This window comes from Salmo salar, chromosome ssa07 (genome assembly GCF_905237065.1).
Source record: "Salmo salar chromosome ssa07, Ssal_v3.1, whole genome shotgun sequence".
Classification (NCBI taxonomy): domain Eukaryota; kingdom Metazoa; phylum Chordata; class Actinopteri; order Salmoniformes; family Salmonidae; genus Salmo; species Salmo salar.
Genome location: NC_059448.1, coordinates 53,255,857 through 53,327,945, shown reverse-complemented (window position 1 = coordinate 53,327,945; position 72,089 = coordinate 53,255,857). Strand labels below are relative to the sequence as shown.

General features: G+C 44.5%; 2 protein-coding genes across 4 annotated transcripts; one reads left to right on the top strand and one right to left on the bottom strand.

Annotated features, from left to right (window-relative positions):
- Positions 1 to 20,941: 20,941 nt before the first annotated feature.
- LOC106595526 (alpha-N-acetylneuraminide alpha-2,8-sialyltransferase) lies at positions 20,942 to 51,091 on the bottom strand. Its single transcript, XM_045722258.1, has 5 exons — positions 50,252 to 51,091; positions 48,911 to 49,055; positions 27,872 to 27,981; positions 26,938 to 27,030; positions 20,942 to 24,949 (listed from the first exon to the last, which is right to left on the bottom strand). The coding sequence occupies exons 1-5, from the start codon at positions 50,428 to 50,430 to the stop codon at positions 24,469 to 24,471; spliced, it is 1,008 nt and encodes a 335-aa protein (XP_045578214.1). The 5' UTR covers positions 50,431 to 51,091; the 3' UTR covers positions 20,942 to 24,468.
- Positions 51,092 to 59,521: 8,430 nt separating this feature from the next.
- On the top strand, positions 59,522 to 66,339 carry LOC106609570 (troponin I, slow skeletal muscle). 3 transcript variants are annotated; one of them, XM_045722257.1, is made up of 9 exons: positions 59,724 to 59,781; positions 60,032 to 60,051; positions 60,988 to 60,991; positions 61,270 to 61,314; positions 61,787 to 61,828; positions 62,004 to 62,135; positions 64,145 to 64,234; positions 64,490 to 64,678; positions 65,083 to 66,339. In XM_045722257.1, the coding sequence occupies exons 2-9, from the start codon at positions 60,041 to 60,043 to the stop codon at positions 65,179 to 65,181; spliced, it is 612 nt and encodes a 203-aa protein (XP_045578213.1). In that variant the 5' UTR covers positions 59,724 to 59,781; positions 60,032 to 60,040; the 3' UTR covers positions 65,182 to 66,339. The 3 variants fall into 3 exon arrangements, with proteins under 3 accessions (XP_045578212.1, XP_045578213.1, XP_014063994.1); XM_045722256.1 differs by lacking the exon at positions 60,032 to 60,051 and having other exon boundaries at positions 59,522 to 59,781; XM_014208519.2 differs by lacking the exons at positions 60,032 to 60,051; positions 60,988 to 60,991 and having other exon boundaries at positions 59,763 to 59,781.
- The last annotated feature ends 5,750 nt before the right edge of the window (positions 66,340 to 72,089 follow it).

Sequence of the window (72,089 nt, the reverse complement as noted above, 5' to 3'; positions counted from 1 at the left end):
GAAAAAATAATTCTAAAACCCCACCTCAAACGTGTATCTTACATGTAAGCATTACATGACCTGGTATGTTGGGGCATTGATCAGTTATAGAGTTGAAATACTTTAAATAACATAACTGTCCAGTGTTTCCAGATTTCTATGAACTATGACCTATAATTCATTACACTATGAGTTAAATCGTTTTCCCTCCCCAAAAATGCAATGATCTACGTTAAAAAGCAGATTTTCTGCATTAAAATAGTGTGGGCATATCAAAATGGTCTGTTAGAGATACACATTTGAGAAAGGTTTTTTAAAGTCCAATTTATGCTTTGGCCACACATACAATTATGGATGAGTCTACAACATTATTTATGTACGCGTTAAAAGAATAAGAACTTTGAAAAGTGAGATTTTCACCCTGGACAGTTACTTTCTCTCAGCCTCATGGCAAAATGTGTAGAGTAGCAAAAATGTAGCTTTAAAAGTGCAAAATGTGAAGAAGTGCATGAGTTGAGCTATAAAGCGTCACATTTTTCTCTCTGCCCCATGGCATAATGTGTTGAAATGCAGTAAGTTAGTTGTTTTCCTAAAAAAATCTGTTGTCCCTAAACGACTTCCACTCAAAATACCACACAAAATACCACTCCATCCCTAAAAATACCTCTCCACCCCACAAAATACCCCTCAAAATACAACTCCATCCATCAAAACACTCCTCCATCCCTCAAAATACCATATATCCCTCAAAATACCTCTCAAAATACCCCTCCATCCCTCAAAATACCCCTCCATCCCTCAAAATACCTCTTCACCCCTCAAAATACCCCACCATCCATCAAAATACCACCCCATCCATCACAATACTCCTCCATCCATCAAAATACCCCTCCATCCATCAAAACACCCCTCCACCCCTCAAAATACCCCTCCATCCATCAAAAAACCACTCCATCCCTCAAAATACCCCTCTTTCCCTCAAAATACCCCCTCCAGCCGAGAGCTGCCCAGTGACACAAACCTAACAGACAAGCTAAATAACTTCAATGCTCGCTTCGAGGCAAGTAACACTGAAACATGCATAAGAGCAGCAGCTGTTCCGGACGACTGTGCGATCACGCTCTCCGCAGCCGATGTGAGTAAGACTTTTAAGCAACCCCTTAAAATACCCCTCCACCCCTCAAAAGAAACTAAAAATACTACTCCATCCCTCAAAACACTCCTCCATCCATCAAAATACTCCCCCATCCATCAAAATTTGTTTATTTATTTATTTATTTATTTCACCTTTATTTAACCAGGTAGGCAAGTTGAGAACAAGTTCTCATTTACAATTGCGACCTGGCCAAGATAAAGCAAAGCAGTTCGACAACATACAAAAACACAGAGTTACACATGGAGTAAAACAACATACAATCAATGATACAGTAGACAAAAATAAGACTATATACACAATGTGAGCAAATGATGTGAGTTAAGGGAGGTAAAGGCAAAAAAGGCCATGGTGGCAAAGTAAATAAAGTATAGCAAGTAAAACACTGGAATGGTAGATTTATAATTTGAAGAAAGTTCAAAGTTAAAATATAAATAATATGGTGCAAAAGAGCAAAATAATAAATAAAATAAATAAATACAGTAGGGGAAGAGGTAGTAGTTTGGGCTAAATTATAGATGGGCTATGTACAGGTGCAGTGATCTGGGAGCTGCTCTGATAGCTGGTGCTTAAAGCTAGTGAGGGAGATAAGTGTTTCCAGTTTCAGAGATTTTTGTAGTTCGTTCCTGTCATTGGCAGCAGAGAACTGGAAGGAGAGACGACCAAAGGAGGAGTTGGCTTTAGGGGTGACCAGAGAGATATACCTGCTGGAGCGCGTGCTACAGGTGGGTGCTGCTATGGTGACCAGTGAGCGGAGATAAGGGGGGACTTTACCTAGCAGGGTCTTGTAGATGACCTGGAGCCAATGTGTTTGGCGACGATTATGAAGCGAAGGCCAGCCAACGAGAGCGTACAGGTCGCAGTGGTGGGTAGTATATGGGGCTTTGGTGACAAAACGGATGGCACTGTGATAGACTGCATCCAGCTTGTTGAGTAGGGTATTGGAGGCTATTTTGTAAATGACATCGCCAAAGTCGAGGATTGGTAGGATGGTCAGTTTTACGAGGGTATGTTTGGCAGCATGAGTGAAGGATGCTTTGTTGCGAAATAGGAAGCCAATTCTAGATTTCACTTTGGATTGGAGATGATTGATGTGAGTCTGGAAGGAGAGTTTACAGTCTAACCAGACACCTAGGTATTTGTAGTTGTCCACAAATTCTAAGTCAGAACCGTCCAGAGAAGTGATGCTGGACAGGCGGGCAGGTGCAGGCAGCGATCGGTTGAAGAGCACGCATTTAGTTTTACTTGTATTCTGGAGCAGTTGGAGACCACGGAAGGAGAGTTGTAATGGCATTGAAGCTCGTCTGGAGGGTTGTTAACACAGTGTCCAAAGAAGGGCCAGAAGTATACAGAATGGTGTCATCTGCGTAGAGGTGGATCAGAGATTCACCAGCAGCAAGAGCGACATCATTGATGTATACAGAGAAAAGAGTTGGCCCAAGAATTGAACCCTGTGGTACCCCCATAGAGACTGCCAGAGGTCCGGACAGCAGGCCCTCCGATTTGACACACTGAACTCTATCAGAGAAGTAGTTGGTGAACCAGGCGACGCAATCGTTTGAGAAACCAAGGCTACTGAGTCTGCCGATGAGGATGTGGTGATAATCAGAGTCAAAAGCTTTGGCCAGGTCAATGAATACGGCAGCACAGTATTGTTTCTTATCGATGGCAGTTACGATGTCATTTAGGACCTTGAGCGTGGCTGAGGTGCACCCATGACCAGCTCTGAAACCAGATTGCATAGCGGAGAGGGTGCGGTGGGATTCGAAATGGTCGGTAATCTGTTTGTTGACTTGGCTTTCGAAGACCTTAGAAAGGCAGGGTAGGATGGATATAGGTCTGTAGCAATTTGGGTCAAGAGTGTCACCTCCTTTGAAGAGGGGGATGACAGCAGCTGCTTTCCAATCTATGGGAATCTCAGACGACACGAAAGAGAGGTTGAACAAGCTAGTAATAGGGGTTGCAATAATTTCGGCAGATAATTTTTTAAAGAAAGGGTCCAGATTGTCAAGCCCAGCTGATTTGTAGGGGTCCAGATTTTGCAGCTCTTTCAGAACATCAGCTGAATGGATTTGGGAGAAGGAGAAATGGGGGAGGCTTGGGCGAGTAGCTGTGGGGGGTGCAGTGCTGTTGAATGCAGTAGGGGTAGTTAGGTGGAAAGCATGGCCAGCCATAGAGAAATGCTTATTGAAATTCTCAATTATAGTGGGCTTATCGGTGGTGACAGAGTTTCCTATCGTCAGTGCAGTGGGCAGTTGGGAGGAGGTGTTCTTATTCTCCATGGACTTTACAGTGTCCCAGAACTTTTTAGTTTGAGTTGCAGGAAGCAAATTTCTGTTTGAAAAAGCTAGCCTTGGCGTTTCTAACTGCCTGTGTGTATTGGTTTCTAACTTCTCTGAAAAGTTGCATATCGCGGGGGCAGTTCGATGCTAATGCAGAACGCCACAGGATATTTTTGTGTTGGTTAAGGGCAGTCAGGTCTGGGGAGAACCAAGGGCTATATCTGTTCCTGGTTCTAAATTTCTTGAAAGAGGCATGCTTATTTAAGATGGTGAGGAAGGTATTTAGTGACACGAGCCTACCAGACAAGCTAAATAACTTCAATGCTTGCTTCGAGGCAAGTAAAACTGAAACATGCATGAGAGCAGCAGCTGTTCTGGACGACTGTGCGATCACACTCTCCGCAGCCGATGTGAGTAAGACTTTTAAGCAATCCCTTAAAATACCCCTCCACCTCTCAAGATACCCCTCAAAATACTACTCCATCCCTCAAAACACCCCACCACCCATCAAAATACTCCTCCATCCATCAAAATACCCCTCCACCCCTCAAAATATCCATCCAGCCATCAAAATGCCACTCCAACTCTCACTATACTCCTCCATCCCTCAAAATAACCCTACCATCCATCGAAATACCCCTCCATCCATCGAAATACTCCTCCATCCATCGAAATACCCCTCCATCCATCGAAATACCCCTCCATCCATCGAAATACCCCTCCATCTATCAAAATACCCCTCCATCCCTCACAATACTCCTCCATCCCTCAAAATACCCTGCAATCCATCAAAATACCCCTCCAATCCATCAAAATACCCCTCCAATCCATCAAAATACCCCTCCATCCCTCAAATTACCCTCCTTCCTTCAAGATATCCCTCTATTCCTGAAATTACCCTCCTTCCTTCAAGATACCCCTCTTTCCCTCAAAATACCCCTCCATCCCTCAAAATACCCCACCATCCCTAAAGAGAGGCATAATAACAGAATTAACGATATATACCCATTTATTACTGAAGAATACCACTTATAAATGCTTCATGAGCTTAGTTCAACAGTCAGCCCACCAGGACTCCAAATATAAGCTTGTTTTATGTCGGATGTGGCAGGGCTTGCAAACTATTACAAACTACAATGGGAAGCACAGCCGAGAGCTGCCCAGCGACACGAGCCTACCAGACAAGCTAAATAACTTCAATGCTTGCTTCGAGGCAAGTAACCCTGAAACATGCATGAGAGCAGCAGCTGTTCCGGACGACTGTGTGATCACGCTCTGCGCAGCCGATGTGAGTAAGACTTTTAAACGAAATACCCCTCCACCCCTCAAAATACCCCTCAAAATACTACTCCATCCCATTAAACACCCCTCGATCCATCAAAATACTCCTCCATCCATCAAAATACCCCTCCACCCCTCAAAATATCCATCCAGCCATCAAAATGTCACTCCACCCCTCAAAATACCCATCAAAATACCCCTCCACCCTTCAAAATACCCCTCCATCCATCAAAATACCCCTCCATCCATCAAAATACCACTCCATTCATCACAATACTCCATCCATCAAAATACCCCTCCATCCATCCAAATACCCCTCACAACACCCCTCCATCCATCAAAATACTACTCCATCCCTCAAAATACCCCTCTTTCCCTCAAATTACCCTCCTTCCTTCAAGATATCCCTCCATCCCTCAAAATACCCCTCCATCCATCAAAATACCCCTCTTTCCCTCAAAATACCCCTCTTTCCCTCAAAATACCCCTCCATCCCTAAAAATACCCCTACATCCCTAAAGAGAGGCATAATAACAGAATTAACGATATATACTGTATCCATTTATTATTGAAGAATATCACTTATAAATGCTTCAGGAGCTTAGTTCAACAGTCAACCCACCAGAACTCCAAATATAAGCTTGTTTTATGTCAGATGTGGCAGGGCTTGCAAACTATTACAGACTACAATGGGAAGCACAGCCGAGAGCTGCCCAGCGACACGAGCCTACCAGACAAGCTAAATAACTTCAATGCTCGCTTCGAGGCAATGAACACTGAAACATGCATGAGAGCAGCAGCTGTTCCGGACGACTGTGTGATCACGCTCTCTGCAGCTGATGTGAGTAAGACTTTTAAACAATCCCTAAAAATACTACTCCATCCCGTTAAACACCCTCCATCCATCAAAATACTCCTCCATCCATCAAAATACCCCCACCCCTCAAAAAATCCATCCAGCCATCAAAATGGCACTCCACCCCTCAAAATACCCCTCAAAATACCACTCCATCCATCAAAATACCCCACCATCCATCAAAATACCACTCCATTCTTTACAATAGTCCTCCATCCATCAAAATACCTCTCCATCCATCCAAATACCCCTCCATCCATCAAAATACCACTACACCCCTCAAAATACCACTCCACCCATCAAAATACCCCTCCATCCATCAAATACTACAAACGGAAGCACAGCCAAGAGCTGCCAGGTTACACGAGCCTAACAGACAAGCTAAATAACTTCAATGCTTGCTTCGAGGCAAGTAACACTGAAACATGCATGAGAGCAGCAGCTGTTCCGGACGACTGTGCGATCATGCTCTCCGTAGCTGATGTAAGACTTTTAAACAATGCCTCAAAATACCCCTCCACCCCTCAAAATACCCCTAAAAAAACTACTACAAAACTTTAAACACCCCCCATCCATCAAAATACTCCTCCATCCATCAAAATACCCATCCACCCCTCTTAATATCCATCCAGCCATCAAAATGCCACTACACCCCTCCACCCCTCAAAACACCCCTCCGTCCATCAAAATACCCCTCCACCCCTCAAAATATCCATTCATCCATCAAAATACCCCTCCAGCCGATGTGAGTACGACCTTTAAACAGGTCAACATTCACAAGACCGCAGGGCTAGACGGATTACCAGCACATGTACTCCGACCATGCTCTGACCAACTGGCAAGTGTCTTCACTGATGTTTTCAACCTATCCCTGTCTGAGTCTGTAATACCAAAATGTTTCAAGCAGACCAAGAACACTAAGGTAAACTGCATAAATGACTAATGACCTGTAGCACTCACGTCTGTAGCCATGAAATGATTTGAAAGGCTCACATGGCTCACATCAACACCGTTTTCCCAGAAACCCTAGACCCACTACAATTTGAATACCACACCAACAGATCCACAGATCATGCAATCTCTATTGCACTCCACACTGCTCTTTCCCACCTGGACAAAAGAAACACCTACGGTTGAAGTCGGATGTTTACATACATCTTAGCCAAATACATTTAAACTCAGTCTTTCACAATTCCTGACATTTAATCCTAGTAAATATTCCCTGTCTTAGGTCAGTTAGGATCAACACTTTATTTTAAGAATGTGAAATTTCAGAATAATAGTAGAGATAATGATTTATTTCAGCTTTTATTTCTTTCATCACATTCCCAGTGGGTCAGAAGTTTACATACACTCAATTAGTATTTGGTAGCATTGCCTTTAAATTGTTTAATTTGGGTCAAACGTTTTGGGTGGCCTTCCACAGGCTTCCCACAATAAGTTGGGTGAATGTTGGCCCATTCCTCCTGACAGAGCTGGTGTAACTGAGTCAGGTTTGTAGGCCTCCTTGCTCGCACACGCTTTTTCAGTTCTGCCTACAATTTTTCTATAGGATTGAGGTCAGGGCTTTGTAATGGCCACTCCAATACCTTGACTTTGTTGTCCTTAAGCCATTTTGCCACATTGGAAGTATGTTTGGGGTCATTGTCCATTTGGAAGACCCATTTGCGACCAAGCATTAACTTCCTGACTGATTTCTTGAGATGTTGCTTCAAGATATCCACATCATTTTCCTACCTCATGATGCCATTTATTTTGTGAAGTGCACCAGTCCCTCCTGCAGCAAAGCACCCCCACAACATGATGCTGTCACCACGGTGCTTCACGGTTGGGATGGTGTTCTTCGGCTTGCAAGCCTCCCCCTTTTTCCTCCAAACATAATGTTGGTCATTATGGCCAAATATTTCTTTTTTTGTTTCATCAGACCAGAGGACATTTCTCCAAAAAGTACGATCTTTGTCCCCATGTGCAGTTGCAAACCAGTCTGGCTTTTTATGGCGGTTTTGGAGCAGTGGCTTCTTCCTTGCTGAGCGGCCTTTCAGGTTATGTCGATATAGGACTCGTTTTACTGTGGATATAGATACTTTTGTACCGGTTTCCTCCAGCATCTTCACAAGGTCCTTTGCTGTTGTTCTGGGATTGATTTGCACTTTTCGCACCAAAGTACGTTCATCTCTAGGAGACAGAACGTATCTCCTTCCTGAGCGGTATGACGGCTGCGTGGTCCCATGCTGTTTATACTTGTGTACTATTGTTTGTACAGATGAACGTGGCACCTTCAGGCATTTGGGAATTGCTCCCAAGGATGAACCAGACTTGTGGAGGTCTATAATTGTTTTTCTGAGGTCTTGGCTGATTTCTTTTGATTTTCCAATGATGTCAAGCAAAGAGGCACTGAGTTTGAAGGTAGGCCTTGAAATACATCCACAGGTTCACCTCCAATTGACTCAAATGATGTCAATTAGACAATCAGAAGCTTCTAAAGCCATGACATAATTTTCTGGAATTTTCCAAGCTGTTTAAAGGCACAGTCAACTTAGTGTATGTAAACTTCTTACCCACTGGAATTGTGACACAGTGAATTATAAGTGAAATAATCTCTCTGTAAACAATTGTTGGCCAAATTACAAAGTAGATGTCCCATCTGACTTGCCAAAACTATAGTTTGTTAACAAAAAATGGTTGAAAAACGAGTTTTAATGACTCCAACCTAAGTGTATGTAAACTTCCGACTTCAACTGCATGTGAGAATGCTATTCATTGACTACAGCTCAGCGTTCAACACCATAGTGCCCTCAAAGCTCATCACTAAGCTAAAGACCCTGGGACTAAATACCTCCCTCTGCAACTGGATCCTGGACTTCCTGACGGGCCGCCCCCAGGTGGTAATGGTAGGTAACAACACATCCACCACTCTGATCCTCAACACGGAGGCCCCTCAGGGGTGTGTCCTCAGTCCCCTCCTGTACCCCCTGTTCACTCGTGACTGCACAGGCAGGCACGACTCCAACACCATCATTAAGTTTGCTGATGACACGACAGTGGTAGGCCTGGTCACAGACAACGATGAGACAGCCTTTAGGGAGGAGGTCAGAGACCTGACCGTATGGTGCAAGGACAATAACCTTTCGCTCAATGTGATCAAGACAAAGGAGATGATCATGGACTACAGGAAAAGGAGGTCCAAGCAGTTTGGCAACTGCTTGGCCTCTGACCGCAAGGCACTACAGAGGGTAGTGCATATGGCCCAGTACATCACCGGGGCCAAGCTTCCTGCCATCCAGGACCTCTATACCAGGCGGTGTCAGAGGAAGGCCCTAAAAATTTACTCCAGCCACCCTAGTCATAGACTGGTCTCTCTGCTACCGCACGGCAAGCGGTACCGGCGCGCCAAGTCCAGGTTCAAGAGGCTTCTAAACAGCTTCTACACCCAAGCCATAATACTCCTGAACAGCTAATCAAATGGAAACCCGGACTATTTGCATTGCCTCCCACCCCCCTCTTCTATGCTGCTGCTACTTGACTAACCGGTGCCCCCTGACATTGACTCTGTACCGGTACCCCCTGTATATAGCCTCACTATTGTTATTTACTGCTGCTCTTTAATTATTAGTTATTCTTATCTCTTACTTTTTAAATGTTTAATTTTTTTAGGTATTTTCTTAAAACTGCGTTGTTTGGTTTAGGGCTTGTAAGTAAGCATTTCACTGTAAGGTCTAGACCTGTTGTATTCAGTGCATGTGACAAATAAAATGTTACTTTATTTTATTTTACAGTGTAAATATGGTACTGGAACTGAGCCTGTATTTAGCTTACTTACTTCTCATGTTCTTATTATTTCCTATTTTTATTTCTTGTGTGTTTTGTTCTACCATATGTTACATTTAGTACTACATTACATTGATATTTATTACTGCATTGTTGGTTTTAGAGCTTGCAAGAACAGCATTTCGCTGTACTTGTGCACGTGACATTAAAACTTGAAACTTAGTTAAAACTGATAACCTCGCACTCAATGGAGGAAGACAGGTTCAAATATTGATATAATGTAGGCAAAAGGGCCCTTATGATGTATCTTGAAAAGCATTGTCGCACGAAGGCCAGGGTCCGACGGGAGTCCGGGTGGCAACAATGTATGGAAAGAAAGGTAATTGACTCTTTTACACATTATACATTATGTCATTAAACTTTTGATTGTATATTACATGACGTCATTACAGCATTTTTGGGGGTTCAGTGTATGGAGTAATGTCAGTGTGGTAGGAAAAACAAACAAATATGGTTTCTGAGAACCCCCGCCCCCCCAAAAACGACAAAGCCCCCCTTTCTTTCTGTTCTGAATAGTCATATGATCAGCGTGTTTCAAAAGTAGGAACACAAAACAAGGGTGGAGAAAGAGAGAAGAGATAACATTTAAAAAAATGGCCATTGAGCGTATATCTTCCTATATATCTTTTTGTACAGTGCAGTAAATGTGCTTTCTAAGAACTTACTGCCCGCATCCATAAGCTATGCTGATTTTTTAAAAATTATTGTTATCTTTTCCAATCCGATCCACCACCATTCCAGCCAGGTCTCGGAAAATCTCATTCAGGTCAGAGATGTCTCCTCAACCAATCACATATTGCAATAACTGGATGGATGTCGGGGGGTGTCTCGGACCAAAATGGCAGTCGAAGGGACAAGATATATGCTTTATATTTACTATTTTGTTTGTTGTCATATTTGTCAGACAAGTCAGATTTCAAAATTCAAAATAGGTCATCACCTTTGTGCACAAAACATCCATTGAATTGTTAAAATATTTGTAGCTGATGCCAACATTTTATATTCATCTGTCTGCCATGTTTTTGGATAAGGTCTGCGCTGCTCCCTGTGCGCACTGAGTGCTAGTGTGCATGTGATGTTGGGGTAAGAAAGTATAAATATACTTGTACATCTATTCCTTAAATGGCCCTGGGACTCTCCAACAAGCTTTGTTGGTTTTCATTTACTTTTTTATTTTACATTTTTTTAATCATGGAATATATTTGTATTCATGCTGGTCTTATCAATAGCATATGTTAGTATAAATATAATAGTACTTTATATAGGCCTATTATGCATTTTGTATAAACAAATAGAATATTCTATAATTGTGGTACAACAAAGGTAAACTAATAGGAACAAATATGTAATGTTTTTTATTTTAATTTTGGTTTTATTTTACTTTTATTTTATTCTGTTGGAAAAGTTTTATTCAGTTGTATTTGTCTTCAAAAATAACATAGACTTCTTAATATCAGGAATCAAGGTAAGACCCAGATGCAGACTGTCGAAGTAACAATGTTTATTATAACAACAGGGGCAGGCAATGACTGGTCAAGGCAGGCAGGTGTTGATAATCCAAAGTATAGGGACAAAGGTACAGGACGGCAGGCAGGCTCACGGTCAGGCAGAGGTCGGTAATCCAGAGGTTAGCAAAGGTACAGGACGGCAGGCGGGCTCAGGGTCAGGACAGGCAGAGTAGTTGGGCAGGCGGGCTGAGGGACAGGACAGGCAAGGGTCAAAAGCACGGGGGCGAGAAAAAGAGAGACTGGGAAAAAGCAGGAGCTGAGAAAAACGCTGGTTGACTTGACAAACAAGACGAACTGGCAACAGACTGTGGTGGAAATTCTACCTTTAACTAATAACGAGGAGAGGCAAAATCAATAATCAATCAAGGTATTACTTTTATTAAAAATGTATTATAATAAGGAGGCTGGTCGCCCCACCCCGCAGGTGAGATGGAGTGAGAGCCCACTGAGTGGAGTTAGCTTCTGGGTTATATACACTGCTCAAAAAAATAAAGGGAACACTTAAACAACACAATGTAACTCCAAGTCAATCACACTTCTGTGAAATCAAACTGTCCACTTAGGAAGCAACACTGATTGACAAAAAATTTCACATGCTGTTGTGCAAATGGAATAGACAACAGGTGGAAATTATAGGCAATTAACAAGACACCCCCAATAAAGGAGTGGTTCCGCAGGTGGACCACAGACCACTTCTCAGTTCCTATGCTTCCTGGCTGATGTTTTGGTCACTTTTGAATGCTGGTGGTGCTTTCACTCTAGTGGTAGCATGAGACGGAGTCTACAACCCACACAAGTGGCTCAGGTAGTGCAGCTCATCCAGGATGGCACATCAATGCGAGCTGTGGCAAGAAGGTCTGCTGTGTCTGTCAACGTAGTATCCAGAGCATGGAGGCGCTACCAGGAGACAGGCCAGTACATGAGGAGACGTGGAGGAGGCCGTAGGAGGGCAACAACCCAGCAGCAGGACCGCTACCTCCGCCTTTGTGCAAGGAGGAGCAGGAGGAGCACTGCCAGAGCCCTGCAAAATGACCTCCAGCAGGCCACAAATGTGCATGTGTCTGCTCAAATGGTCAGAAACAGACTCCATGAGGGTGGTATGAGGGTCCGACGTCCACAGGTGGGGGTTGTGCTTACAGATTAACACCGTGCAGGACGTTTGGCATTTGCCAGAGAACACCAAGATTGGCAAATTCGCCACTGGCGCCCTGTGCTCTTCACAGATGAAAGCAGGTTCACACTGAGCACATGTGACAGACGTGACAGAGTCTGGAGACGCCGCGGAGAACGTTCTGCTGCCTGCAACATCCTCCAGCATGACCGGTTTGGCGGTGGGTCAGTCATGGTGTGGGGTGGCATTTCTTTGGGGGGCCGCACAGCCCTCCATGTGCTCGCCAGAGGTAGCCTGACTGCCATTAGGTACTGAGATGAGATCCTCAGACCATATGCTGGTGCGGTTGGCCCTGGGTTCCTCCTAATGCAAGACAATGCTAGACCTCATGTGGCTGGAGTGTGTCAGTAGTTCCTGCAAGAGGAAGGCATTGATGCTATGGACTGGCCCGCCCGTTCCCCAGACCTGAATCCAATTGAGCACATCTGGGACATCATGTCTCGCTTCATCCACCAACGCCACGTTGCACCACAGACTGTCCAGGAGTTGGCGGATGCTTTAGTCCAGGTCTGGGAGGAGATCCCTCAGGAGACCATCCGCCACCTCATCAGGAGCATGCGCAGGCGTTGTAGGGAGGTCATACAGGCATGTGGAGGCCACACACACTACTGAGCCTCATTTTGACTTGTTTTAAGGACATTACATCAAAGTTGGATCAGCCTGTAGTGTGGTTTTCCACTTTAATTTTGAGTGTGACTCCAAATCCAGACCTCCATGGGTTGATAAATTGGATTTCCATTTATTTATTTTTGTGTGATTTTGTTGTCAGCACATTCAACTATGTAAAGAAAAAAGTATTTAATAAGATTATTTAATTCATTCAGATCTAGGATGTGTTATTTTACTGTTCCCTTTATTTTTTGGAGCAGTATACTATCTCAGGATAGGTCAGTATAGGTGCAACCTCAGAGATTACGTACAATGGTTCCAAACACCATGCCCACATATCCTGTGCCAGACCTTCAGCCCCAAATACAAAGAACTTGTTGCTTTGTTCAGTACTTTGGACATTAGGACATTTGGGACATTTGTTGTTACTTAGTTTCCACCTCCTCCTCCTAGGGGAGAGAACTGTCACGATACTCTATAAATGCAGGAGGGGTGAAGTCAGGCGCAGGAGAACGTGCAAACATGTTTAATAGAACCCAGTCCAGAAATGCCGAACACAAGGCAGGGAACAAGGAATCCACATTAGGCAAAAACACCCAAACCGAGTCGGGACACAGCCCAGGAAACCCGTATTGCAAAATGAATATAAGGCAGAGAAAAACCAATCCCCAACCCTACGACAGTAGACACAAATAATCCCGCACAACCCTAAACCTAAAAAGACAGACTAAATACCCCCACTAACGAACTAACTCAAAACAGGTGCTAACACAAAACAGACATCACCAAATGAAAATGAAAAGGAGATCAGTGGCAGCTAGTAGGCCGGCGACGACGAACGCCAAGCGCCGCCCGAACGGGGAGAGGTGCCACCTTCCGTAGACGTTGTGACAAGAACAATCTCCCCCTAGGAGGAGGTGACTGATGCACACTATGGAAACAAGTGATTGGTTCCCCACTTCCCCAGGAAGTGCAGCTGCCAACACCAGAGTCCGAAAGGAGACATTCTAATGGCAAGAGTTCAACAGTTCAATCATATAAGCATATTCTGCAGATAAGACATCTTAATTATATTTGTTACTTAGCTAATTCTGATTTCTCCACCACAATCTTTCCCCAGAAACAGGCTCCAAAACAGAAGAATGTCTCTGTTACTGGTGTGCAGGATATAACCTTTACTCTGTCTAGGATCAAGAGGAACCAGTCAGTTTCTGTCATATTCTTGGCTGAGTGCCCAGACCTCATCAGTCCCTCTAAACACACAGAACAGTTAGAACAGGCCTCTATCAATGCGCACACACACTTTTCTTATCTTATATGAGTTAGTTTCTTTAACTATCTCAAGCCCAATGCCTCGGCTTAAAGAAGGATAGTTTAGTACACAAGCATGAGTAGGGTTTAAAAGAAAATTTCCCTCACAAGACAAACAGAGAACACAGGTATAAATACACAGGTGATAATTGGGAAGATGGGCGACACCTGGAGGAGGGTGGAGACAACCACAAAGACAGGTAAAACAGATCAGGGTGTGACAGTACCCCCCCAAGGGGCGCCACATGGCGTCCTACCTGGGCGCATACCTGGTTGACCGGGGTGTCGGCGTTGAAAATCCGCGATGAGGCCTGGGTCCAGGATGTCCCTGGTGAGGACCCAGCACCTCTCCTCCAGGCCATAACCCTCCCAGTCAACCAGGTAATGGAACCCCCTGCCCCGAGGTCGAACCAGATACTCGTAGTGACCGCTGGCCGTGTTGAAGGCGGTATTCCACTCGTCCCCTTCCCGTATCTGCACCAGGTGGTAGGCGTTCCGTAGATCCAGCTTGGAAAACATGGTGGCCCCCTTGAGCGTCTCGAAGGCTGAGGAGATGTGTGGTAGCAGGTAGCGGTTCTTCACCATTATGTCGTTAAGACCCCGGTAGTTGATGCATGGATGCAGGGTCTTGTCCTTCTTCTCCACAAAGAAGATCCCTGCGCCGGCGAGAGAAGAAGAAGGACGGGAGTCCCCAATGTAGGTCTCCATCGCCTTGGTCTCTGGTCCCGACAGAGAGTACAGTCGTCCTCGGGGCGGAGTCATGCTAGGGAGAAGGTCAATCCCGCAGTCATAACGTCGGTGCGGCGGAGCGAAGTGGGCCAGGCCTTGCTGAACACCTCCCGGAGGTCCTGGTACTCAGTGGGAATGGCGGAGAGGTCCGGGCCACCTTACGAGGCCCCAGGAAGACTTCCCGAGGTAGGTTGTGCTGAATTCAGGCAATGGGCGTGGCAGAATAGGCCAGGAGAATCCCAATACCACCGGAATCTGAGAGAACTTGATGAGCAGGAACTGGATAGCATCACTGTGGTTCCCTGACACACGTAGGTTGATGTGAGGGGTGTTGTGGGTGACTCGTCCTATAGAGCGCCCGTCCAGCGCTCTAACATTCATGGGAATGGAGAGGGGCTGAGTGGGAATGTTCAGCTCGGACGCCAGCGTAGCGACCAAAAACCTCTTATCGGTCCCAGAGTCAATGAGACCCGGAGAGATTTGGACTGGTCTCCCCACAGCAGAATGGCATGAAAAGGGATGCGATTAAGGGAAGCAGGATCGTTCTCAATATGGCCCACCAGAGTACTCGCTCCTACCGGTGAGCCCGGTTTTTTTAAAGGTGAAGAGGACACGAAATGACCAAGAGTCCCACAATACAGACAACTCTTCGCGTCGATCCTGTATTGCCGTTCAACTGGCGACAGCCCAGCTCTGCCTAGTGGCATAGGCTCAGGAAGCGGTGACTTGGCCATCTTCGGCAGCCCTCGGGGCAGGTTGGGAAGCCTTGGGATCTCTCGGTAACAAGACCGTCGGGAGATTCCGGGATGACTCGGAGGCAAGGTGGGATCCCTGGTTGTGTGAGCGAAATCCAATTTCCTCTCCCTCCGTTCGTTCTTCTCATAATTGGCCATCGATATGGGTGGTCAAAGCGATGAGGAAATCGAGCTCTGTAGGTAACTCCCGGGCTGCAATCTCATCCTTGACCTCCTCCGAGATGCCGTGCAGGAATATATTGAACAGTGCCTCTTGGTTCCAAGCACTCTCTGCTGCCAACGTGTGGAAATCACTGCAGTAGTCCTGCCGAAACTGGATTAGCTTCCAGGCGTCCTCTTTCCTGGAGAACGGGGCATCAAAAACCTTCCTCACTTCTCCCACAAACCCCTCCAGACAAGCGCATATGGCCGGCTGTTGTTCTCACACGGCAGTAGCCCAGGTGAGAGCCCTCCCGGACAAAGCCTGCAGCTTTGATATGTGCCAGAGAAGGACAGTGTACCATCTAACCATACTCCCACATACTTGTATGAGGTGACTACCTCAAGCTCTAAACCATCTGATGTTGTAAACACACCTGTGGAGAGAGGGGCATTCTTCTTACTGAACCACATGACCTTTGTTTTGGAGGTGTTCAGGGTTGAGAAAGCTTGTTGGACACTAAGAAAGCTTTGTTGTAGAGCGTTCAACATAAAATCAGGGGACGGGCCAGCTGAGTATAAGACTGTATCATCTGCATATAAATGGATGAGAGAGCTTCCTACTACATGAGCTATGTTGTTGATGTAAATTGAGAAGAGCCTAGGATGGGGCCTAGGATCGAGTCTTGCAGTACTCCCTTGGTGACAGGCAGTGGCTGAGACAGCAGATGTTCTGACTCTATATACTGTACTCCTTGAGAGAGCAAACCATGCCAAAGACCCCTCAGAGACACCAATACTCCTTAGCCGGCCCACAAGAATGGAATGGTCTACCATATCAAAAGCTTTGGCCAAGTCAATAAAAATAGCAGCACAACATTGCTTGAAGATCTTACAATCCAATCCCACACTCACTCACATCCCTGGCTGGAACTGTTGTCTACACCAGTGTTTTCCAACCCTGGTCCTCCTGTACCCCCAACAGCCCAACCCTGGTCCTCCATTACCACCAACAGCCCAACTCTGGTCCTCCATTACCACCAACAGGCCAACCTGGTCCTCCATTACCCCCAACATCCCAACCCTGGTCCTCCATTACCCCCAACATCCAAACCCTGGTCCTCCATTACCCCCAACATCCCAACCCTGGTCCTCCATTACCCCCAACAGCCCAACCCTGGTCCTCCATTACCCCCAACATCCCAACCCTGGTCCTCCATTACCCCCAACATCCCAACCCTGGTCCTCCATTACCCCCAACAGCCCAACCCTGGTCCTCCATTACCCCTAACAGCCCAACCCTGGTCCTCCATTACCCCTAACAGCCCAACCCTGGTCCTCCATTACCCCTAACAGCCCAACCCTGGTCCTCCATTACCCCCAACAGCCCAACCCTGGTCCTCCATTACCCCCAACAGCCCAACCCTGGTCCTCCAGTACCCCCAACAGCCCAACCCTGGTCCTCCAGTACCCCCAACAGCCCAACCCTGGTCCTCCAGTACCCCCAACAGCCCAACCCTGGTCCTCCAGTACCCCCAACAGCCCAACCCTGGTCCTCCAGTACCCCCAACAGCCCAACCCTGGTCCTCCAGTACCCCCAACAGCCCAATCCTGGTCCTCCAGTACCCCCGACAGTACACAGTTTTGTTGTAGCCCTTGACCAACACACCTCATTTCAAATTATTGAGGGCTTGATGATCAGTTAATGCTTTGAATCAGGTGTGCTTGTCAAGGGTTCCAATAACAATGTGTATTGGGTTGGGCTGTTAGGGGTAATGGAGGACCAGGGTTGGGCTGTTGGGGGTACTGCAGGACCAGGGTTGGGAAACACTGGTCTACACAGTGGATACTGCGTAAAACACCAGACAAAATAGATAGCTGTGGGACAGTTCCACGTCAGTACAGACATCAACAAACAACATCTGCAAACATTGACATGAGTATCTGTTCTGCTCAATACGTCTGTCTACTCCAGAGGCTTGGATACAGATCAAGGTAGCGGCTCTTCTTTCAACCTAGTTCTATTAACATTCTGGAGCTGAATTTATTTACAGCTCATCTTCTGAGGCGTACATCCCTCTAAAAAAGAAGAAAGGGGCTTACAGGAGAGCAGGAAAGATGAATAGAGGTCCACGACTAAGGAGGGAGTGGGAGACGAATGCAGCAGATGAGAGAGAGAGAATGAGAGGGAGAGAGAGAGTGCAGAATAATATGAAGAACTGTAGAATAAATCCCACCTCAGGGCAGATCAGTGTGTTGCAGAGTTTGGTTAACTAAAACAAGAATAAACAGCAGTGTGAAAATTGTAATGATTTTTCTCTTGCAAATGATATGCTCTCTCTGAAAGCAGTGTGGGTGGGTGTGCGTATGTGTTCGTGCATGTCTTCGTGCATGTTAGTCAGTGTGTAGGCGCTGAAATCCATTTCCTGGTGGCTTTTAAAGCTTTCCTCTGGTGCCCATTATCTGGGATAATATCATGTTTCATAAACGTTAGATCTCCATCAGATTACCATCCAGCAGTAAGGTCACGCTAGGAAATGATGGCAAACAGTAAAACTCATTCAAGTTGCAGATAAAGTATGAAAAGATAATGCTATTCCAGTAACTGTAAATCCAAGTCTTATCTGCAGCCGTAAACCATAAGTGATAATGTCAGGTGGTTTACGGATCCTTGGTTTCGGGAATCAGGTGGATATAAAAGATAAACATTTACTCATGCCCACCGGTACTGTACACACACACACACACACACACACACACACACACACACACACACACACACACACACACACACACACACACACACACACACACACACACACACACACACACTTAAAATGACTGTTTGTGCACGGACAGACACCTGTCATCTAATAACACATTATATCTTTCTCCACACCCCCTATTCTCCACTTCTGTAAGACTGTCTCTCTCTCTTTCTCTCTCTCTCCTCTCTCTTTCTCCAGACTTACAAATGACAGCCTTGATCATAAAAATAACCCTGTGATGCTGAAATGTCTGGGACGGAAGAGCAGCTGGGGAGTTTTTGCTGACACATGGTCCAAAATGCATGGGCCAAGGAACTAGGCCACTCTGACTGTGTTAATCGAAGTTTCAGAGGTTGAGCCACCCCTCTACAGCACCTCCATTATTCATACTATAAAACACAATTACCCTGTTGTAACCCCTAACACACCTGGACAAATACACTACCGTTCAAAAGTTTGGGGTCACTTAGAAAGTTCATTGTTTTTGAAAGAAAAGCAATTTTTTCCCCTTTAAAATAACTTCAAATTGATCAGAAATATAGTGTAGACATTGTTAATGTTGTAAATTACTATTGTAGCTGGAAACGGCAGATATTTTATGGAATATCTACATAGGCGTACAGAGGCCCATTATCAGCAACCATCAATCTTGTGTTCCAATGGCACGTTGTGTTAGCTAATCCAAGTTTATCATTTTAAAAGGATAATTGATCATTAGAAAACCCTTTTGCAATTATGTTAGCCTAGCTGAAAACTGTTGTCTGATTAAAGAAGCAATAAAACTGGCCTTCTTTAGACTAGTTGAGTATCTGGAGCATCAGCATTTGTGGGTTCGATTACAGGCTCAAAATGGCCAGAAACAAAGACCTTTCTTCTGAAACTCGTCAGTCTAGTCTTGTTCTGAGAAATGAAGGCTATTCCATGCGAGAAATTGCCAATAAACTGAAGATCTCGTACAACGCTTTGTACTACTCCCTTCGCAGAGCAAACTGGCTGTCATTCTCATAGAACGAAAGTCTAAGAAGTGGTAGAGCTGTTCTATGTGCACCATTTTTATGCTTCCTGTTCTTAAGTTTAGTTTTTTAGTGTCTTTTACTGTCGGTTTTGTACACCAGCTGAAAATACAATATTTTTGATCATGGAGAAATATATTTCACAGAGATTTAGATGATAAAATGATTCTCTACACTGAAACTGAAATGGGGCAAACTATTCGAATTTTAGCAACCAGGAAATGGAGCAGGGATTTCTGCATATTAAATACATTTTCTGAACTTGACCACCATCTGAGTTGTCTCCTTATGCATTATAAACACACATGAAATCATTACAACAGGAAGTTAATGTAATGTCACCAACACCTGCTTTCTGAGTTCACATAAGTTCTTGTGCCTGACGCCTCATGTCCACCAGATGCATCAAACTCTTTGCATTTCAGTGGAAATTGTTCATTTTTAAAGGAGCAGTCCGCAACGCTACGTTGGGGGTGCCGCACTAAGCTACGGTGCGTTCTGTGTACTGCATGCCTTCAATATTTTCAACTCGTGCATTGATTTACCGTGAAGTGGTACAAACAGAACTAGCTAGCTAGCTTTTAGCCTGTTGAAAAGCAAAGCACATGTGCGTTAAGCACAGAAAATTCGGGCTAGACATCCGGCAAAACAAAACGCAGAAGCACCCGAGGGACATCAGGTATGATTTGTGGTTCAGCTCTGTTGCGGCATATCACATAACCTCGTCCCCAGGCTCAATTGCTACTCCATAGGTTAAACAGAGAGAGAGAGCCAGCTGGTGGACAAGATTACATATGGGCAATAATTCCATGGTAACAGAATTTCACTGAAACTCAGATTTTTCACTTTAAAATGTATACCAAACAAAACATTGATTTCAAAGTTTAACAAACCATACAACTCTTTGTACAAGGACTATTTTTTTACAATTTCCACTGAGAATTTGACAAAGCACATTTACTGGAAGAAATGTTTGGTAACAGAATAATACTTTTTTATGTTCTGTGTAAATTGTTCAAAGTCGTCATTGTGCAGAGTTGGTTTGTTAAACTTTGAAATCCATGCTTTTTGTTTGGCATACTACATTCTAAAGTGAAAAGTCAGAGTCTCAGGGTATTTCAGTTACATGAAATTACCCATATCCCACAATGACAAGGCAAATGAAAAGATCCTTGCAAAATAGGTTAGTAGTTGTACACGCACTTCTCCCATAGCCTTGCCTTGAGTTGGACAGCAGGCCCAATCACAATTATCCTCGTACGAACCATCTTGATCTTGCGAGTTTACATTCTGTTTTGCTATCCCTGTAGTAAGCTCACAAGATCAGGAAGGTTTGTACAAGGCTATACTACAATAGGCTTTCTGAGGCACAATGGGTTAACGGGACCCATCTGCGTTTCATCAATCAATTAAATGTGCTGGTTAACTAATGACCATTAGCTACAATAACAGATGTTTCCCATCTGTAAGTGAAGGGGACAATAGCACCATTGAATTAAAAGACAATGGAATCATTTGAGAACAAAGATGATTGAAAACAAAACACAAGAGTGGTAGTGATTCAATATTATTACCTTCTTTATTGGATACCAGTGTTTACCTCTTATTTGGATGCAATGATTTTCTTGGCATAATCCAGGTGGCACATAAAACACATTTCAGTCCTTAATTTTGACTTCCTGTATTCGAACATGCTCAGGCAGGGTACTCTCGCCAAAAACAGCATTGAGCTGACGTAAGGTGATTGACACAAGTTTTGAATATACATTAACAGCTTAATAATGTAAGAACCTCACTGCTTGTTTCCTTTCCAAAGTATTTTTCAAAAACAAATTCAAGGCAAGGCAAAGCAAAGAAAACACATTTATATCTTTTGTCCAAATGAACCTGGTAATGGCATACACTAAAAACACATCTAAATATACGTAGGAAAGATTCAGAAGTACCACTGTGCAGAAGCCCTCGTTAACTAGATCTTATTCATGACACAGTAAGTAGGATTCGCTCACACACACTGTGTAGCTGAGAACGTCACATTGTGTTTGCATTACGTCACCATTCAACCCCAGAGTAGGCTAATATAGACTGGGTACCAGTATTTTTAGCTAACATTCCACTCCTTGCCACTTCTGTCATTTGGAAAATGACTGGTACCCATACTAAGGCTAAAAGGGATTGCCAGCAAAACCGATATTGAGGTACAATTTGCGCTATTTCTTTTTGGGCATAATCAACCCAATATGGCGCTTCACAAAATAATGGACAGAATGAGTTTGAAAGTCAAAACCCCAAAACACATACAGAGTCACAGTCATGCTTATTGCAAATGACACAGTAAAATATTTCTCATTCACAATACTGGGCAGAGGAACCAGATGGTGAGAACACTTTATTTGGATAACATGTCAACTAACTATCTACTAAGCCTTACCCTAGACCTAACCTTTACCCCAACCTTAGCAATCAGTTGCTTCTCAACAGATAGTTTGTTGATAGTAAGACCATCTACAGATGGACTATCCAGACTATCCAAATAAAGTGGCCCGAAGGTGCAAATACCTGGCATCAATTTAATCGCATTCGTTTTTAAAAATGATCAACAGTTCAATTCCTGGTTGGAAGAGAGCACAAGTTTGCATCAGGACTGGCAATGAAGAGACTTTAAACAGGTTTGGTTTATCATTAACTGACTTGGTCCAACAACAACCAGCTCAATCTAAGGCTCTGGACTTGTTTCCTTAGTCACATGGTTTTCATATAGAGGTCAAGGGGGTCAATGGTACCCTATTCCCGATGTAGTGCACCCTATGGGTGATGGTCATAAGTAATACACTACATAGGGATTAGGGTGCCATTTCAGATGCACCCTTGAAATACTTCAAACATTCAAATGGCTCAAATAATTAATGCTACTTTATTACCACCTCCCTACATCATCCTCTCTACTGTAGTACTATATTATTCTATGATATCGCAGTGTCACATTGCGATTGTGACAAGGGAAAATGTAAAGATAGCATACAGTAATGTCTAGCATTTCCATTTGCCTTGGTGAATTCTGAAGGCACAAAAACCTTTTATTATACAGTAGATATGAGGAATAGGTCATGGGTTTGAAGAAACCTCATAATTCACATGATTTGTTCTGTACCTGTAGGTTAGTCCAAACGTTGTTTAAATGTTGGTGCTAGACTCCATGCATGATCCATGCAGACCTAGATTGGCCCATGACATGATATGGTACTGGTCACATTTGCACAACCAAAATATCAATGACAGTAACAACATTTAAACGTATCATTCCAAAATTCATGACAGGAGTTCATGTAAAACCAAAAGGGCTGGCTCTTACACTGTCTCAACTGTTGGGTGATGATGACAGAAGGACAGAAGAACTAGCAGCTACTACACATCATATGTTCATTCCCTTGTATGTGTACACGGATCAGGGTTGGATTCAATTCCATTTCAATTGGAATATCAGTTTACTTCCTGAATTGACTGAGTTGAAATGGAATTGATCCCAACCCTGTTATGAATGACAGAAAAAAACCACCTAGAAATAAATGCAGGACAGCAAAGTTCAGGTCACTGCCCAGACATTCAGACGCACACTGATGATGGCGATGACCATGGTGATGAAGAAGAGTATGAATGTTCAAGTTCAATGTGAGCAGGTGTCCCGCACCTGAACAGAAACATGCAGTGTTGTCATCACTCAGTCAATACACTTTTTAACAGCCCCTACAGAATGAAAGATATGGTAGCTCCCAGTCTCTTGTCAATGGAGTGTGTTTGTAAGTGGACCATACCAATAAGCACTCGTAGCGTGAATGGGGGGTGAACCTTCAAGGCCACAACCTCTCAATGAACACACACAGATGAGGTCATGATGGGTCCCGTGTGGCTCAGTTGGTAGAGCATGGTGTTTGCAACGCCAGCGTTGTGGGTTCGATTCCCACGGGGGACCAGTACGGAGAAAAAATGTATGAAATGTATGCATTCACTACTGTAAGTCGCTCTGGACAAGAGCATCTGCTAAATGACTAAAATGTAAATGATTTGTAAAGCTCACATCTTTTTCTCTGCAGTGGATTTTTGTGAAAAGATTTAAATGCATACTCAGCTCTCAATCGTAACATAACTAAATCAACGTAGAACATCAACCTATATAAAATCAAAAACATGTATCATTAAAGTCATGATTAACAAATATAAATTAACATACGGATATATCAAACACTGCAATGTTCTTGGCTTCCCTTTTAGTGAACAGGGATCTGTTCAGCTTGGCTGTAAAATGGAACATTCTAGGAGCTCGATATCGTGCTTCACTCTCCTTTTCTATTGGATCCTACTTTGAACCTCAATGCTGATTGGTTGCTTAAGATGTCCATCAAGAGTTTTTGTTCAAGACAAAAAATAACAAACTCCTTCGAACGAGCAAGGTACCAAGACATCTTTCATTCTCCCTTTTAGTCCGCTCTCATACAACCCAAGTACCAGGACACCTAGGTACCAGGACACTCATAGCCTAGTACCAGGACACTCATAGCCTAGTACCAGGACACTCATAGCCTAGTACCAGGACATCTTGGTTCCTCCTTTCCTTTTTCCTTCCGTGTTTCAAGTCTTTCAGTCTGTTCTCTTAAGACTTGTATGAAAACCTCTTGGTTAGGATTGTTCCTTCTGTCTCTGTTTAACAAAGACACAGTGGGGGCATTGGGCCCAGCTGCTCCCTATGTCACATTGAGTAGTCAACATATAAAGAATCCTCCAGCCCCAGCTGAGAGTTAGCAGACCTCCTCTCTGCACACACGCACGCACACACACGCACACAAACACACACGCACGCACGCACACAAACACACACATAGTGAGAGTGGATGGAGGACAGGATAGAGAGAGAGGGTGTGTGGGTGCTTTCTCGGCTGGGTGGGTAACCATGGGTTACATTCTCATGCTAATGGTGGAGAAAGAGGTGAAGGTTTGCGGTGGTTTGCTGGGGACGATCGCAGGGGGCTGGTGGGTTGTAAGCGAAAGGAAGGGAAGGTTTATTAGGGGAGGGTCCCTTGGTCCCTTGTGTCTTATATAGCCCCTTCCCGAGGTGGGCAGTGTCCCACCCTCATACGCAGTGTGCCGCTCTTGTGCAACTGCCAGAGCTGGACAAACTCCTCAGGCATGGCGTGGAACCCGCTGAACGGCAGCACGTTATCGTAGTAGTGGTGGCTGACGGGCTGCTCGTCGAGCCCAACGCTGAACGGCCAGAAGCCGTAGGCCGTCACCTCCTCACACAGCCCCAGCGCCAGGCTGACCAGGAAGAGGCCTGTGGACAGGCGCTTGGCATGCACTCCGCGACCCTTCCAGAACTTTCCCACGGTCCTGAGAAACTCGGGGTTGGCAAACAGCATGGTGAGGTTGGACGAGGTGTCGGCAAGGGCGTAGTGTGCCCGCAGGGAGGGGTCGGTGCCCGGCTTCATGGAGAAGGCTGGCATGTAAATGTAGCTGGAGCCGTAGGCCTTCATGCTCTCCACAAAGCTTTTCCGTGACCAAAGAAGGTTCTGGAACCTGAGTAGGGAGAGAGAGAGATATAGAGATGAGAATGTGTGAGTACCATAGAAATAGAACATATAGAATGGACAGCACCAGCAAACGTTCCATGACGGTGGACCGGAGGTCATATTAGTGTACTCATGAGTGTACAGCTAAAGCTACAATATGTACGTTTTTGGTAGACCTGATCAAATTTACATAGAAACATGTTATAGATCTGTAATACTCATTGAAAGCAAGTCTAAGAAGCGGTACATCAGCTCTATGTGTCCGATTTCTATGCTTTCCTTTCTTAAGTTTAGTTTTTGCGTCTTTTTCTTTTGGTTTAGGGCACCAGCTTCAAACAGCTGAAAAAACAATATTTTTGGTAAATTACATTTATTTCACAGTGGTTTAGATGGTACAATGATTCTCTACACAATACCTTGTTTTGTCAAACTGAAATTAGGCAAAATATTAGAATTTTTGCCACCAGGAAATGGTGGAGCGATATCTGCATTGCTATGGTCAGAGGGGGCTTTCCCTGTTGTAGTCATTATATTTCTATGGTGACTACTACTTGCTGTTTATCCATGCTAATGTTGCCTTCGGAAATCTAAACTCTATGCCAGTAGAGCCACGTGGATGTACACACACACACACACACAAGAACACACAAGAACACACACACACACACAAGAACACACACACACACACTACAGTCACAGAGGGTGATTCTTTTGGTAAATCTATTTGATCTGGTCATGCATTCCAAGCTAAATCTACTGTGGATGTGGTGTGAAATGGGTTCTGGAAGTATCTATAGAGTCCAGATAGAACTGGCGTCCTCATTCCATGGGTATTTATGGACTATGGTATTATGGATATGTGCTCTCAGGATATGTCATACCGTATGTGTTGTACATAATCTAGATGGTTTATAGGTGTGGGTGTAGTTGCTTGTGGAGGCGGGGATTCAATTGTACTGCATTGCATTTCGAATCAACCTAAATGTAAACAATATACAGTACAGCCTACCTTCCCTCACCGTGATTGAGCTTCAAAATATTAACAAAATGTCTTGAGGACAGGAGTGAGGTTGTGCCAACATCCAATGATAATGTCACTAGACGTCAATCTTTAAATGCACAGAGATGAGATGATGGGAAGCAGCAGGGGATGTGTTGGCAACAACGTGGTTCAGAAACACACTGAGAGGAAACGCACTGCTGAAAACAGAAATGAATTTCAGCCTCAACTGTGTCAGTTTGGGGTCTTCTTCCTGTTTTGCCTGTATACACTACATATGCAGCACAGAGTAGCATTCTAAACAGACACAAAGAGGCTCTGTTCAAACACACACACAAACTTGTTCTTCTCTCCTTGTGGGGACCTAAAATGTATGTCCATAAAAAAAAACTAAACCTAACCCTTAATCCTAACCCAAATTCTTACCCTAATTATTACCCTAACCCTAAACTTACCCCTAAGCTTAAAATAGTCCCCATGAGGGAGAATGTTCCTTGTTGTACTATCCTTGTGGGGGCCATTTGGGGATTTCAGGTCCCCACAACTATAGAAGAACAAGATCACACACACGCGTTTTTTCTCCAGATCACTGCTCCTCTATAAAACACCAGTCTGGAGGAGGGAAGCTGCTGCTAGGACAAGACAACAGACAAAGCTCTTAGAACCTAACATCTGGAACTGACAGTACACATCATGAGAGGGAGAAAGAAAGGGAGAGGGAGAGAACACAGAGAGGGAGAGAAGGCAGAGGCCTTGGTAGGAGAGAAAGCAGTAGAAAAAGAGAGAGGGAGAGAGAGAGAGAACTGGAGAGGAGAGATAGCAGGAGAAAATAAGAGGGAGAGAGAGATAGGGCGGGGAGAGAGTGGGAAACAGAGTAGTAGAGAGAAAGGATGGAGAGAAAGAGGGAGAGGACTGAAAAGGAGAGGACTTGGATGCTGTCCCACACACACATACATTTCACAGTCAACAGCCGTTTTGAAAGGAAAGGAGTGTACCTCTTCTCAATGATGCTGGGGTTGGCTGTCACCAGGTTAGTTCTGGTCCCCACATCCTCAACATACTCCCTAGACAGTGGTGGAAGGTTGCACCTAGATTCGAAAAACACAAGTACACATGTGCATTAATATACTGATAGTGATTTACAGTGACCATAAATCATTCACTATTTGACAACTTGGTCAGGATTGCAGATAGTGGTTCTTCATGTTTTGCTTTCAGAATGGAACTAGCTTTTAGCTTTTTGTCTTGCCTTTTCTTAGCCATTTAATGTTAACACATTGTGACACTAAAGTTATAACAAAATTAGAACTTAGAAAATAGTTTCGCATTTTTTTATCTGCATTGAATGAACACAACATTTCTGTAGTGAAAACTTCCAGTCAGGCAGCCAGTGAGCCTATAGGCTTTTGATGGAGTTGGAGCTCCAAATTAATTATATTATTTTAGTCTTGCCTTCCCCAGGTTCAAGTCTGGTTTAAGCCTGGTTTAAGCCAGCCAGTCATGCCTGAGATGGGGTGGACAACAGTGATCCAAGGTAGAACTAGTCTAGTCAACTAAATCAAACACTCTGTTGTTTGTCCTCAAGGCTCCAGAGCCAAAATAATTCACTACTTGACTTCATCTGCCCCCTTCAAAACCAAGACACTACTTATGACACTTCTCTCACCTCTCTCTTATCTCTCTCTCTCTCATCTCTCTCTTATCTCTCTCACCTCTCTCTCACCCCTCTCTCTCACCCCTCTCTCTCTCTCTCTCTCTCTGTCTTATCTCTCTCACCTCTCTCTCTCTCTCTCTCTCTCTGATATGACAACACCTGTTCTCATTCAGTCTGATGGCTGATGTTCTTTGGCTGCTCTTTCTGGCCCCGGCGAGCGCGGGACGGCCAAATCATATTTGGACGGGCACTTGAGCGGACAGCCCCTCTCTTACCGCATGACAAAGTCAGCCTGGTCAATGTCCTTCCCACAGCCGCTGTGCTTCAGGACCCCTCCATTGCCCACCACCGAACACTTTTTGAGGGGATGCTGAAGAGGTGTCTCCTGGTAAACGAGAGGGAAGTGAGTGTCATGAAGTGAGTAAACATACACGTGTACACACGCACACACACACACACACACACACACACACACACACACACACACACACACACACACACACACACACACACACACACACACACACACACACACACACACACATCCTGAAGTGGACTGGCCTGAAACAATCAAAGACAACGGTAAAGACAAGTCAAATGAGGTGAGAGGGATGGATAGGGCTGTTGCGGCGACCATATTACCACCACGGCGGCAGTCACGAGTCATGAAGGCAGTCAAATTCCACGTGACTGTTTAGTCACGGTCACTAGGCTTCTCCAAGCTCTGATACTGCTGATGGTCATTAGTAGCCTACCAAACTTGCTAACTGCCTGGTACTCAGCACTCTATTGTCCCTCTAATCACTCTGACATCAAATGTAATCGAAAATCGAATCAAACACTTCATGTCAAGATGCACTAGAAGTGAGGGAGGGGTGAAGTCGGGCGCAGGAGACCAAAGGTGCGTAGTAGAACGTTTTATTCTCCCGAGTCCAAAAATGCCATAACTAGGCAGGGAACAAGGAAACCCAACTAGACAAAAAATCCACCTCAACAGAGTCGGGACACAGCCCAGGGTAAACGTCCTTCCAACAAAGTACAAGGGGGGAAAAACAATCCCCAAATCCCGCACAAACCTAAACCTAGAAAGCAAGACTAAATACCCCACTAACGAACTCAACTCAAAACAGGTGATAACACAAGACAGACAAAACCAAACGAAAATGAAAAGGGGATCGGTGGCAGCTAGTAGGCCGGCGACGATGACCGCCGAGCGCCGCCCGAACAGGGAGAGGAGCAACCTTCAGTAGACGTTGTGACACTTCATGAGAGTCCGTCATTGTAAATAAGAATTTGTTCTTAATTGACGTGCCTAGTTAAATAAAGGTTAAATAAAAAGTCCATGAGCTTATGTTGCGCATCATTTCTTTAGGCTATGCAATTGCGTGAGAAAACAGAGTGATGGCCTCTATTAAAAAGAGGAGGATCCCATCCGCTTTCTATAGGCTAGGCCTACTATATTTGTTTCTCAACTTTCCTAATATTAAGTACATTGCTTCTCTTTACAACAGGAAGTCTCCCGAGTGGTGCAGAGGTCTAAAGCACTGCATCACAGTGCTTGAGGCATCACTTCAGACCCGTGTTTGATCCCGGGCTGTGTCGCAGCCGGCCCAGCATCATTAGGGGAGGGTTTGGCCGGCCGGGATGTACTTGTCCCATCGACCTCTAGCAACTCCTTGTGGCGGGCAGGGCGCATGCACGTTGACTTCGGTCGCCAGTTGTATGGTGTTTCCTCTGACACATTGGTGCGGCTGGCTTCTGGGTTAAGTGAGCAGTGTGTCAAGAAGCAGTGCAGCTTGGCAGGGTCATGTTTCGGAGCACGCATGGCTCTCGACCTTCGCCTCTTCCAAGTTCATACGGGAGTTGCAGCGATGGGACATCACGAAAAAGGGGGTAAAAATTACCCAAAAAATGTGTATAGCCTACATGGCTGGCAGGAGTATAACCTACTGAAACAGGAGTATAGCCTACTGAAACAGGAGTATAGCCTACTGAAACAGGAGTATAGCCTACCTGGCTGGCATGAAAATGAACCACGGTAAAAGTGTCCTCCATTCGCTATTTACGTGCATAGATGACATGTATTTTTCCCGCTGCCCCTGTTTGGAGACAGGTGCATGATAATGGTCCATTCTAAATCAAAATAAATTTCACCCACATATTTAGTATATGTAAAGACAAGATTAAATCAAGAATGGTCTGATGGGTGACAATATTAGCCTATCACTTGTGAATTATATATAATCACTTGTGAATGATGCCCAGCGTAAGAAACAAAGTTTTTGTAAAACAAAGTGATCATAGTCGCACACCTCATGTAGCCTAGCCCTTAGGCCTATATGTTTGTATCACAACTAAAGTGGACAAATAATTTCTTAAAATTAAGTACATTAATCCGCTTTACAAGGGGTGTAGAGCCTAACTGGCATACATAAGCAGCGAGTGAGTTTAAAGTTTGGGGAAGATACTTTTCACCATAAAAATACACCTTTATAATAAAAGCATTACATGCATAATCGCATTTGCGGGGAACTTTCATGCTAATAGCCTACAGCCATGTGCGAATTGCTGCGCTTATAACGTGAAGAAATAGCCTAATAGTTTATCAACATTTAAAGCTAAACGTTCTCATCTGTTGCGTCAACCTCATTGCGTAAAAAAGTTTTTTTGATGCTAGTGGTTGTATTAATTTGGGATCTATTGCATCCCACAACTGTCCCAGACTATGTTTGCAATATTTATTTCTCACACAGAATAGAATAGGTCAACTTTTGTACTATGAGGGATAGTAGATTGACATATGCTAGTGCTTTTGCTGTTTGTTAGACGTACTCATCTTGTTGGCAGACAAAGTAAATGTGAACAGTTCATCCAATATCTTCAATATGCACCTCGGAATTGGATAAGGACTCGGGCAATTGCGTCCCAGATGTTTCTGTCTTCACTTGTATTCTGTGAGAAACACCCGATCACGTGATGGAGAGCAACGTGAGTTAGAGGTGCTTTGGAGCACGCAGCACTCAGGGAGAAGGGCACAACGCAGCACTCAGGGAGAAGGGCACAACGCAGCACTCAGGGAGAAGGGCACAACGCAGCACTCAGGGAGAAGGGCACAGCGCAGCACTCAGGGAGAAGGGCACAACGCAGCACTCAGGGAGAAGGGCACAACGCAGCACTCAGGGAGAAGGGCACAACGCAGCACTCAGGGAGAAGGGCACAACGCAGCACTCAGGGAGAAGGGCACAGCGCAGCACTCAGGGAGAAGGGCACAACGCAGCACTCAGGGAGAAGGGCACAACGCAGCACTCAGGGAGAAGGGCACAACGCAGCACTCAGGGAGAAGGGCACAGCGCAGCACTCAGGGAGAAGGGCACAGCGCAGCACTCAGGGAGAAGGGCACAACGCAGCACTCAGGGAGAAGGGCACAACGCAGCACTCAGGGAGAAGGGCACAACGCAGCACTCAGGGAGAAGGGCGCAGCACTCAGGGAGAAGGGCACAGCGCAGCACTCAGGGAGAAGGGCACAACGCAGCACTCAGGGAGAAGGGCACAACGCAGCACTCAGGGAGAAGGGCGCAGCACTCAGGGAGAAGGGCACAACGCAGCACTCAGGGAGAAGGGCACAACGCAGCACTCAGGGAGAAGGGCACAACGCAGCACTCAGGGAGAAGGGCGCAGCACTCAGGGAGAAGGGCACAGCGCAGCACTCAGGGAGAAGGGCGCAGCACTCAGGGAGAAGGGCACAGCGCAGCACTCAGGGAGAAGGGCACAACGCAGCACTCAGGGAGAAGGGCGCAGCACTCAGGGAGAAGGGTACAACGCAGCACTCAGGGAGAAGGGCGCAGCACTCAGGGAGAAGGGCACAACGCAGCACTCAGGGAGAAGGGCACAACGCAGCACTCAGGGAGAAGGGCACAATGCAGCACTCAGGGAGAAGGGCACAGCGCAGCACTCAGGGAGAAGGGCACAACGCAGCACTCAGGGAGAAGGGCCCAACGCAGCACTCAGGGAAAAGGGCACAGCGCAGCACTCAGGGAGAAGGGCACAACGCAGCACTCAGGGAGAAGGGCACAACGCAGCAATCAGGGAGAAGGGCACAACGCAGCACTCAGGGAGAAGGGCACAACGCAGCACTCAGGGAGAAGGGCACAGCGCAGCACTCAGGGAGAAGGGCGCAGCACTCAGGGAGAAGGGCACAGCGCAGCACTCAGGGAGAAGGGCACAACGCAGCACTCAGGGAGAAGGGCGCAGCACTCAGGGAGAAGGGCACAACGCAGCACTCAGGGAGAAGGGCACAACGCAGCACTCAGGGAGAAGGGCACAACGCAGCACTCAGGGAGAAGGGCGCAGCACTCAGGGAGAAGGGCACAACGCAGCACTCAGGGAGAAGGGCACAGCGCAGCACTCAGGGAGAAGGGCACAGCGCAGCACTCAGGGAGAAGGGCACAGCGCAGCACTCAGGGAGAAGGGCACAACGCAGCACTCAGGGAGAAGGGCACAACGCAGCACTCAGGGAGAAGGGCACAACGCAGCACTCAGGGAGAAGGGCACAACGCAGCACTCAGGGAGAAGGGCACAACGCAGCACTCAGGTAGAAGGGCGCAGCACTCAGGGAGAAGGGCACAACGCAGCACTCCGTGCCAAGAGCACAACAGCCACTGGCCGCAAAAGGCATGGACTTTTTTAGGGTGCATTATGACCACACAAAGGGTATGCCGCCGTGAAATTCGAGGCATTATAAAGTGCTTGTCAAATTGTGGATAAGAGACTGATAAAGTGTGTACAGCCTGAGCAAAAAAACATGCCTTTCAAGTCGCATCATGCAGCCTTACAATGTATTAAAAATTCAAAATCAAAACATATAGCCCAACGTTCGTAGAACAAGTTACATTAATAACTCTAAATGAAGCATATAGGAGTACCTATTTCTATGTTAACCGCTCAACACAGAATAGCCGCATGTGCACACTCAAATCGTTGGGAGAAAATATCCTTTCTACTTTAATCAGCTTTGTTCAATTGTATTCTTCATACTATGAAATAATATAAAATCATTTTACGGAATCTTAAGCAAATCTTGTCTGCAAAATGAACTAGTGTAGCCCCAGCCATTTGGCATAGCCAGATCAAGACCTAACATAAGGACAACTCAGAGTATGTTATTCTGTTCTTATGAAATAGTCTACATTTTCTTCATTTAATGCTTCTTTAGACCTGTCTAAAATAAATCATGGATTTATTGTGAATGAAAAAGTCAAGGGGTCTGAATACTTTCCGAATGTACTGTAAATGTTGACTACTTTCCTAAAAAAGTATAAAGCAATAAATGTCTGCTCACAGTTTGCTACAGACGCACAGCAAACATTGAGTGGACAGAGGACATTCACTTATTTTCCATTGCTATAATATTTTGACCAGCTCTTACGTTAAGTTAAATTTGGATGCATAGTAAATAAACAAATGCACTTTATACATTTGTGGAACATTCTAATCAGAATTTAGAACGTACTAGGAATGTGAACTAAAAGTCCTGGGAAAGTTCCCAGACGGCTAGCTGGGTACTCTCTTTTCAACCTCCATTACAGGCCGACCATAAGGGCCTAAGCATGGCCAGTGTTGGCCAGTGAATGGAGTGTCTGTGGGCGCCTCTTGAGGCAAATCCTTTCTATTCGTTTGGCCTGTTGCTGTGAGTCTGCGCCCTGCTTGAGCCGGTGCCAGCGATGAACAGAGAGTCCTGAGATAAACAAATGCCCTCATTATTCCCTTTGGAGTGGAGGACTAGACCCCCCCCCCCAACACACGGACCATCTCACGGGCCAACGCACGGGCCATCACACGGACCATCACACGGACCATCACACGGACCATCTCACGGACCATCACACGGACCATCACACGGACCAACACACGGACCAACACACGGACCATCACACGGACCATCTCACGGACCATCACACGGACCAACACACGGACCATCACACGGACCATCACACGGACCAACACACGGACCATCACACGGACCATCACACGGACCAACTCACGGACCATCACACGGACCAACACACGGACCATCACACGGACCAACACACGGACCATCACACGGACCATCACACGGACCATCACACGGACCAACACACGGGCCATCACACGGACCATCACACGGGCCAACACACGGGCCATCTCACGGGCCATCACACGGACCATCACACGGACCAACACACGGACCATCACACGGACCAACACACGGACCATCACACGGACCAACACACGGACCATCACACGGACCAACACACGGACCATCACACGGACCAACACACGGACCATCACACGGACCATCACACGGACCATCACACGGACCAACTCACGGACCAACACACGGACCATCACACGGACCAACACACGGACCATCACACGGACCATCACACGGACCAACACACGGACCAACACACGGACCATCACACGGACCAACACACGGACCAACACACGGACCATCACACGGACCATCTCACGGACCATCACACGGACCAACACACGGACCAACACACGGACCATCTCACGGACCATCACACGGGCCAACACACGGGCCAACACACGGGCCAACACACGGACCAACACACGGACCATCACACGGACCATCACACGGACCATCACACGGACCAACACACGGGCCATCACACGGGCCAACACACGGACCATCACACGGACCATCACACGGACCATCACACGGACCAACACACGGACCAACACACGGACCATCTCACGGACCAACACACGGACCATCACACGGACCAACACACGGACCAACACACGGACCAACACACGGACCAACACACGGGCCAACACACGGACCAACACACGGACCAACACACGGACCATCACACGGACCATCACACGGACCATCACACGGACCAACACACGGACCAACACACGGACCATCTCACGGACCAACACACGGACCATCACACGGACCAACACACGGACCATCACACTGACCATCTCACGGACCATCACACGGACCAACACACGGACCAACACACGGACCAACACACGGACCAACACACGGACCATCACACGGACCATCACACGGACCAACACACGGACCAACACACGGACCAACACACGGACCAACACACGGACCAACACACGGACCATCACACGGACCATCACACGGACCAACACACGGACCAACACACGGACCAACACACGGACCAACACACGGGCCAACACACGGACCAACACACGGACCATCACACGGACCATCACACGGACCATCACACGGACCAACACACGGGCCATCACACGGGCCAACACACGGACCAACACACGGACCATCACACGGACCATCACACGGACCATCACACGGACCAACACACGGACCAACACACGGACCATCTCACGGACCAACACACGGACCATCACACGGACCATCACACGGACCAACACACGGACCAACACACGGACCAACACACGGACCATCTCACGGGCCAACACACGGACCATCACACGGACCATCACACGGGCCAACACACGGACCATCACACGGACCATCACACGGACCAACACACGGACCATCACACGGACCAAAACACGGACCAACACACGGACCATCACACGGGCCAACACACGGGCCATCACACGGGCCAACACACGGACCATCACACGGACCATCACACGGACCAACACACGGACCATCACACGGACCAAAACACGGACCAACACACGGACCAACACACGGACCAACACACAGACATACACACAGACATACACACAGCAAAACGTTTATTTTTTTTAACCTCTATGGGCTAGGTGGGACGCTTGCGTCCCACCTACGTAACAGCCACTGGCAGCCTGTGGCGCGATTTTCAAAACGTTAAAAATCCTATTACTTCAATTTCTCAAACATATGACTATTTTACAGCTATTTAAAGACAAGACTCTCGTTAATCTAACCACACTGTCCGATTTCAAAAAGGCTTTACAACGAAAGCAAAACATTAGATTATGTCAGCAGAGTACCAAGCCAGAAATAATCAGACACCCATTTTTCAAGCCAGCATATAATGTCACCAAAACCCAGAAGACAGTTAAATGCAGCACTCACCTTTGATGATCTTCATCAGATGACAACCCTAGGACATTATGTTATACAATACATGCATGTTTTGTTCAATCAAGTTCATATTTATATCAAAAACCAGCTTTTTACATTAGCATGTGACGTTCAGAACTAGCATACCCCCGCAAACTTCCGGGGAATTCGCTAACATTTTACTAAATTACTCACGATAAACGTTCACAAAAAGCATAACAATTATTTTAAGAATTATAGATACAGACCTCCTCTATGCACTCGATATGTACGATTTTAAAATAGCTTTTGGTGAAAGCACATTTTGCAATATTCTAAGTACATAGCCCAGGCATCACGGGCTCGCTATTTAGACACCCGGCAAGTTTAGCACTCACCATAATCATATTTACTATTATAAAAGTTTGATTACCTTTTGTTGTCTTCGTCAGAATGCACACCCAGGACTGCTACTTCAATAACAAATGTTGGTTTGGTCCAAAATAATCCATCGTTATATCCGAATAGCGGCGTTTTGTTCGATGCGTTCCAGACACTATCCGAAATAGTAAAGAAGTGTCGCGCGCATGGCGCAATTCGTGACAATAAAATTCTAAATATTCCATTACCGTACTTCGAAGCATGTCAACCGCTGTTTAAAATCAATTTTTACGCCATTTTTCTCGTAGAAAAGCGATAATATTCCGACAGGGAATCTCCTTTTCGGCAAACAGAGGAAAAAATCCCAAAGGCGGGGGCGGTCGGGTCACGCGCATAAGCCCAGTGTCCCTTGATCGGCCACTTGAGAAAGGCGATAATGTGTTTCAGCCTGGGGCAGGAATGACGACATTCTGTTTTTTCCCGGGCTCTGAGCGCCTATGGACGACGTGGGAAGTGTCACGTTAGAGCAGAGATCCTTAGTAAATGATAGAGATGGAAAAGAAGTTCAAGAAATGGTCAGACAGGCCACTTCCTGTAAAGGAATCTCTCAGGTTTTGACCTGCCATTTGAGTTCTGTTATACTCACAGACACCATTCAAACAGTTTTAGAAAATGTAGGGTGTTTTCTATCCATATGTAATAAGTATATGCATATTCTAGTTACTGGGTAGGAGTGGTAACCAGATTAAATCGGGTATGTTTTTTATCCAGCCGTGTTAATACTGCACTCTAGCCCTAACAGGTTAAACCAGGCTATACTTTAAAAAACAACACATTTTTAACCAGACCAATGAGAGGAGGAGAAAGAGGATGAGAGATGATGAGCACTACTGACAAGGGCAGAAGCAATCACAGCCTAAAAGCCCTTTCTATGTGATCAAAGCTAACAAAGCTTCTCCATTAATCAGCCAACTCCTAAATGACACATTCCTCCAATGGACGGCGATGCCAACCGATGCCAACGCTTCACTGCGTGGTCAGAAGGGCTCTGTTTTGCTGTGCCCATGAGCTTGGTGGCACTGCCAGTTCTGGTCAGGCATGGCTCGCTCTCTATGCTCAGACCTGCAATTAGTGCTCTGACTGAGACAGAAAAGTTAGCCCTACTCATGATGACCCAAGTGTGTGTGTCCATGTCAAAAGAGAGAGAGAGAGACATTGCTCAACAAAGAGGCTGAGTCTATAACATTCATGCACAGGGAAAAAGTTGGCAAATAGTGTATGAATACTTGAGTGTGTGTGTGTGAGTGAGTGAGTGAGTGCCTCCTCTTCCCTGCTTCAGGCTCTATTTTTGTCAGGCAGTGGTTATACAGTACTGTCTAGAGCTGTCCTTGTGTATAATGTGTGTGTGTGTGGGTGAGTAGCCACTGGCGGTTAGGACGTGGGAGGATAGGGTACACAAACACACACTTGACACACACTCACTCACATGCTCTGCAAACACAGCACACAGATCTCACAGGACGCACACGCGCACGCACAGTGACACGCACACATACTCTCTGGATCCCTCTCTCTCCACGTGAAGTCAAGAGGATTGCTGTAACGTCAACGCCTCAGTCATAAACACGTAGATTAGATGGTGTCAAGGCAACCTTTACTAGTAGGGAGACTGACACACACCCACACCCAATAAAAGGTGATTTACCTCAGTAACACGGCAGTGAGGCTCAGCTAGGTGCATCTCCTCTGTCTGAATAAGGACAGTGAGGTGTGAAACCAGAACTATCTCAGGGCAGCAACATCTATACCCTGAACTTTAGAATAACATACCCACTGGCCAGAAACTGGTCATATCAATGTTGTTTCCACGTCATTTCAACGACAACAAAAATGATCTGATGACGTTCAATAAACGTGGGGGAAATGATTGGATTTGCAAAAAGACATCACCGTAAGGAAATGTCACCTTTTTCTTCAGCCAACTTATATTTGTTTTTCAGAGAGGAGTCACAGACACAAAGATAACCCCGACCCATCCCCCTCAGTCCCCATTTACCAGCCCACATCCTGCCTCCTCGTCCGGAAACCATGTTTCCCACTCCGCCTAGCCCCTCTCCCCACCTCCCCGACCCGAAGAAAGCATGGCTCCCACCCCTTCTCATCCCACCTAGCAACCGAGGTTGCTTACCAGTCCCCCCTCCTGCCCACCCATCCCCTGAGTCTCCCCTTACATTCCTCCCAATCCCCCACAACGACCAGAGACCCCACCCCCCGTACCACCAATTTTTAGCCTAAATCAAATGACATGTTTGTTGATTTCACATTGAATTCACGTTAGTTTACATCTCAACCAGATGTGTATGAAAACTAGATGTTGAATGACGTTCGTGTCCAGTGGGGAGCCATGGAGAAAGAGATAAATGACTGATCACCATGACCCCAAATAGGGAATCAGCAGAGCTCAATCAGGAGTGTGTGGGGGGAGATAAAGAGAGAAACATAGGGAGTGGGGGTAGTGAGAGAGAGAGAGAGAGAGAGAGAGAGAGAGATGGTTGAGGAAGAGAAGGGGAGATGGAGAACATTAGGGTGTGAGAGACAAAGAGAGAGATTTTTAAAAGATGGCATATCTGAGCGAATGAGAGAGGAGTGGGAGCAGGAGAGGGATAGAGCGAGGAGAAAGAGAACGCAAGTAACTCTGACTGTAACCCTCTGACTGTGTCCTTTTTAGGGAACTGAAAACAATGTAGAATGAATTCAAAACATCTTCACAGTGTAGCCTATATGGTAACATGTGTAACCCAATATGTAACCAATTAAGGAACTTTGTGTTTGAGTTGATTCCCTACTTCCTCTTCTGTTTTTGGACTTGGTGTAGATAACGAACCATGACCTTATGGCACAAATTACACACATACTTCACCTCCCCCATCTCCGACACACTGTCTAAACAAGCCACTATTACACTTTTAGAAAAAAATGTGATATCTAGAACCTAAAAGGGTTATTCGTCTGTCCCCCATAGGAGAAACCTTTGAAGAACCCTTTGTGTTCCAGGTAGAACTCTTTTGGGTTCCATGTAGAACCCTTTCCGTAGATTGTTCTACATGGAACCCGAAAGGGTTCTCTTATAGGAACTTCTGAAGAACCCTTTTGGAACTCTTTTCTCTAAGAGTGTAGCATTGAGTCACATGAATGTACACTATGTATATGTGTAATGAATGAATATCCTAGGCTGTAGATTGTTGCTTTTCTGGAAATGTCTTTTTGGTTATGTAGCTAAAATGCTGCCGTTTCTCTCTCTCTCCCTCTGCAGTAGAATTGTTTTCTCCCTATTCCTCCTCATCTTCTCCCACTCAAAATACAGCACACACACATCCAATAACACAAGACACACACCACACACACATCCAGACACTCACTCACTCACTCACTCACTCACTCCCTCACTCACTCACTCACTCACTCACTCACACACACACACACACACACACACACACACACACACACACACACACACACACACACACACACACACACACACACACACGGGCCAACACACGGACCAACACACGGACCATCACACGGACCATCACACGGACCATCACACGGACCAACACACGGACCAACACACGGACCATCTCACGGACCAACACACGGACCATCACACGGACCATCACACGGACCAACACACGGACCAACACACGGACCAACACACGGGCCAACACACGGGCCAACACACGGACCAACACACGGACCAACACACGGACCAACACACGGACCAACACACGGACCATCTCACGGACCAACACACGGACCATCACACGGACCAACACACGGACCATCACACTGACCATCTCACGGACCATCACACGGACCAACACACGGACCAACACACGGACCAACACACGGACCAACACACGGACCATCACACGGACCAACACACGGACCAACACACGGACCAACACACGGACCAACACACGGACCATCACACGGACCATCACACGGACCAACACACGGACCAACACACGGACCAACACACGGGCCAACACACGGGCCAACACACGGACCAACACACGGACCATCACACGGACCATCACACGGACCATCACACGGACCAACACACGGGCCATCACACGGGCCAACACACGGACCAACACACGGACCATCACACGGACCATCACACGGACCATCACACGGACCAACACACGGACCAACACACGGACCATCTCACGGACCAACACACGGACCATCACACGGACCATCACACGGACCAACACACGGACCAACACACGGACCAACACACGGGCCATCTCACGGGCCAACACACGGACCATCACACGGACCAACACTCAAAATACAGCACACACACATCCAATAACACAAGACACACACCACACACACATCCAGACACTCACTCACTCACTCACTCCCCCACTCACTCCCCTACTCACTCCCCTACGTAACAGCCACTGGCAGCCTGTGGCGCGATTTTCAAAACGTTAAAAATCCTATTACTTCAATTTCTCAAACATATGACTATTTTACAGCTATTTAAAGACAAGACTCTCGTTAATCTAACCACACTGTCCGATTTCAAAAAGGCTTTACAACGAAAGCAAAACATTAGATTATGTCAGCAGAGTACCAAGCCAGAAATAATCAGACACCCATTTTTCAAGCCAGCATATAATGTCACCAAAACCCAGAAGACAGCTAAATGCAGCACTCACCTTTGATGATCTTCATCAGATGACAACCCTAGGACATTATGTTATACAATACATGCATGTTTTGTTCAATCAAGTTCATATTTATATCAAAAAACCAGCTTTTTACATTAGCATGTGACGTTCAGAACTAGCATACCCCCGCAAACTTCCGGGGAATTCGCTAACATTTTACTAAATTACTCACGATAAACGTTCACAAAAAGCATAACAATTATTTTAAGAATTATAGATACAGACCTCCTCTATGCACTCGATATGTACGATTTTAAAATAGCTTTTTGGTGAAAGCACATTTTGCAATATTCTAAGTACATAGCCCAGGCATCACGGGCTCGCTATTTAGACACCCGGCAAGTTTAGCACTCACCATAATCATATTTACTATTATAAAAGTTTGATTACCTTTTGTTGTCTTCGTCAGAATGCACACCCAGGACTGCTACTTCAATAACAAATGTTGGTTTGGTCCAAAATAATCCATCGTTATATCCGAATAGCGGCGTTTTGTTCGTATGCGTCCAGACACTATCCGAAATAGTAAAGAAGTGTCGCGCGCATGGCGCAATTCGTGACAATAAAATTCTAAATATTCCATTACCGTACTTCGAAGCATGTCAACCGCTGTTTAAAATCAATTTTTACGCCATTTTTCTCGTAGAAAAGCGATAATATTCCGACAGGGAATCTCCTTTCGGCAAACAGAGGAAAAAAATCCCAAAGGCGGGGCGGTCGGGTCACGCGCATAAGCCCAGTGTCCCTTGATCGGCCACTTGAGAAAGGCGATAATGTGTTTCAGCCTGGGGCAGGAATGACGACATTCTGTTTTTTCCCGGGCTCTGAGCGCCTATGGACGACGTGGGAAGTGTCACGTTAGAGCAGAGATCCTTAGTAAATGATAGAGATGGAAAAGAAGTTCAAGAAATGGTCAGACAGGCCACTTCCTGTAAAGGAATCTCTCAGGTTTTGACCTGCCATTTGAGTTCTGTTATACTCACAGACACCATTCAAACAGTTTTAGAAAATGTAGGGTGTTTTCTATCCATATGTAATAAGTATATGCATATTCTAGTTACTGGGTAGGAGTGGTAACCAGATTAAATCGGGTATGTTTTTTATCCAGCCGTGTCAATACTGCCCCCTAGCCCTAACAGGTTAAACCAGGCTATACTTTAAAAAACAACACATTTTTAACCAGACCAATGAGAGGAGGAGAAAGAGGATGAGAGATGATGAGCACTACTGACAAGGGCAGAAGCAATCACAGCCTAAAAGCCCTTTCTATGTGATCAAAGCTAACAAAGCTTCTCCATTAATCAGCCAACTCCTAAATGACACATTCCTCCAATGGACGGCGATGCCAACCGATGCCAACGCTTCACTGCGTGGTCAGAAGGGCTCTGTTTTGCTGTGCCCATGAGCTTGGTGGCACTGCCAGTTCTGGTCAGGCATGGCTCGCTCTCTATGCTCAGACCTGCAATTAGTGCTCTGACTGAGACAGAAAAGTTAGCCCTACTCATGATGACCCAAGTGTGTGTGTCCATGTCAAAAGAGAGAGAGAGAGACATTGCTCAACAAAGAGGCTGAGTCTATAACATTCATGCACAGGGAAAAAGTTGGCAAATAGTGTATGAATACTTGAGTGTGTGTGTGTGAGTGAGTGAGTGAGTGCCTCCTCTTCCCTGCTTCAGGCTCTATTTTTGTCAGGCAGTGGTTATACAGTACTGTCTAGAGCTGTCCTTGTGTATAATGTGTGTGTGTGTGGGTGAGTAGCCACTGGCGGTTAGGACGTGGGAGGATAGGGTACACAAACACACACTTGACACACACTCACTCACATGCTCTGCAAACACAGCACACAGATCTCACAGGACGCACACGCGCGCGCACAGTGACACGCACACATACTCTCTGGATCCCTCTCTCTCCACGTGAAGTCAAGAGGATTGCTGTAACGTCAACGCCTCAGTCATAAACACGTAGATTAGATGGTGTCAAGGCAACCTTTACTAGTAGGGAGACTGACACACACCCACACCCAATAAAAGGTGATTTACCTCAGTAACACGGCAGTGAGGCTCAGCTAGGTGCATCTCCTCTGTCTGAATAAGGACAGTGAGGTGTGAAACCAGAACTATCTCAGGGCAGCAACATCTATACCCTGAACTTTAGAATAACATACCCACTGGCCAGAAACTGGTCATATCAATGTTGTTTCCACGTCATTTCAACGACAACAAAAATGATCTGATGACGTTCAATAAACGTGGGGGAAATGATTGGATTTGCAAAAAGACATCACCGTAAGGAAATGTCACCTTTTTCTTCAGCCAACTTATATTTGTTTTTCAGAGAGGAGTCACAGACACAAAGATAACCCCGACCCATCCCCCCTCAGTCCCCATTTACCAGCCCACATCCTGCCTCCTCGTCCGGAAACCATGTTTCCCACTCCGCCTAGCCCCTCTCCCCACCTCCCCGACCCGAAGAAAGCATGGCTCCCACCCCTTCTCATCCCACCTAGCAACCGAGGTTGCTTACCAGTCCCCCCTCCTGCCCACCCATCCCCTGAGTCTCCCCTTACATTCCTCCCAATCCCCCACAACGACCAGAGACCCCACCCCCCGTACCACCAATTTTTAGCCTAAATCAAATGACATGTTTGTTGATTTCACATTGAATTCACGTTAGTTTACATCTCAACCAGATGTGTATGAAAACTAGATGTTGAATGACGTTCGTGTCCAGTGGGGAGCCATGGAGAAAGAGATAAATGACTGATCACCATGACCCCAAATAGGGAATCAGCAGAGCTCAATCAGGAGTGTGTGGGGGGAGATAAAGAGAGAAACATAGGGAGTGGGGGTAGTGAGAGAGAGAGAGAGAGAGAGAGAGAGAGAGAGAGAGAGAGAGAGAGAGAGATGGTTGAGGAAGAGAAGGGGAGATGGAGAACATTAGGGTGTGAGAGACAAAGAGAGAGATTTTTAAAAGATGGCATATCTGAGCGAATGAGAGAGGAGTGGGAGCAGGAGAGGGATAGAGCGAGGAGAAAGAGAACGCAAGTAACTCTGACTGTAACCCTCTGACTGTGTCCTTTTTAGGGAACTGAAAACAATGTAGAATGAATTCAAAACATCTTCACAGTGTAGCCTATATGGTAACATGTGTAACCCAATATGTAACCAATTAAGGAACTTTGTGTTTGAGTTGATTCCCTACTTCCTCTTCTGTTTTTGGACTTGGTGTAGATAACGAACCATGACCTTATGGCACAAATTACACACATACTTCACCTCCCCCATCTCCGACACACTGTCTAAACAAGCCACTATTACACTTTTAGAAAAATTTTTTAAAAAAAAGCTAAAATGCTGCCGTTTCTCTCTCTCTCCCTCTGCAGTAGAATTGTTTTCTCCCTATTCCTCCTCATCTTCTCCCACTCAAAATACAGCACACACACATCCAATCACACAAGACACACACCACACACACATCCAGACACTCACTCACTCACTCACTCACTCACTCACTCACTCACTCACTCACTCACTCACTCACCACACACTCACACACACACACACACACACACACACACACACACACACACACACACACACACACACACACACACACACACACACACACACACACACACACACACACCTAAACCCCCCTCTACAGATACACACACACTGTCCCTACCTAGAATAACAACAACAGTTGTCTTGTCACACTAGTGTTTTCTCAGGTCTAGGTAGTAGTGGGCGAGCAGGACACACATCAACAGTCCTGGGGGCTGGGACTCACAGTAGCTTTTTCCATCTCTCCTTGAAACCATTAACACCTGCAACGGGGGGGGTACTGCATGTTCTGCTCTGAGTAACAAGGGATGGTCTGATGTTAGTAACCAGAGAGACAGATACAAATGAAAGAGAAAGGGTCCAACATTTCTTTCATTATTACTCTCAATGTTCTGCTTAGAACACACACACACACACACACACACACACACACACACACACACACACACACCTATACAGACTAATGGATATAGCTGATGAGTGCCACAATTTGACAACCCATCTGTGTTTTTCCCCACATTTTGAGGACTGAATATCTCCGGTTATCTGATCCAATCTCCAATGAGGGTTCTCACATCCTCCTTTATGTCCTCTCTGTCATGATAACGTGGGATCCATCTCAAATCCCACAGCTTGCATTCAGGGTGTCATATTCCCATGTTCCCCCGGGGCTCGTGAACTATGATAAATAATTTCCCAACAGCACAATCTGTTCCCTTCTTTAGTCTGTAGGTGGATGACGCATCTTTAAGTTCCCTATACCCTTGTGAGTAATTTCGGGGGAATCTCAATCATCTAAAATAGATTCCTCTAACGTGTCTCCTCTCCTTCAACTAAACAGATTTTCACCTCTCGACTCTTTTCAGACCAGTGCAGACTGAAGGAGAGGAGACAAGGAGAGGAAACCACAGACTATTGACATTCCCCCTTGATTTACTGGTTTACTGTTGATGACCTTGAACAAGGCCTACTTGTCTATGTACGCTGATGACTAACACGTCGGCTGTGACAGTAAAATAATTGACACCCATAGAGCTCCAGTCAGTTTTACAATGGGTTAACTAGCGATAGGCTGGTGATCAATATCTCAACAACTAAAAGCATAGTTTTTCGGACACATCACTCGCTCAGCCCTAAACCTCATCTAGATCTATTTTTGAAAATAATGTGTCAATTGAGCAAGTTGAGGAGACTAAACTGCTGGGTGTAACCCTAGATAGCGAGCTGTCATGGTCAAAGCATATACACTCAATGGTTGCTAAAATGAGAAGAGGTCTGTCCGTGATAAGGCGTGGCTCTGCTTTCTTGATATCTAAGTTGACCAGACAGGTCCTACAGGCCCTAGTTTTGTCGCATCTGGACTACGTTTCATTTATTTATTTTTATTGAACCTTTATTTAACTAGGCAAGTCAAATAAGAACAAATTGTTATTTACAATGACGGCCTACCAAGAGGCAAAAGGCCTGCTGCGGTGACTACTGCCCAGTTATGTGGTCATGTGTTGCGAAGAGGGACATAAGTAAATTGCAGTTGGTCCAGAACAAAGCAGCACGTATCGCACTTAGATGTACGCGGAGAGTGAATGTCAGTCTCTCCTGGCTCAGACTATTGGTCTTTGTGTGAGGTGTTGATGTGTTTGTCGGTACCAAACTGTCTGTTCAAGCAGTTGTCACACAGTTCGGACATTCATCAGTACAACACAAGACATGCAATCTGAGGTTTTCACAGTCCCCAGGTCCAGAACAGAGGCTGGGAAACACAGAATTAAATATAGACATGACTACATGGAACTCTCTGCCACCCCAGGTAACTCAAGCTAGCAATAAAAACCTATAAAAGAACACCTTACGGAACAACGAGGAGTGTGAAGAGACACAGCCATTTTTATATATTTTGTATTGTATTATGTAATGTATTATGTATTGTATTATGTAGGAACGGCATATAGGGCAGGAGCCATCTCCTGTTTCTGAAGCTTGAGACAGAGGCAGGAGATGATGTAGTATTATGTCGTGTTATGTAGTATTATGTAGTTTTATGTAGTATTATGTATATTATGCATTTTATTTGCTGTGTTTTGTTTGGACCCAAGGATGAGTTATTTATTTAATGTATTTATTGTGACTTGCAGGTCTGATGTGGCCCATGAGCCAGGATTTTCAGACCACAATGTATGAAATATATGGTATGTGGTCATAAAGGGTTTACTTTTAATTATGATTTATTTTATTTATTTATTAGGATCCCCAATTAAAAAGTCTAAATGAATTAATGAAATACAATAACTAATAATAATAGGGGATCCTAATATATAAATAAATAATATTTAAAAGTAAACCCTTTATGGCCACATACTATACATGTCATAAGACCTTTAGTTATGATCTAGTTGTCCTCAGCCTTCAGTTATGGCCTAGTTGTCCTCAGCCTTCAGTTATGATCTAGTTGTCCTCAGCCTTCAGTTATGATCTAGTTGTCCTCAGCCTTCAGTTATGATCTAGTTGTCCTCAGCCTTCAGTTATGGCCTAGTTGTCCTCAGCCTTCAGTTATGGCCTAGTTGTCCTCAGCCTTCAGTTATGGCCTAGTTGTCCTCAGCCTTCAGTTATGATCTAGTTGTCCTCAGCCTTCAGTTATGATCTAGTTGTCCTCAGCCTTCAGTTATGGCCTAGTTGTCCTCAGCCTTCAGTTATGGCCTAGTTGTCCTCAGCCTTCAGTTATGGCCTAGTTGTCCTCAGCCTTCAGTTATGATCTAGTTGTCCTCAGCCTTCAGTTATGGCCTAGTTGTCCTCAGCCTTCAGTTATGATCTAGTTGTCCTCAGCCTTCAGTTATGGCCTAGTTGTCCTCAGCCTTCAGTTATGATCTAGTTGTCCTCAGCCTTCAGTTATGATCTAGTTGTCCTCAGCCTTCAGTTATGGCCTAGTTGTCCTCAGCCTTCAGTTATGGCCTAGTTGTCCTCAGCCTTCAGTTATGATCTAGTTGTCCTCAGCCTTCAGTTATGGTCTAGTTGTCCTCAGCCTTCAGTTATGGCCTAGTTGTCCTCAGCCTTCAGTTATGGCCTAGTTGTCCTCAGCCTTCAGTTATGATCTAGTTGTCCTCAGCCTTCAGTTATGGCCTAGTTGTCCTCAGCCTTCAGTTATGGCCTAGTTGTCCTCAGCCTTCAGTTATGATCTAGTTGTCCTCAGCCTTCAGTTATGGTCTAGTTGTCCTCAGCCTTCAGTTATGATCTAGTTGTCCTCAGCCTTCAGTTATGGCCTAGTTGTCCTCAGACTTCAGTTATGGCCTAGTTGTCCTCAGCCTTCAGTTATGATCTAGTTGTCCTCAGCCTTCAGTTATGATCTAGTTGTCCTCAGCCTTCAGTTATGGTCTAGTTGTCCTCAGCCTTCAGTTATGGTCTAGTTGTCCTCAGCCTTCAGTTATGATCTAGTTGGGTTATTGGGTAAGCATTAGAATAAGCCACCTCAACACTTGCAGCCATAGGTGGTAATATCTCTGTAGGAGCTGATCTGTCATCAGTATTGTGAAAAAATTCTAATGTTAAGGAAAGATTTGAATGGAGATAGCTGATCCGAGAGCAGCGCTCCCTTTATTTAGATCTTATCAGTATCGATCGACACATGCTCCAACGACGCCCTTAGCGACCGTTCTCTCTGAGTGGTGTTTCAGGAAACGCATGATACATCTTCGGCCGTTGTAGGAAAGACGCATCGTTAAAACACTCGTAAGCCATCGCTATCGGGAAACCCCTTTTCAGTTGTGCTGAAATGTAGGTAAGGTGACAGACATTACTAACACTGATCTGAATAAAAGGCATTGAAAGTCACATGGATTTCTCAGGACTAGAAGCACTCCAAACAGGAAGACGGGAAAGTAAATGCTGGTGGTTAAAGTCTCAACACTTAGCAGATATAGGTGTTCTCCTGGTTGGACACTAACTGGAACAAGCTGACTGTCATGCTCAATGTTGCATTCTAAACACCTGTGTTTAAGATGAGAACATTTATTGGCAAATCTAAATGCCTAATGATTTGAAACACTGACAGTTAGGTTATCAACGTGTCATGTTTTACAGTGTATGCTGCAAAGGTTAGACTCATTTCTCAGTTCAAAGTGTATATTGTTCACTTCTTGTTTTAGTTTGGTGGTAATGACGTTGTTATCTTGGAGACCTGTGTGAAAGTTGATAGCGTGGAGATTTCACAGTTGAGCGTGGATGAAAGGGAAGGTGGTGAGAAGCTGATTAAGTTGTTACATATATTTATGGCCATCATTGTGAAGCAAGTTATTGTAGAGAACCTGCCCTTGTTAAAAATCTTAAAAGAGTGTTGACCATTAGCACAGACTATGGTTGGTGTGTTTTCATTGGGGTCAGGGGGTTTGGAGTTCAATTCCACACATTCTCTACACTACCGTCAGTGACCATTCAAGTGGGGTCACAGACACAAACACATACAAACACACACACACAAATATATTATTGTGTTTTTAGGTGTGTTAGAGTTGGGCTGGAACAAAAGCCTGTACACTGCTGGCCTCCAGGACCAGAGTAGAGGCCTACCTGCACAAAGAGAGAGTAGGTCTCATTGTTGACTGTGTGTGAGTGGTAAAACTCTCCGTCGTACCACAGGACCTTCCCCATAGGTGAATTCTGCTTGGTCACCGCAAACATTCTCCTTGGGTCACAGCACTCTGAAAGCAGCTTCCTGTAACGAGAGAGGGAGTAGGATAACATTGTATCTCGACACTGATCTCATGTCAGTTTAGGGTGTCATCACTTATGTGTGAGTTTAGGATTTGGGGAGGGTAAGCTGATCCTAGATCTGTGGTAAATATTGGAAACCTTTACCCCTGAGCTATAAATAGACAGTCAGAATGAGAAGAGAATTTGTCATTGAGTGACACTCAGACACAGTGTATAAATTGAGACGGTCTCTTGATCTGAATTATGGTTACCAGTCCGGGACTCTGGGCCACATGTAATTTGAGCATTGTCTATTGATTAAATAAACACTCACTGCAGAGTGGGCACTGTCAACTATAATTCAGATCATGAGACAACTCAACTGTCTCAATTGATACAGTGTCCAAGGGTCATGCATGCTATTTTAACACAATGACACATTCATACATGCTTCATAAATCCTGCCTGCATCGACAGTAGGCCTACTGTGGGGAAGCCTGAGTAGTGTAAATGCATTTGGAATCAATTAGGAGTCGGTGCAGATATGATAAAAATATCATCTTCAGTCCAACTGTGGGCGTCAATGGGCGAATGGGCGAATTTGAAGCGTGGAAGTGTGGAAATGGCAAATGGAAAAAGGCTGGTTGTTTATGGTTACTTTGTCCTAGATTCAGCACCACCAGTACAGTTGCATTTCTGTCGTTTCCATGGACACACACACAGCTTCGGCTGCGAGGCAACCTTTTCAACTCCAAACGTGCTGAACCATAGAGATCCTATTCAATTATTCTAATTCCCTCTTGCACCATCATAAAACGCGTCTCTGTGCTTTTCCGTGCAGGTGCCACGTTCTGCACATTTCCCTAATCTCCTTTCCTCAGTGCATTAGCCTACGACTCCCGTCATATTCTCGTGAGAATGCGACTAGATACAACAAATGGGCCTAACTGTAGTGCCCTAGGGATTCAGTTTGATAGTGATAGATTTTCTTTTCACCATTTGCATTCCTCTTTTTCCATGTAATAAACATTATTATTATAATTAGCCTGTGTATTGTCTTGTTATGTGCGTAAATAGACTATAGGAGATGTTAGGCTACTTGGACACAATCATGTAATATGTTTTGCTATATTGTAGAATTTTGTAGAATATTGCTATGAATTATTTATGAGGGCCAAATCGCATAGGCCTAATGTTGTGAGATGAGTGAAAGCCCACCTGAACAGATCGATGTCCGTCTGGTTCCTCTGCCATACTTGTCCCTGCCGCAGCACTTCATCAACTATCTCCTTGTCGCTCCGGAGTCTGTACACTGGGAAAATGTAGAGCCAACATAACACGAGCACACACAGAACGGCCCACACCGACAGCTTGCTCCGGTGGCATCTCACCAACATCGTTACAGCTTGTCGTTCACGAATCACAACCGGCCTACTCAAACAAATCTAGTATGGTGAAAAAAACGCGAGCTGGCCCTCTCCGTTAGCTATGTATGATAGGTGTTATGGGGATGGCATCCTTCCTCATCCAGAAGGCTCGGAGTCTCAATGGAAATGCGCGTTTGTATTCTTCCTGCTAGTGCAAGCATCGAATTCCTTAGTTTAGCTCCCAAACTGCCGGTTTTGTTATAAACGCTTGGTCATGTTTTGCAGCATGAAGGGATCCGCTATCCATGCGCCATCTCGGCGGGCGGTAAGCTAGCGGGCTTCGCTCTCTGCAGCAGCGGATTGCTGGAATCCACCACACTCGTCTTGGTGCATCACTGACCCCGCATGCATCACCTAGATGTCCGCCGCTCTCTCCCTACACAACAGCGGTCTTGTGTGAAATCCCTGCCCGGTTCCCAAGAGCCACATCGCTCTTTGTGGTCACTTATTTTGGTACATCCAACCCGAATGGACCATGCTACCCCTTCCGCATCTCCTCTCTCCTTGTCCTGCTGGATCTTCTTGGAAACCTTGCAAGTGTACTGGGCAAAATCCATTGGATCTCTGTCTTTCTCTCCCCCTCTTTAACTACCGTAGTTCTACATTCCCCTGACCTAGACTCAGGGGTAGACGTAACATAGTAAACGTAAATTCAGGACTCCAGGATACAGTGGGTTACATTTCTTATGGTGCCTATAGAAAGTCTACACCCCCTTGACTTTTTTCCAAATTTTCTGCCTTAAAATTCAATCGAAAGGGATTCATTTAGATTGTTTTACTACAATGAAAGAAAGTTATAGCACGTTTTCAAAAATTAAGAAAAAAAACGAAGTATCAAAATTGGATAAGTCTCCACCCCTAAGTTACAGTTCTTCTGGATTGCTAACACACTTTTAATGAAACTGGGGTCCACTTGATCTCCATCATAACCTAATGAGCAAAAAATATAACTTTGTACAAAACTAAGTCATTTCTCATTGCTTTCAAACACACCACAAATGGTAAGCACAAATAATACAACCCATGCTGTGCTAATATGTTTACTTGCCTTTTATGGTGCATACTATAATTATAGTATCAACAAATGGCACAGACATATAAAAGAGGGTTGACCATGTTAGGTATATTGATAGTTGTACATAGTATTTATTGGGCCATTGTGTAATGATTGATTGAAATAACTTTTAATTAACAAGTTGTATGTTTTGATGGAGGTAGTTGATTTTGTCATATTTAATGTTTTGAGAGTCTTAATGCATTTTGCAAATGGAATGTGTCATTTTGGCCAACGTGTTTCAATCTGGGGCTGCGTGTTAATTGTTTTGAAAAATTGAATTCTGCTGGAACAGATGTGTTCAAGTATCCAAGGAAAAACTGTAATACTTGATGGAAGCACCTTTGGCAGCCATTATAGCTGTGAATCATTTGGAATAAGATTCTACCAACTTTGCATAACTCTTAGGGCAACATATATTTTGAAAAAAATTGCTCAAGCTAAATTTGGATAGGAATATTTGATGCACAGCAATATTCAGACCGTGTCTCTGAGTTTCAAGTCAATACTGAGTCTAGACCACTCAGGAACACTTAATTTCTTTAAAATTAACTAGGCAAGTCAGTTAAGAACAAATTCTTCTTTACAATGATGGCCTACCAGGGAACGGTGGGTTAACTGACTTCTTCAGGGGTAGAACGACACATTTTTACCTTATCAGCTCAGGGATTCAATCCAGCAACCTTTCAGTTATTGGTCCAACGCTCTAACCACTAGGCTACCTGCCGCCATTTAACACCTCTTGGGAAGACATTCCGGTGTGCCTTTGGCATCAAAATTTAAGAAAAAAAATTGAAATATATCAAATAATTAAGGAGCAACAATAAAAAAAACTGAGTCAATATGCGGGGGCATTGGTTAGTCGGGGTAATTGAGTTAATAGAGATAGAGGTAAAGTGACTATGCATGGATAATAAACAGAGTAGCAGCAGCGTAAAAAATGGGGAGTGGGCTGGGGACAATGCAAATAGTCCGGGTAGCCATTTGATTAACAATTACACACATTTTTTATGCAAAATATACACCAGAATGGATTTTCAAGAGGTGCTAAGTGTTCCTGAGTGGTCTAATCTAAGTCCTGACATAAATATGCTTAAAAAAATCTGAGACAAGGTTTAAATAATCGCTGTCCATCAATGATCCCCAACCAAATTTACTGAGCCCGAGGAATGTTTAAAACAATTATGGATATATGTTGCCCTAAGAGTTGTGCAAAGTAGGTAGAATCATAATGAAAATGATTCACAGCTGTAATGGCTGTCAAAGGTGCTTCCACATATATTAACTCAGTGGGGTGGAGACTTATCCAATTATGATATTTCAGTTGTTTTATTTAGTTTTAATTTTAACATTTTCTAGAAGGTTGTCTAATTTAATCCCTTTTTAGATTTAATTTTAAGGCAGAAAAATATGAAAACAAATATGATATATTTTCGAATTGCAATTCATGCAATATGTTACAGCTAAATGCTAATTGCTAAATGTATGATATGTTACAATTTCCAATTTGTTGTGGCTAATTGGATAAGTCTCCACCCCCCTAAGTTATTACTTGTGGAAGCATCTTTGACAGCCATTACAGCTGTGAATTATTTTAATTAAGATTCTACCAACTTTTCACAACTCTTAGGGCAACATATATTAATTAATCAAATGGCCACCGGACTATTTACATTTGTTTTGTACACTGCTGCTACTCGCTGTTTATTATTTATGCATAGTCACTTCACCCCTACCTACATGTACAAATTACCTAAAAAGTAGTAATAGTTGCAAAGTTGCTAATGATCTAAAATGCAACCTTGGGGTTGCTAGACGTTTGCGTTATATGCCAACCTATCAACCCCGACCAACCACCCTACTTTTGTTTTTGCCTTAAGTAACCTTCTGTCTTATGTAACCATACCAAACATAGCATATCATACCATTTCAGGTGTCCAGGATGTAAATTTACTATGTTACGTCTAGTCTATGAGACCAGGCTGATCCCTCCCCTCTCTCTCCCCTTGCAACCCACCCTATCTCTGGAACAAAGTGCTTCTTGTGCTGCTGAGAATGCGCCTTGCTGCCTGCTGTGAATGGGTGCCATTAGCACAGTCTTGTGCTGCCCCCTGTGGAATATTCTATTTAATGACAGCAGGTTGGCTATCCTCATATTTTTCTTTGATTGATTGGGATGCTAATGGAGATGACTCCTTCTGCCACACCCCTCTAGGGTACAAACAAAGGCCGATTTTTCTGATTGCCTGGACAATCTAACTAACTGAAGTGTCCAATTTACAGTAGTTATTACAGTGAAAAAATACCATCCTATTATTTGAGGAGCGTGCACAACAACAAAACTTTTATGACAGTAAATAATGTTCTTGCATTCAATAATCTTGCTTTGATTTGTCATCTTGAGGGTCCCAGAGATAAAATGTAGCGTAGTTTTGCTTGAGAAAATCATTTTTTATATTCAAATGTAGGATCTGGGTCCTACAGTTTGAACCCCTGCTGTGTCTGGCCCCACAGGTTAGCGTCTTTTCTGTAGGGAAGCTAATTATCCATCATTTATGACATTCCTGGGATTGTGCAAACACCAAATTTGTATTACCATATCATTTTTGTAAGTTGTCTATACTTATGTCCTTGAAAAAATTATTCTGTGCAAGAATTTGTGGGCCTTCCCTGTGGCTCTGTTGGTAGAGATTGGGTTTTGCAACGCCAGCCTGGTGTGTGCAACACCACGGTTGTGGGTTCGATTCCCACGGGGGGCCAGTCCAAAAAAAAAAAATGCATGAAATGAAATGTATGCATTCACTAATGTAAGTCACTCTGGATAAGAGCGTCTGCAAAATGACTAAAATGTAAATAATGCAATGCTTCATTTGATCAGTCTGAAACGTTGCACATACACTGCTGCCGTCTGGTGGCAAAAATCCAAATTGCGCCTAAACTCCTATGTGATTTAATGGCCTTTCTCTTGCATTTCAAAGATGATGAAAAAATTCTAATATAGAAATCCCATGTTTTTTGTTTGTATTATCTTTTACCAGATCTAATGTGTTATATTCTCCTACATTCATTTCACATTTTCACAAACTTCAGTGTTTCCTTTCAAATGGTATCAATAATATGCATATCCTTGCTTCAGGTCCTGAGCTACAGGCAGTTAGATTTTGGGTATGTCATTTTAGGCGAACATTTTAAAAAGGGTCAGTTCCTTTTAGGCCTACATATGGTGAAATCAAATTTTTGGCCAAAGAAAAGCTAGACAATTTTTCTCTTTCAGACAAAGTACGATTTCATAGTCTGAACTGGAGTAATATGATTAGGTAGAGTAAATATTGATTGAACATGATCTCATGCATTTGCATCCAGTGTTTAAAGACATGAGCTTTTAATCACTCTAATCTGATGTTGCCAAATGCATGACATTATCTTGAATGTACATCGTGACAGCATTCTTATGTGTACTGCGATCATGTTGAATGGATGTTTGCTCTTCCTAATGATACCATTGCAGACTATGACATTGTATTTTGTTTAGCCCTGTCCATTTTCTGTGATCCATGAAATCTAAAATCAGGCACGAGGCCATCACAGAATATACCAACCCACACCAACATCATAATAACCACTAACCCATGAATACCTTGGCATTTGCTAGACCTAACCAAAGATGGTGTATAAATGAAGATAATTCACTCAGGCCTTTTACCATTGAAAAAAAAAGGTCAGTTCTGGTCTACTTAAAGGACCCACTGCCATACTAGATTTGTTTGAATAGGACACTATTTCGACATCATTTCCTGTCCTAGAGAGGAAATTCACGTTTAGAATGATGACGGCTACTTATACATATTCACAAATTGGGTTTAGGGATTTCCACGTGGAGATGATAAACATCAACAAATAGGACTCTGACAGCTCTCAGTGTAGCTACCGGCTGGGCACATTGAACCAACGTGGAATAGACACTGAATTTATGTCGTGCCCAGTGTGTCACGTCCTGACCATAGAAAGCTGTTATTTTCTATGGTAGAGTAGGTCAGGGCCGTGACAGGTTTTTTTTCTAGTTTAGATTTTCTATGTTGTTATGTTCTAGTTGTGTATTTCTATGTTGGGCTTTGTTTGGGATGATCTCCAATTAGAGGCAGCTGGTCATCGTTGTCTCTAATTGGAGATCATACTTAAGTAGTTGTTTTTCCCACCTGGGTTGGTGGGAGATTGATTTTGAGTAAGTGCATGTTGTAACGCTTCGTCACGGTTTGTTGTTGTGTTCATTCAGTTTATTTTGTATGTATTGCAGAGTTTCACAGTTTAATAAAGAATATGTGGAACGATACACACGCTGCGCTTTGGTCCGCTCCTTCATCGTACGACAACCGTGACACAGTCGGTACCTAGAATGCTGACCTCAGTGTAGTTAGATAGCTATCTTGCTAACCTTATCTAGCTAATGTTATCTGTTGCTGTTATAATTTTTTTTTTTTTATAACACTTTATGAAAAAAATTGTCTGGTTCTGGAGCTGGATAAGTCATAAGCATTGATTTAGGCCAAACTTTGCCACAGATAGACACCGCTGGCCTATCTTTGACTTCGGCATCTATTGTTATCTCAAGTTTTGGCATCTTTAATAAATTGTGGCCGCGAATCCGCCATAGAAATAGTTAGAAAGAATAAGATGAAGCTCTACATTGTAATGGACCTTTGGTAGGTAGGCTGCTGGCAGGCTTCAGCTGCAGCACAGCAAAGCCAAGTCAGCCCGTGCTCAAATCAAATCAATTTTTTTTTTGTCGCATGTGCCGAATACAACGGATGGTGAGAATACTGCGGATGTTTAATGCTTGAACAAAATTGTAAAAACACACCCAGCTATAAACCTGTCAACGTTTCATGCTCAGCACCTTAAGAATGCCAATACATTATAAGCTCTTTATGAGCTGATAAGGAAATAATCCAGGCCCAACTCTAGTAATAACCTCAAACTATGGCCCAGAGTTTTTCCTGGTCAAGTCACATGGTAGGAAAAACTTCTAGCCCTCATAGATTGCATCCCAATAATCTCTCCTTTCTCCTGAAGTGTGCACTCATTCACTACTCCCCCACCCTCCGCAGAAAGTGGATGCTTCTGTTTTTTTACAGTATTTTCAACCAAACTTCCATTTTCAGTGAAAGGCATCTTTCTATGCCAGCTATGTTATTAGGTTACTACTCCCCACAAATATAAGAGCATTGGTGTAGGATTGGCCTTGAGGGAATTTCTTATAAAAGTAATTTCCTGTCAAATCCATGAAGGGTAGTCAACTAGTGCACACTTTGGGAGAAAGGAGTGCTTATTAGGAAGCAACCATAGGCTGAGTATGGAGAAGGCATGAATTTCATCACATAGAAAAACTACTGTCTATTTAATTATGCATTCCATCATCAGCCCATTGGTGTAGCCTGGATTTCCAATGTTAAGCATCTTGACAGAGCCAGATCTGTGTAGAAGACCACCAGTTTGGTGAGGGGATTTGACTGAACTGAACTATGGGATTTGACAGCCTGGTTAGCCTGGTTAGCCTGCTTGCTGCGGCGATATGGGCAGAGAGATATATTTAGTGAGGGGGGGGGGGGTACTGAGGCATACGGGGGTATGTGCCATCTCTGTCGTCGTCGTCGTCGTCGTCCCCGTCCCCGTCCCCCCACCAGTGGGTAGGATCAAGGTTAGCCACCCCCCTGGACAGAGAATACCCTGGCATGATATTGGGCTCAACCTACATCAGCTGTTCACTAAAGACAGAGCTGATGTTGCCATTGTTACAACCTGTGAAACACACTGTCAAAAGGCAGACTTTGGCTTTAACAGGTCACATCACGTCCTATATAAAGGTTGTTGTGTTCTTAGATGATTCCCATGCCAGAGACTGGTTTGGTTCCCTTTTGGAATCTCAATATGTAAAAAAATTAAAAATAAACAAATTGTCACATACACAAGATAGTTGCAATGAAATGTGTTGTTTTACAGGTTCAGTAGTACAGCACCCTTGGAGCAAATTAGGGTTAAGTGCCTTGCTCAAGCACACATTGACAGATGTTTCACCTTGTCAGCTCACGTATTCCAACTTTTCAGTTACTGACCCAACACTCTAACCTCTAGGCTACCTGCCACCAAAGCATTGGAGCACATTTTTAACAAAGTGTTTCAGAGTATCTGTAGAAAGTTTATTCTGGGCGGGGCTGGACATGAACCAGGGGGGTATACTACAAAGCAGGATCAATGAGTTAGCCAGCTAACTTTGATAAACAACCTGAAATAACTAATGATTTTCGAATTCAAGCTAATTGGCTGTTGAATCAATTAGACCATGCCCATTTCAAACTTGTCCAAAGTTATTTCAGAATACTAAGGCAACTGGTAAGTTAGCTCATTGATTCTGCTTGGTAGTATAGCCCTCAGGAGAGCATCATCTTATTACAGGAAAATGGCAAAACACAGGTGACAATAAGCCTAGGACTCATGAACAGAACAGGTTATGGCTGTGGTGATGGCCTGTCCTCGCAACTCCTCCTGTGTGTGTCTTTGTTTGTGTGTGTGTTTGTTTGTGTGTGTGTTTGTCTCCCTTCCTTCACCTCTGTATCTCTTTGACTCCACTCTCGATCGTTTGATCAGATTTACAAGGGTAGGCACATTACAGAGGCACCTACGGGGAAACATATTGAGTCGTCAGTACCTATCAGAAATCATAACGACAGCAGAAGTGCATGTTGAGAAAGTCTCAGATAGCTGTGTGTGTGTGTGTGTGTGTGTGTGTGTGTGTGTGTGTGTGTGTGTCGGGTTGCTGCAGAAATAGCCAGCCCACCTGCTGGGGATCACTGAGGGAGTGATGACAGAACATTTGTCTCCACCCCCCTCGGACATTGTTGTCCCTCCTGTACCCCTGTTCCTGTCCCTCGTACCCCTGTTCCATCCGAGAGGGGGGTATCAGCTCTACACCACACCCTCTCGGTCCTTATTGCGTAGATAAAGCCTAGTGCACTACTTTTGACCAATGCCCTGGTCAAAAGCAGTGCACTATAAATAGGCTGCCATTTTGGACACAACCCATTTACAGTATAGGCCAGGGGAAGCATGTGGAATGTCTGGAGGAGAAGTTGCCTGTCCCTGTTGTCATAACTACATGTTTTATTATCTGGAGAGGGAGGCCGGGGGAGACACGATCACAGGAAGCTCTATCCACATAGAATACCAGCTCCAGAACATTGGGCCTAGCAATACTTCAGATATACCAATTATTAAAGTTGAGGACAACTTTACTATCCTATTGGAACTATGAATGTCAGTGTTTTGCTGCATATTATAAACTGGGTGGTTCGAGCCCTGAATGCTGATTGACAGCTATGATATATCAGACCGTATACCACAGGTGTGACAAAACATTTGTTTTTACTGCTCTAATTACGTTGGTAACCAGTTTATAATATCAATAAGGCACTTCGGGGGTTTGTAGTATATGGCCAATATACCATGGCTAAGGGCTGTATCCAGGCACTCCACGTTGCGTTATGCAGAGGAACAGCACTTAGCCGTGGTATATTGGCCATATATCACACCCCATTGTGCCTTATTGCTTAAATATCACATCTCACTTTTGCATATATCACAACAACAGGCTCTGACAAGCGCCTGAAATAGCCATGGAAAACATTCAGAAGCCTTCTGATTTGTTGTCCCTGATTAACCACTATAAAACGTCAAATAAAAAATGCTTCAACTACTGTACATTGTCACAGCAGCCTATTAAGATACACAGGTAAGTGCCAAAATAAAAGAAACACTTGAGTAAATGAGGGTTCTGGCGGCTCTGTCATGATGTGGAGTGCATTTTCCAAACAAAATAACCCAAACAACATGACTCTGTTTATTTTCAGTGTTCCATAGGAACAAGGGCTTTTTGCAAAAGGCAGCGAGAGGAATTCACAGAAGTTTTCAGACAATGCCATTAAGGCGTTGGTCATGATTTATTATTGCATTTTGACCTGCATTGTCACAATGTCACCGGAGGTTATATTTCATCCCTGGTGTCCAGCCAGCCCATTCTTACAGGACTCTGGTGCTAGGCTATATCTGTTGTCCACCGCTGCCAAGCCCTGCCCAGCCCTGCCAAGCCCTGCCAAGCCCTGCCCAGCCCCACATAAAAGAGAAAATCACCCCCATTGTTTCAGATCCCTCTGTTGTTTGAGTGAGACAGAGAGAGAGTACTGTACCCGACCCGACTGTGGTCCACCCTATTCCAGGTAATACACATTTGGGGTGGGGATTCTGGGATTCAGAATCAAACTTAAGTATTTATTAAGTAAATGACTTAATCATTTATTTAGTTTACTTAATAATTACTTAAGTGAATGGTGGCATTTTGTTGCTGTTGTCAGTGATTTGAAATGATCTGAGAGTTTCAGGCTGATCAGGTAATTCAACAAAGGGAAGGTGCCCTAATTGAATTGCCTGGATCGGATTTCAAAATCACATTTTCTCTCTCCAACCAAGGTTTTCATAATGGCTGATGAGTAAGTATTGTTATCTGGGGCAATAGGTCGGCTTGACTGTTAATTAATTATGCATATAGCTCCCTTCAAGTACGTTTTTAAAATTAATACCACTTTAATGATTATGTATAGCTCAATCTCAGTGTGTTATCTGTTTAAAAATGCATCTAATTATCTGTTCTAAATATACTTAGCCTAAGCCTTATTAGAACAAAGTGGACCTATTGTCTTCTGATGACAAGCCATTTGAGTCTTACAGCAGCATGTTGTAGCCTAAGTAATAATGTATGTAATGTAAGTATATAATAACTGCTTTTGGGAGTATGATATGTGTGTTCTACCTATTGTCTTGAGATGACAAGCCATTTGAGTCTTACAGTAGCATGTTGTAGGCCCTAGTTATAATGTTATAATATATGTATGTTAGAATAACTGCTTCTGAGGGTATGATACGTCCGTTCTACCTGATTGTGGATCTCTTGCAACTTACATTCTCTTGCAAATGACACAGAATGACTCTGTTAAGCTGCCAGTTAGCCATACACTGAGCTAAAACTGAGGGGATGCTACAATGCTATACGCGGCAGAATGACTTTTTCCTGTAGTGTCCTTGCCCTAATCCATGGGTAAAATGATGATGGGGCTTGGGGCCAAGGCTGCAACTGTCTGTCTGTCTGTCTGTCTGTCTGTCTGTCTGTCTGTCTGTCTGTCTGTCTGTCTGTCTGTCTGTCTGTCTGTCTGTCTGTCTGTCTGTCTGTCTGTCTGTCTGTCTGTCTGTCTGTCTGTCTGTCTGTCTGTCTGTCTGTCTGTCTGTCTGTCTGTCTGTCTGTCTGTCTCCTATTACAATGTAATGTACCTCAACCAGGTTACAAATTATGTTTTTCTTGTTACTAATGCTATTTTTTACTTATGTGTCTCCCTTGTCTTTTTGTGCCCATAAACCTGGTCAAATTTAAGTGAGGTAAGTATTTTAATGTTTATAAATTCACCATCATCACGATCGTCATCATCATGACCTTCGTCATCATCATCGTATTAGATTTAGAACAGGAAAATTCTTCATTCTATTTTGACTTGTCTGTTATGCCAAGCATTTCTTTCAAGTCTAGTTGAATCTTACATGCAATTTTGATCAAAGTCCAATCAATCAAGAGATACGTTTTTCAGGCTACCTCTCATAGAAGTGTATACTTCGATCATTTTGAACGATTTCCTGACATGTCCCCTCTGTCCCTGTAGGAGCAAGACAAACCCAGACCAATGAATCCCAAGTTAATTGACAAGGTGAGCTAGAACCAGACCTAGAGACAGCCCTGGTTCAACAGTGTTAATCCCTATATAGAGAGGGAACACGTTGTCCCAAGGTTGCCACTTCAGTCTTATCGGTGTTTGTCAGCTATCAAGGGCCCACATAGCTGAATGTTTTTTGAGTGACCATATTCCGACTAAACTGTAACTGGCTCCCTGTATGGATGAAGTTAGGCTATAAAGAGAGTAAAAAGTTTGCTCAATGGAGAATATCTATTGAAAGAGTTTTTCATTCTGGGACTAGTTGTGTCCAGGAGCAGACCCATTTGTAGGTCATTGCTTTAGGTCCATAGTATATTTGTTGTGAGTGGCAGTTGTGTGACCACCTAAATCCTTTTGGGAAACACAAAAATGTCCCAATAAAATAATAGGTCAAAATCGATTTTCACTTTCAAGTAGACAGCATTGGGCACACATTTGCAATAACATTGTATCCTTTTCCCAACAGCCGAAGTCGAAGATTACGGCTTCGCGTAAGCTCTCCCTGAAGGTAAATTACCATGCATAATGTTAACAATTACAACTAAGTCATTCTTTATTATGGATACAGCTGTAGTGACACCGTGAAGCATGGAGGATGACTAACTACTGCATGGTGGTATTAGACTGGGTCCTCCACCTCTGGCCCACCCCTGGAATGACGGATCTTTATCTCGTCCAATCAGATCATGCTGCTCACCAGGGCGATGGAGCAGCTGGAACAGGAGACGCAGGACAGGGATGAGGAGAAACTGAGCTACTTGGGAGAGCGACTGCCCCCCCTGCAGCTCTCTGGACTGTCATTGGCTGAGCTACAGGTGAGAGACAAGAGAGTCAGCCAATTGAGGGAGCAATACGACTGGGCCAAACTAGTGGGCCAACCACAAAGCAAAACAATGAACAACACTTAAGTCAATATTCCAGCATGGTTATTCTGTCACATATACAGTGCCAGTCAAAGGTTTGGACACACCTACTTATTCAAGGGTTTTTCTTTCTCTTGACTAATTTCTACATTGTAGAATAATAGTAAAGACCTCAAAACTATGAAATAACACACTTGAAATCATGTAGTAACCAAAAAAGTGTTAAACAAATCAAAATATATTTTAGATTCTTCAAAGTAAGCACCCCTTGTATTGATGACAGCTTTGCACACTCTTGGCATTCTCTCAACTAGCTTCATCTGGAATGCTTTTCCAACAGTCTTGAAGGAGTTCCCACATATGCTGAGCATTTGTTGTATGCTTTTCCTTCACTCTGCGGTACAACTCATCCCAAACCATCTCAATTGGGTTGAGGTCATCTGATGCAGCACTCCATCACTCCCCTTCTTGGTCAAATAGCCCTTACACAGCCTGGATGTGTGATGGGTCATTGTCCTGTTGAAAAACCAATGATAGTCCCACTAAGTGCAAACCAGATGGGATAACGAATCGCTGCAGAATGCTCAGGTAGCCATGCTGGTTAAGTGTGCTTTGAATTCTACATAAATCACAGACATTGTCACCAGAAAAGCACCCCCACACCATCACACCTCCTCCTCCATGCTTCACGGTGGGAACCACACATATGGAGATCAACCATTCACCTTCTCTGCGTCTCACAAAGACACGGCGGTTGGAACCAAAAATCTCACATTTGGACTCATCAGACCAAAGGACAGATTTCCACCGGTCTAATGTCCATTGCTTGTGTTTATTGGGCCAAGCAAGTCTCTTCTTCTTATTGGTGTCCTTTAGTAGTGGTTTCTTTGCAGCAATTCTACCATGAAGGTCAGATTCACACAGTCTCCTCTGAACAGTTGATATTGAGATGTGTCTGTTACTTGAACTCTGTGAAGCATTTATTTGGGCTGCAATTTCTGAGGCTGGTAACTCTAACTTATTCTCTGCAGCAGAGGTAACTCTAGGTCTTTCTTTCCTTTGGCGGTCCTCATGAGAGCCAGTTTCATCATAGCGCTTGATGCTTTTTGCTACTGCACTTGAAGAAACTTTTAAAGTTCTTGAAATTTTCCGAATTGACTGACCTTCATGTCTTAAAGTAATGATAGACGGTCATTTCTCTTTGCTTATTTGAGCTGTTCTTACCGTAATATGTACTTGGTCTTTTACCAAATAGGGCTATCTTCTGTATACCACCCCTACCTTTTCACAACACCACAACTGATTGGCTCAAATGCATTATTAAGAAGGTAAGATATTCCAGAAATTACATTTAAACAAGGCACACCTGTTACTTGAAATGCATTCCAAGTAACTACCTCATGAAGCTGGTTGAGAGAATGCCAAGAGTGTGCAAAGCTGTCATCAAGGCAAAGGGTGGCTACTGAAGAATCTCAAATATAAAATATAATTAGATTTGTTTAACACTTTTTTGGTTACTACATGATTCCATATGTGTTATTTCATACTTTTGATGTCTTCACTACTATTCTACAATGAAGAAAATAGTAAAAAATAAAGAAAACCTTTGAATGAGTAAGTTTGTCCAAACTTTTCACTGGTACTGCATCTCAATAAGATTGATTCTTCACTCTTAGACAAAGGAACCCAAAATAGTTATTTGGCTGTCCCCATAGAAGAAACCTTTGTGGTTTCCAGGTAGAACCCTTTTTGGTTCCAAGTAGAACCCTTTTTGGGTTCCATGTAGGGCCCTCTGTGGAAAGGGTTTTACATGGAATCTGAAAGTGTTCTACCAGGAACCAAAAAGGGTTCTTCAAAGGATTCTCTCCTATGAGGACAGCCGACGAACCCTTTTAGGTTCTAGATATCACCTTTTTTTGTGTATAATATTTAATCTTAGTGTGTTTATCTATTGTCTTCAGGACCTATGCAAGCAGCTCCATGGAAAGATAGATGTGGTAGACGAGGAGAGATACGATTGTGAGGCCAAAGTGACCAAGCACAATAAAGACGTAAGTCTTTGGCCCTTTGGGTGAGATGTTATCCTCAGGTCCTGCCTCTTGTGGTGCCAACAAATGGGTGTTAGTCTCAGTGTTGCAGCTGGGTCAGGGCCAAATCAATGGTCAGTGCCAGTTCCTGGGCTTGGCCCTGGCCGGGATTCGAACCCAGGTCCAGCAATTATCAAACCAACACTTTTTGAAGAGGTTGCTAGGTGTTGGCTTAAGTTTTCTATAACATTTAATAGTAGATTTCGATGAAATCTACAGATCCATGAGTTGAAGCTGAAGGTGCAAGACTTAGGAGGGAAATTTAAGAAGCCCGCCCTGAGGAAGGTGCGCGTCTCTGCAGACGAGATGATGAGAGCTTTGCTGGGAACCAAACACAAAGGCTCTATGGACCTCAGGTCCAACCTCAAGTCTGTCAAGAAGGAAGACACCAACAAGGACAAAGACAAGGTAACTGGGACTTGGGCCATGTACAAATACTTTACCAATGCATCCTTCCTTTCTCCTGAACCTTGAAGTTAGCTCACCTTGAAATGTAAAACCTCTCTGGCACTAGTAAGCACTGGCTTGTACGGAGATGGCATGGTACTAGAAACCATGCTACTGTGGGCCGCCGCATCTAATGGTTAAACTGAGAGTAACTGTGACCATAACGTTAGCTTATTATAGTAGCTAGCTAGCTAATCAAACACAAGTTAGCATAGCGCTACTCATTGTTTGTTTTCCCTCTACACATTGTATGGGGATAGGTTGTAATGTGGCCACCTGAGACAACTCTCCACGAATACAAGGAAGCTAAAGCTAGTTAAACGCTGATGTCTGACAACACAGTGTTTGTTCCCCTTCCCTCTCAGGTGCTCACATCTGAGGTGACCGACTGGCGTAAGAATGTGGAGGCCATGTCTGGCATGGAGGGCCGCAAGAAGATGTTCGACGCATCTGGCGGCCAATAAGCCATGCTACAGCCTTGGGACGGGAACGACGCACAGGACATGGTCCAGAGAGGAGGAAGAGGAGGAGGAGGAGCTGTGTAGTCCCTGAAAGTGCCCCGCCACACACCCTACCGCAGTACAAAGGCAGCATGGGGTTAAATTGTGAGGAGTCCGGTGCTGAGCAGTCCATTAGAGGGATTTGTAGTTTTGTAAAACAGGTTGTAGTTCTCTGCTGGAGTGGAAGGGTTTCTATAAGAGTTTTACAGAGCCTGCGATTTCTTTCAGTTACTACTTACCAAATATTTGACAACCCTGTATTAACTCGTTTTGAAACCCAACCCAATATAAACAGTATACCACAAAGCCCTCAGATGAGACCGTATGAGGTAGTCTTGGAAACCCAAAACAAAAATATTGCATAATTGCGTCAAATGCTCAATTAAATTATGGGGAGAGATGTATGAGATAAGATACTAACAAGACTAGCGAAGTCTCCACCCCTTAAACGGAAACTCTCAGCTAAAGCACCATCTTCACCCAATCCTGATACGTCCAAATAACCAGTGAGGGAAAAGCACCAGAACTACTGCTCCTCCTTCGTCGTCACATCCCACCAACGTTTGACAGACGTTCCGATAACATTTATGTTCCGTAATCTGTCCACGAGAGATTAGGAAATGATGCGTTTACAAAGCACATGAAGATGTGATCTACCTAAACACGATGAGGTTACATAAAAGTGAAGTGAATGATTGGAGTAATGTAGAATAGTGAAGTCATCATAGTCCTCCACTGAGTCAAGCCTTTAGGCTGACAGTCTTAAAGAAATAGGAAAGGCTTGAGGCTGATGAACGTTTCCAGTTGTCAATATCATGATGATTTCCTATCTAATTAAGCAACATGTTGCTCTCTCGGACTCGGACTCCCTCAGGGCTGATGTCAATGGTAAAACAGCATGATTTAACCCCTCGCTGACATCCTCGCACATGATCTCTCCACCCTGTCATTGACCACTTAGCCTATCACGCTGGGACAGTTAACCACTTCTTGAAAAGCTGTGTGTGGTGCATATCTCACTATTGCTATTTATTATGGAAGATTAGATGTATGTGTCTTTTATTTATGGCATTATAAAAAATGAATCCCCAAAGGATGTCATTGGTTTGTTATGCGAACTCACATCAGTGTTTAATTTCTATTGTCTGGTACTCAGGGATCTAATAGAGGCATGTATGCTACCATGGGTAGCAGCGTAAAGGGATAGTTCACCCAAATTACAAAATTCCATGTTGTTTCCTTACCCTGTAAGAAGTCTATAGACACGGTATGACAGCAATCTATGCTTTTGTTTCCAAATGCTAACATTCTAGTTTTGTGGCACAAATCACATTCAAGTCATGGTACCTATATTAGCGTTTTTCGCGCATCATATGCAGCTCATCTATAAGTGACTTTGTTGAGCTAGACAATTCATTTCAGATACTTTAGGATGATTTGGACATGATGCGCTAAAAATGCTAATATGGGTACCATGATTTAGGATTTGTGCCACAATGCTAAAATATTAACATTTGAAATAAGTGCCAGGGAATCTAAACCAAAGCATGGATTGCAGTCATACCTTGTTCATAGGTCACTTACAGGGTTTGGAAACCAATATGTTTGGGTGAACTATCCCTTTAACGGTGTTGATGGATTTGGCAAACGATAGATTGACAATGCCATTGAAAAACAGGGGGTTGGGGGATACTAGGGGTTATTCATCTGCTACTTTGTAAACTTCAAATGGAAGTTGCCGACAGGTGAGGGAAAAACACTTTCACATTGACCTTCAGTCAAAAGGTTGTGTTCCAGCAGCGCAGTGTTTCATGTCCCACGAACCACACCAATATGATGTAGTAGTGAGCTTCTGGATGACCTGGCCAAAGGCTTTATCAGCACTGTCTTACACCCACTGTTGGACCGCTTCAGTCTTCTAAAGCTAATGAATAGGAATGAAATGTAAGAAACTCTATCCCTCAACTCACAATTACAGCATAACGTCTGGTAGATTATTGGACACACGAGACAGCTACACCAGCCTAATAAGAAGCAGAAACAATTTGTGGGTGTTGTAAGTTCAGTTGTCAACAGATGGTGAATCTTAAAGCCTGTCCCCCTGCATCAAACCCTCAGTCACCTTGTATTTTTAGCTCTGTTGTTCTCTGAGTCTAATCCGACCTTGGAAACAAACACTGGAGCTGAAGCTCATCATTCACTTTATTGGCCTGCGTGGGTCGCCTGGCTGTTGTCACCCAGACACAGTCATGCCGAGTATGAGAGACACCCAGGCCAATAATAGCCAGAGGCCCACTGGTGAGAGGGAAGTGTTGACAGGTTCAGGTCAGTCAATGTGGCGTCAGGTGTGTGTGAGTGTTTGTCCCCCTGTTCAGTGTCTATTCAGAAAGGCACACATCAGACCTCTATGAAGGTTCACCAGTGTGTGTGAGTGTTTGTCCCCCTGTTCAGTGTCTATTCAGAAAGGCACACATCAGACCTCTATGAAGGTTCACCAGTGTGTGTGAGTGTTTGTCCCCCTGTTCAGTGTCTATTCAGAAAGGCACACATCAGACCTCTATGAAGGTTCACCAGTGTGTGTGAGTGTTTGTCCCCCTGTTCAGTGTCTATTCAGAAAGGCACACATCAGACCTCTATGAAGGTTCACCAGTATGTGTGCCACCCAGGGGACCTACCGGTGCCAGCCTGTGTGTGTGTGTGGTGGTTGGTGTTCATGTAGATAAGCTGATAAGTAAAGTAGTTGTCTGTCCTTCCACTAACCTTTGGGAAGAAGATACAGTAGTGGATTCCAACACAGCCCTAAATGAACAATACCCACAAATCAAATCAAGCTTTATTTATACAGCACATTTCAGACATGGAATGCAATGCAATGTGCTTCACAGGACAAAAACAAAAGATTAACAATAAAAACTGAACAACTAAAAAGCACCCTAAGGAAAAGCAAAGTTAAAAAGGTGTGTTTTAAGACCTCTTTTAAATATGTCCAGTTTCGGCCCGCCTCAGGTTCTCTAGCAGGCTATTCCAGAGGCTGGGGGCATAGTAACTCATTTCTGCCTCTCCATGCCTCCTGGTCCTAGGCTTTGGGATAGTTAAAAGGTCAGTGCCAGAGGACCTGAGGGACCTACTGGGTTCATAACTTAAAAGCATGTCTGACATGTACTTGGGTGCACAATCGTGGATTGATTTAAAAACCAATAGAAGAATCTTCAAATGAATTCTAAAATTCACAGGCAGCCAGTGCAGAGACCTTAAACTGGTGTAATGTGTGCTCTCCGTCTGGTCTTGGTCAGTACCCGTGCTGCAGCATTCTGGATGTTTTGTAGTTGACCAATGGCTTTCTTGGGTGGAGAAGACAGGAGAGCATTACAGTAGTCGAGCGTGCTTGTAATAAAAAGCACAAGCCGCATACATGGGTTTTGGAACCAGAGACATAACACACCACATCAAATTCAAAATTCAAAGGAAAAAACAAGTCCCAATCACTTACATACGGTGTAACAGATTCCCATGAAACTGCAGTCCATTGCCGGGGCAACTGGATGGCAGCAAGTCAACAGTAGTAACTGCAGTCCATTGCCGGGGCAACTGGATGGCAGCAAGTCAACAGTAGTAATGGCAGTCCATTGCCGGGGCAACTGGATGGCAGCAAGTCAACAGTAGTAACTGCAGTCCATTGCCGGGGCAACTGGATGGCAGCAAGTCAACAGTAGTAACTGCAGTCCATTGCCAGGGCCACTAGACGGCAGCAAGTCAACAGTAGTAATTGCAGTCCATTGCCAGGGCCACTAGATAGCAGCAAGTCAACAGTAGTAATTGCAGTCCATTGCCGGGGCAACTGGATGGCAGCCAGTCAACAGTAGTAACTGCAGTCCATTGCCAGGGCCACTAGATGGCAGCAAGTCAACAGTAGTAACTGGGACAACTGTATCCACTTAGGCTGGTGGGCTCTCAGCGTGTGCTTTTACTCAAGCCGGATTCCAAGCTAAAAACAACTGACTTCTGTGAAATGAAGAAAGAACAGACAAGTTAGCCAGATATTTACTTGCACAGTGATAGTCATACATTGTTGTTGTCACACACGCGTCAGGTAGAAGAGAGAGCAGTAGTCGATGTGAGATCACTCAGATGAATGCTCACCGCTAGTCTGTGTGGGAGATTAAGCCAGTGAAACAGGCCCCAAGGCCAACGTCTGGCCGAGACAAGGCACCAGAAAAGACAGAAGGTGTGTGTGTGTGTGTGTGTGTGTGTGTGTGTGTGTGTGTGTGTGTGTGTGTGTGTGTGTGTGTGTGTGTGGGCTGAAAGTGAGAGCAGCAATGAATGGATAAGCTCCACATTGATATAATGGCGTAGGTGTCACTTTGGACAATGACTGATGGATTCAACACCCCTCAAAAAACACCACTTTATGTGAGTCACTATGGAAACACTTGAAACATGATAAACAGCATTGTCTTACGTCAATTTGGCGTCACTCCTACGCGACGCTCGTCCCTCAACCCACAGCGCAGCCGGAAACGTGTCTGACGTAAGACAATGCATAAACAGTTGACGTATGCTTTCTGCTCCCAGCTGCCCTCCTTCCTATTGATTCCTATGAGGGTCAAGAGACATGTTCTCCTAGTCACTCCGAGGTAGGCCTGAGAGAGCAGAGCACAGAACATCCCATCTATTCACCCTTCTTGTGCCAAGTATGAGATCATTGACTTACTTAAGGTGTGCATTCACTCTAGATATTGTGGCAGGCAGCCTGACTTTCTACTGTATCTCTCTCTCTCTCTCCCTCTCTCTCTCTCTCTCTCTCTCTCTCTCTCTCCTGCTCTGAGGCATTCTCTATCCATGATTAAGTGGAGGGTTGAATTCATTTGAGGTGGCAACGGTTATTGGATTGTAGACGCGTTGTCCTTTCGTTCAGACGGTGATAAAAGGGGAATATCTAAGGTCACTCCAGCACACTCATGTGGTAGGTTCCCCTGACAACTCTGTAAATATCATTCAAATGTAGCATTTTACTGTAGTGCCAAACTTAATTGTGGCGCTGTTATCAAATCAAAGAATGGTATATGCCAATGAAGCAAAAATTCTGTTGTCAATTTAGCTTCTAATTAGTTTAAAAGAAAACAGTAATTTTGGGCCAAAAAAACGTCCCCTTCATCCCTCTCTATGGTCATGAACGACAGACGGAAATTTGATCTGTTCAACTGTCACCATGGAAACCATACATATTACTTTAAAAGGTCTATATCTCACACTTACTGTAGCTGCAAACACGTTCTAGTCATCCATAATTCCATACTCATCTCCTATGGAATGTAAAAGCAACGTGGCCAAACATTCACGGCACAGTCTGGGGAGACATCCTTCATTCAGTGCGACAACATGGCATACAAACATACCCTCTTGACGGACATATGACACTTCACTGATACAAATGTCTTTTACACAGATTGCTGTGTAAAAGTCTCTGTGTGTGTGTGTGTGTGTGTGTGTGTGTGTGTGTGTGTGTGTGTGTGTGTGTGTGTGTGTGTGTGTGTGTGTGTGTGTGTGTGTGGGGGGGGAATGTGTGTGGGAATGTGTGTGTGTGTGTGTGTGTGTGTACTTGTGTGTCTGTGTGTGTCGGTGTGTGTGTGTCTGTCTGCCTGTCTGTGTCTGTGCACTCTACAAGGAGCGGAGAGAGAAACCGGATTTCCACAAAAGTGTGAGGGGAAGAAGTGGAGCCTGACAATAAACAATGACTTGCTGATCTCCCAAGGCCCCTCAGTTCATTTCACCCATGGAATTACCCAAGAGGAGGGGAAGAATGAGTGATTTACTCTGCCATGAACGAACACACTGGATCAGACTGGAGTGTTTGTGTGTGTGCATGCCTGTCTCTCTCTCTCTCTCTGTGTGTGTGTGTGTGTGTGTGTGTGTGTGTGTGTGTGTGTGTGTGTGTGTGTGTGTGTGTGTGTGTGTGTGTGTGTGTGTGTGTGAGAGAGATGTCATCAATCTTTGGTTCCTTATTAGAGTGTTCTCTGCTTCTCCAGTTCCGAGGCCAGGGGAGAGGGAGGAGTACTATGTAGCACTATGCTCACCAGTAGAGGATAGTGGGAGGAGCTATAGGAGGACGGGCTCATTGTAATGGCTGGAATGGAATTAATGGAATGGAGTCAAATGTGTGGTTTCCATATGTTTGATACAGTGCCAGTTATTCCATTCCAGCCATTGCAATGAGCCCATCCTCCTATAGTTCCTCCCACCAGCCTTGACTGATACAAATCTCTTCCCCTGTCTAAAGCGCTCCATTTCTGGTCATGGGATTTACACACATTGAGCAATCCTTTCCACCTCTCTTTACTGTGCATGTCTCAACCACTAACATCATATTTTTTTAACATAGATCTAAAAAGCTCAATGTCAAAATAGGGGCATCAAAGAAAAATCAAACAGTATACTCTAACTTCATCATCACATGATCTTACTGTACCAATCACCAACAAACCAATTATGAAGTAAAGCTGCAGTGACGTGTATTCATGGATGTCAAGGGATGCCAGGATTCCCCCCCAAGAATCGACCAAGAAAAGAAAAAGAAAACATATATAATAATTAATCTTTCGTCTATCTGTGTTTCCTAATTTTCCTTCAATTCACAACAGGCTGAATGTATCTCACCGGAGAAAGCATCCAAGCGAGCGAAACAGCGCCCCTCTGTCTCTGTATGTGTAGCCCATCTATCTGATGATGTCTGGTCAAAAAGAGTATGACATTGTTGCCGCCTGTAGCATTAAATGCAAGGGAAGCCAGTGAGCATTTGGCCACCCTTGATAAAAAAGTATCAAATAACAGCCAATCACACAAACAAACACGCACGCACGCACGCATGCACGCAC

What these genes read in the sequence shown, in the direction of transcription:
- LOC106595526 (XM_045722258.1), bottom strand. Translation starts at nt 50,430, where the DNA reads ATGTTGGTGAGATGCCACCGGAGCAAGCTGTCGGTGTGGGCCGTTCTG. An exon ending in CCTACTCTCTCTTTGTGCAG is followed by an intron (nt 27,982 to 48,910) that starts GTAGGCCTCTAC and finishes CTCGTTTACCAG; the next exon opens with GAGACACCTCTTCAGCATCC. An exon ending in CCCAGCATCATTGAGAAGAG is followed by an intron (nt 24,950 to 26,937) that starts GTACACTCCTTT and finishes CTCCCTACTCAG; the next exon opens with GTTCCAGAACCTTCTTTGGT.
- LOC106609570 (XM_045722256.1), top strand. Translation starts at nt 59,537, where the DNA reads ATGTCACCGGAGGTTATATTTCATCCCTGGTGTCCAGCCAGCCCATTC. An exon ending in CGCGTAAGCTCTCCCTGAAG is followed by an intron (nt 61,829 to 62,003) that starts GTAAATTACCAT and finishes TCGTCCAATCAG; the next exon opens with ATCATGCTGCTCACCAGGGC. An exon ending in TGACCAAGCACAATAAAGAC is followed by an intron (nt 64,235 to 64,489) that starts GTAAGTCTTTGG and finishes TGAAATCTACAG; the next exon opens with ATCCATGAGTTGAAGCTGAA.